Source organism: Papaver somniferum, chromosome 3, assembly GCF_003573695.1.
Source record: "Papaver somniferum cultivar HN1 chromosome 3, ASM357369v1, whole genome shotgun sequence".
NCBI lineage: Eukaryota > Viridiplantae > Streptophyta > Magnoliopsida > Ranunculales > Papaveraceae > Papaver > Papaver somniferum.
Genome location: NC_039360.1, coordinates 159,470,047 through 159,542,135, shown reverse-complemented (window position 1 = coordinate 159,542,135; position 72,089 = coordinate 159,470,047). Strand labels below are relative to the sequence as shown.

Here is a 72,089-nt window from a genome sequence, read left to right as displayed (position 1 = left end):
TTGTGATTGCAGGAGACAATCAACAAGAAATTAGAAATCTTAAAGCAATGCTTCATTCCAGATTTGACATCAAGGATTTAGGAATACTGAAGTATTTCCTGGGATTAGAAGTTGCTTACTCAAAGAAGGGTATTTTTTTGAATCAAAGAAAATATGTATTGGACTTGCTGAAGGCTACAGGAAAAATGGGAGTAAAGCCTTGTGATAGTCTTACAGAAATTGGCAACAAACTTGATAATGATGGTGATGTGTTAAGTGATATTGGGTCATATAAAACGTTAGTAGGCAAGTTAATTTATCTCACTGTTACCAGACCTGACATAGCACATGCAGTAAGCTTAGTCAGTCGTTATATGCATACACCTCGTGTTAAACATCTAAATGCAGTAACTAGGATTCTACAGTATTTAAAAGGATCACCAGGAAGAGGAGTTTTGATGACAAAGAATGAAGCCTATTCAATTTCTAGCTACTGTATAACAGCATATTCAGATGCTGATTATGCTGGATGTCCAGTTGATCGTAAATCAACAACAGGGTACTGCATATTCTTTGGTGGTAATCTGGTTACATGGAGAAGCAAAAAACAAAATGTTGTTTCTCGATCAAGTGCTGAAGCAGAATACAGAGCCATGGCTTCAACAACTTGTGAGATTGTTTGGCTGCGAGCATTACTTAAAGATTTGGGTTTTCTGTCACCTCAGCCAGCTAAGATGTTTTGTGACAATCAAGCAGCGATACAAATCGCATCAAATCCCACCTTTCATGAGCGTACAAAGCACATAGAAGTGGATTGTCATTTTGTTAGAGAGAAGGTATTGGCCAAAGTAATATGCACTCCCTTCGTTCATAGTCATCAACAACTGGCAGATGTTTTTACTAAGGGTTTACCTGTCAAGCAATTCAATGGAATTCTATCCAAGTTGGGCTCCATTGATATCTTCGCACCAACTTGAGGGGGAGTGTTGGAACAAAGGAGAATATTTGGTTTCTCTATTTATGATTGGCTTACACTGCAAGAAAATATTCTCTAGATATGTTGCTATCTATACGAATATGTGGCATGTATAGGATATATATATACACGTCTTGTAAAACCTCCATTGATAATAAGAAACCCTAATCATTCTTCTCCCGTGGACGTAGGCTATAGCCGAACCACGTTAAATTGTGTTTTTCTTTAATCTGTTTTAGTTAACTGCATAACATCTTATGCAGATCCAATATTGACTGCATAACATCTTATGCATACCAACATATAGTTTGTGCACTTTAACTTTACTCCTTATTACATTAGTGATCCACGAATGAACCCGAATTTCGTTCAAGTTGCGAGTCCAGAAGAGAGTGAATTCATCTACATTTGACGAATTACGACGAAGCAATGTTCCATCCACAAAATCCATGAATTTCTCGGTCTCAGAAGGAGAGGGAAACGGTGAACTTTCAGGATCTCGTCTCCGTAGTCCAAATGTAGTTCCATCTTCGAGATAATACGCTAGCACGAGCACAATCGCTTATGTGTAGAAAATCAAAGATACGATGAATCAGTGGGTCTGGTAGATTACTGATCCTATCGTCTGCTGCATTGCGCATATTTGATATGCAATGATGTACCCCTTCAGTTGTATCATTGATAGTTCATACAAGCAATAACAAAACAGAAAAAGAGAATTAAACTAAATCAAAAATTTAGTAATCAATAGTACAAATCTCACATCCTATTATTATGTTTTTGGATTTAAAATTTCTCTAAGTAATCAGACATATGTAGTTTCTGGATTATATTCGTTCCCGTGTAGTTCGCAAAAAATCGCATTGGCGCAGCTAGGATTTCAAAATAGAGGAGGGCCAAATTACATTAAAATTGTTTCTTTAGTGCAGAAGCATGTGAAAAAAAAATTAAAACCATGCGAAAAATTTCATAGCAAAAGCATTTGGGTAACTTTGAAAGAACAGTTTGAAAAATTTTACTAGTGGAAGTTTGAAGTCATAAGATATGTTTTTACACCCATTTAGGGGAACCTACAAATAACAAATTACCGTATGAATCTTTTTTTGAAGATGTGGCTTAACTTAACTTATTGATGCCATGGATCAGTAGAACCAAGTGCTTAGTAAAAAACAAAATCAGATGCAAGTGCTTTCCCTTCCTAAAGAAACGATGGATCTGATGGACAGAATCCAAATAAACTTTTGTGGAATAAAAATAAACCCAAGAGCAGAGGAGGCTATATATCATAAAGGCCCATGTCAACATATGCAAACCTATATCCAAGGAGGTTTAGGTATGACGCAACGGTGACGATAAGAAAGCTTTGAATGCACAAGGTGATGTCTTGAAGTATTATGATAATAACAATATTCAATATCTTCTTAATACATTATAACTGCGATACGGCCACAGACATAAAAGACTGATAGATATGAAAACAATACCAAATGTGTAAAATCTTAGGAAAACAATAGATAGAAAATGCAAATATCATCTTGAGCTACCAGCCTAATAAGTCATTTGAAACAGCTTGTACGTGGCATAAACTGAGCACCAAAACAACGGAAATGCTATTCACCTCCCTATTCTCCACCTCCCTATTCACCTCTCTCTAATCTAAGCCTCATATCTCTATCGAGATCCGCATTCAGGTTCAGGTGGGGTTCACCATTCCCTTAATATGGGGTTTAGATTATATGGAGGTGAATAGGGAGATGGATAATAAGGAGTTGAATAGCATTGCCGCCAAAACAACTCTCTGCGGGCAGCTAATGAAAATTAATAGTCGTCTTTTCAGTAGCAAGATTCAAAAGTCCAATGGCTCAACTCCTTGATATCGAAAGCAACATAAAATTATATACAATTTTTTTTGAAATCCGACTACATACTAGTGGTAGATAATGGAGTATATGAGGTAATGAGTCATGGCATTCGAAAATCCGATGCCAGTTACTGTCACCTTAATGCATCCAACAAGTTGCCAATAAATAATACTTCAGGGGAGATAATCAAGATTAGAATCTGCAACGTTAGTCCTGGTACAACTGGTAAAATCAAATGTGGAAATGATCAATCTACTTAGTATTAGATTTCAGTTTCGACCATAAAATCCTACCTAGTACAAAAAGTCTTTTTATTTTCTCAGCCAAAAAGATTTTTTGTTTTTCTCCCTTCCTCTAAAACCATTCATATTTCAACATTTCTAGAGTATCCAAAAGGAATTATCAAACCCGCAAAATTCTTTCACATGCGTTGTTGTTTCTACAGGTACTCCCTCTCATAAATGTTTACAATCTGATTTTCAGAAGAACTGAGGTTAAATTTTGCATGTCTTGTTTAACAAAACAAATAAGAGGAGGTAATGGTAAGATTTTCAACGACTCATCGGCATCAGCATCTTTTCTAGGTAGTAATGTTGATATCTTAACATTGATTCTAACTCAATTACCACCAAAATCTCTACTTGCATTTAAATCTATATGCAAGCAGTGGTGCTTTTTAATCAGTGATCCTGAATTTGTTAAAAAACAATTTATTTAAAAACCAAGATTTACGATCCCAAGATTATTCTGGGCCGACAATTCGTGTTTCCATCAAATGAGATGTAATCACACGTGGGTTTTTTCAAAAAACACGAATTGTTAACCAGAATAATCCTGGGATTAAAAATCTTGGGTTTTGAACGAAATGTTTTTGAACAAATTAAGGATCACTAATTAGAGAGCCTCACTGCTTGTATACATATTAAAATAAAAGAAGAGATTTTGGTGGTAACCGAATTAGAATTAATGTTAAAATATCAACATTACTACCTAGAAAAGATGCTGATGAGTCGTTGAAAATTTAACCATTACCTCCTCTTATTCGTTTTGTTAAACAAGACATGCGAAATTCAACCTCAATTCTTCAACAACAATATGTGAAAATCAAATTGTAAAACATATGTGAGGGGTACTTATAGAGAAAACAACACAGGTGAAAGAATTTTGAGGGTTTGATAATTCCTTTTGGATACTCTAAAAATGTTGAAATATAAATGATTTTTCAAGACAAGCAAGATGGTATCTGTGTATTTATAAAGAGGAGGAGGGAAAAACAAAAAGTCTTTTTGACTGAGAAAATGAAAAGACGTCTTGTGCTACTATTTTCTCTCGTAGGATTTAATGCTCGAAACTAAAATCTAATACTAATAAATCAATCATTTTCACGTTTGATTTAACCAGTTGTACAATGTACCGGGAGTCCGAGACTGACGTTGAAGATTCCAACCTTTGTGCATGGATGGATTGACCAAGATGTAATTGTTATTCATAATCCATACGAACACATACTAAATGCTTGAATTTTCTTTTGCTAAGTTCAAGATTACACCAAGAAAAATCTTGAATAATTGAAACTGTACTGTGCACATTCTGCAAGAATGATTCCCTCCCGGGTAATCAAAATTCATAAATAAATATCAAAAGAGAATCACCAATGATCTAATTTTATTCAATAAGCTCTGCAAAATTGAAACTTCAGTCGCCACTTGGACAGTAAACATTCTACTCATAAAGAAAATACTAATTCCCTTGTAAAGAAACACTGTAAATTCAGCAGCAGACAAGTTAAAGTGAGCATATTTTGGTATATATCATGAAGAATTTGGGTCACGAGACAAATTTTGAGTGATTAAGATTGTTTACATAGTAAACCAAATCTATAACTGATTAATCACCCAAAACTTGCCTCGTGACTCAAAATCTTCATGATGTACCGAAATATCACTACACTAATGGCACTGCCATAAGTTAACTAAGGATTCATTACACTAACTGCGGCATGAAAAATACGCATGAATATTGTGTGTGATAGTTAAAGGAACATAAGAAACTTGGAGATATCACTCTAGTTATCTTCAAAATGATTGATGCTACCAATATAAACCAATTTGATTTATCAATGACACAAATCCAAAAGGACTTAAAACATACATACGCCAGTAATCATACATGAACATTAACTATACGACTACGAGATTCTCTATAAACACAATAGAGTTCTTTCTTAGACAACAACTAGGAATATTCAATATCAAATGTTCAATGAAGTAATGAATTAGATATGTTTAGCACGAACTAAAGAACCAGAACATAAATACAAGTACACATCGAGCACACCGATATTGATACTGCAAGACAAGTATTAGACAAACTACTATGAAGTTGAACATGCACAACAAACAAACACATTGATCCATGAAGCATGTATACAAGGATACTTGAAACTCCAAATATCAATCAGTTTTCTTTATCATGACAAAGATTCAGATAGAACAAATAACACATCTGTTTCACCATTCTCAAACAATCACCAGGTAGGAATATAAATGTTAAGCCAAAGAATTGAAAAAAAAAGGTTCATCACATACCCTTGCTTGCATCTATTGTAGAAAGAAAATTGTTATTTCAAAGGCCGTCACATCAGCAACATAATTAGTGGTTACCCCCAAAACCACCTGAATTATACCCACTACCTAACAGGATTGGCATCTAGCGGTTATCCGGAACCCTGAATTTCCTGGATTAGTTGCAACTTCACAACCTGAGCTTTTCACTGACACTCAGTAACACTACAGCTCGTCACCTTCCTGACACCCAGTTCCAAGAAATTTAAAACTTGCAGATCATATATCTTATTCCACATGGTACACTTCATTCTAAACCCACCATCAAACACCAATTTCATAATTCAAGCCTTAAATATACACACTAGGTTGAACACCATCTAAACAAATTTTGCTTCTAATAAACCATAATTCCCTCGTACTTGCACAAGCTGCACTCATCCAAGCTTCTATAATTACACTGTCTTGCAAGATTATAAATACCCCTCCAAACCAATTCCAAATTATCTCACTGCAATCACATAACCGTTTAGAATATGGATTACTGTATCCTGAAACCACCAATTGTAGCATCTAGATACCAATGAAAACCCCCTTTTCTTCAAATTATCATCATTAGCATAAAAAACCTGAATCCAATCCTCCAAACCAATTCCAAATAATCTCAATTTCCAGATATTACAAGCGATTCAATCCATTAAATAAACCTAAAAAAGCAAAATCAAATTGAACCTAACCAATAATTATATGACCAGGTTCAGCTGCATCAGTGCCAAGCTTACCAATAGAGTTATCATGAGCTATGATCTTGCTAAAGATAAAACCAGATAGAGAGCGATGAATCTGCTGCTTCCAAAAACAATTCCAGTCAGAAAATCCTGATCCAGTTAAAAGAAGATACTGAATCAGTAGCAGCTGCACTGTTGATCATGGATGCGGATCCAGATCCAGATCCAGTCAAAAAGATGACGGTGATACCCAAGACCGCAACCACCACCGCCATTTGAGTTCAGATGAAAAACCGCGGAGAAAGAGGAAGAAGAAATGAAATGGAGTTAGGGTTTTAAGTTATTATATCGGATGAAGATTAAAATATATCCTGACCGTTGAATTGGAGATTCATCGTTATTGAACGTTTTAAGATGGGCTCAGGCCCAACCGACAGCCCAAGAAGTTGATGGTTGGAGTGAAGATGCAGAATCCGAGGAATCCGATAATGATATTATGAAAACTCCGATCCAAAGAAATGCAGATGCGCTTAAAAAAGATGTAGCACGTATGACCAAGCGGCTATCTAGGACCATGAAGATCCAGCAGCCTTCTTATTACATGGAAGATGTTAACCATATAACCAAGAGGCTATCCATGGCCATGACAATGAAGGTGTATTTGCAATCACTTTTGACGGATATCACAAAAAGAAGAGCAGCAAAGGAAAGAATGGAGGTTATGGGGCAATGTTGTGGTCTGGCAATGGTACTTCTCTTGCTGCGGTAGACGAAGGTTGTAGACGTTCGATTTCAACATTTTATCATAACTTGGAGGGACTCCGAAGTGGTTTATATCTTGCTAACCAGTTCCAAAACATTCAGACATTATACTTGGTGTGCAATTCAGATAGGGTCTGTGATGCACTCCGGGAGTGCTTCGTCAACAGCAATGGGGGTGTTTGTCGTCGTCATCCTGCTGATCGATTTGATGTCCTCTGTGCTCTTTGTCTGCAGGCGAAGCTGACGATGGATGAACCACTTGCTCCTGTCTATGAAATCATGAGGGAAATATTGTGCGAGGTAAGAAGCTATTACCGTGTCGTATCTGCTTATAGAAAAGAATGGAATATGCCAGCCGATTATCTGGCAAAGTTAGTGCGTCACCCAGGGGAGGAAAAGAAGTTCCAAACCAATGAGTTCCCAGATAACTTGAAGACTCTTCTGAATGAGTTCCGAGGTCATAGTCCTTTTGGTGTCAGTTAGATTTATTTTGAACATTATTCTTTTAAAAATTGTGTTTTATACATGTTTGCTTACAATGCCACTAATTTTTCTGGACGGAACTTTTGTTATATTATCTAAGTTCAAAAAGATGTCATCCACAACCCATATTACCATGGTAAAATACTTATAGACATTTCAGTACTTCTATTGGTAAAATTTGGTCATACCATGATCCAGTCGACAAAATTACTCAGCCTCTGAACTACAACTGCAGTTCTTGTACAAAGACTTCCAGCAAGATACCTGCAAGTTTCACCAACTCTTGTTTTTGGACATTCAAATCCAGTTTGTATCTTTGTTACCATAATGTCCACCATCATACCTATCGCCAAAGTATGGCCACTCAAAGCAGTCAGATCCTCCAGCTCCTCCCCCTATCACCACCAAAACTGCCACCTTCTGAGTATTCCCTACCATAACCATAGTGATTCAAGACCACCACCACTCCTAGGCTGGGTTTTGTGACAGATATAACATGTTCACCAAGTACCTGCCATGCATCCCTCTGATGGTATCATCCACTCCACATTGATCAACAAAAGTCATAAATCCAAAACCTCAAGGACGATATGTATCTCTGTCCAGCATGATCTACAAAATAAAAATACTGAGAAAATGTTACAACAATCTGGAAAAGATCTGACAATGTTTCATAGCATTAGTGAGAAACATACATAGACTACGAAATGAAGGAGAGAAATATCATGGTTGACCAAGGAAAACCATCCTTACCCCCTCGATCATTCAATCTCAAACAACATTAGCATAGACAGCATTTAATATCAGTTAGGCTCTATATATTTTGGATGAAATATTGGATTTGCTTATCATCTAAAGCAGGTCTTGTACAATTACCAAGGATTAGTTCCTCATTTCCTGTATTATGGGTATTCGAGGGAAAAACATCAAAATGACAAAAGACAAAGAGAAAACAATTACAGAGCAGAATGACGCCGGTTTCATTTAGGAAACTCTCATGAGATACACATAAACTAAACAACTTTGTACTTTCTATAGACCAAAAGATACATATTAGCCCAAAAGCAGTACGCATGGCTAGAAAAGTGGAAGTTGTTTTGGTATCATCCTAAACAATTGTCTAATGTTTATGGTTTCTGCAGACCTTTTTCTACCCCCAACAACGGCAAATGCTGTTTCTTGCCACTTTTCGTACCTGTATGTCTAACAGATCAGTACCATGACGATTCATCTAGAGAGTGCATGAGAAATAAATGTCCAACATTAATGGGAAATCACAATAACTAGACTAATGTGGAACAACCATAGTATTATACTGGCCTAGGCAAGAAGTTAGCCAGTCAAATGCAAAAATTAGTACATACTAGCGATTGACAGAAAATACTCAAAACCCCAAAGGTCCTGTAGCTTCAATTATTAAGTACACAGCACCAAGATTAAATATAAGCATATATGATGTTTAAGTAGAACAGTTGCATTCAGCAAACTACACAAAAATACAACAATAGTTTACCATACATATACGTTTCAATTCAATAGTTTGATAAACAATACCGATTCCTTTTAGTTTGTCTCTCCGGATTGATTCAAATTCAAAAAACTAAAAGGATTTCACTTTTTTTGAACAACACTGACTAAGAAACTTGAAACAATGAACTAACAATGTAAACCAAAAAAGCCCCAACCATAATCAATGAAAAATCTCACCAAACCATTTCCATAAAAACTCACTGAAATTACAGAAATCAGAGTATATGCCCCATTTTTCAGTCTTGTAATCATACCAAAATTTGAAGCAATTTTAAAACACCTATTCCTATGTTCTCAGAATTTCATAATCCTTGCAGCTAATCAAATAGAAATTGACATGAATAATCATACTTACAATTATTGTTCTCAGAGGAAAAATCATTATGACATTCTATCCAAGAATTTTGTTCACCGCCACGAGCAGAGAGGCAGCTTTAAAGGGGTTTCTCTCGCAAATACATATTCGGAGCATTTTTAGACTCCCATCTAGAAAACTAATCAGAAGAGGATACCGGATCAGCGAATCAGACTCACTACAAAGGAAGCTTTTGACCTGCAAGGCGCTGCAATGTTGATCATGGATGGGAATTCCGAGGAACTAGGTCGATGTTACGAGGGGATAAGTCATTATGACGTTCGAACAAAGAGGAGGTGTAGCTTTCTTCTTCATTTTCTTCCTCTTCCAACACCGCCAAACAAAATCAATACCGATTTTCAATCTATACTCCTCCATTAGGTTGAAGATCGAAGAAAAACAGTGAAACAACCAGAGGAGGGAGAAAGAGGAAAACAGAGACGGAAAAGATCTGAATCTGATGATGGTAGGGAAATGAAAATGGATTAGGGTTTTAAGTTCAATAAAAAACGAGGTTGAAAATGGATTAGGGTTTTGGTCATAATGCCAAACGCGATCATCAAAACGAACCAACCAATCAGTTGGGGATCGCCCCAACCAAGTAATTAACCTGTACAAATACATATTTTTGCCTGATTATCTAATCGAACCAACCACAACCGAATATGACATATAGAATTAGTATTGGTTACGTGGTTAATCGGATCTTCAAGTTGATTCTGGTCCCACCATTTTAAATTTCAGCCAATAAAATTTTAAAAGAATCTTTTGGACCCACGAATTATCATTTGGCCAATCACATTATAGAAAATAATTACTTAAAATTACTAAATCTTATATAATCTTATAAAATTATGAAACAAAAAAATATAACTTTATGTAATTATTTTAATCATAAAATTAATTTTGGAATTAAAAAATATATATATTTGGGAAAGATCACATCAAGATATGCAGTATCCATCATGATTTCATCATAAAATTAAATCGGTCACAAAATTAAAGAAATAAATAATATTGTCCAGTGTCCAATTACACTTCTCATAAAAAAAACTCATCTAATTACTACTCCAAACTATCGATGATTAAAACCCTTAATTTCAAATTACAAATAAACTTCCAAATGAGATTAAATTATCGAATTATTGGTCAAAATTTAAAAGCAAATCTGTGGATGGGCACAAATCAAACTTCTACTAATTAAATTACTTCAGATACATTTTGAATTAATGATAAAAATTGAAAATCAAAATTAAAATTATGGATACTTACCTGTAGATCAAAGTATGCTTCTTCTTCCACAACAATAAATAATTAATCCTGTCAAATAGTCGAAACAAAATTATCGATTAAAATTTTGATGAAAAATACATGATATTAAGCATAATTTTGAGAACGATATTAAGCAAAACAATGTTAATAGAAAAGTGCTCATAACGAATTTCAATATTGTTTTGTTTTTTGTTTTTGTTAATATTACTTACTTATTTCACAAAAGGTAAAAAATCTTAGACATCTTCCAGAAGATTCTACCAAAAATTTTATATACCAAAAGTGAGGCTTTGGAAACTCTAAAATTGGAGAGTTTTTCATATATTTTTAGTAAAAGAAATCTCACTTTTATAATTCTATTCTAAGACATTCCAGAATATGCACAATATTTTATTGGAAAAAAATAATACAACAAATAAATGTTCGACATTCTAAATATAGAATGATTAAGCTAAATGTACAAAAATACTGCAACAAATATTGCAAGAAATAATTTATTTCCATTTTTACGGGAATTTCGGGTTTGGGCGACTCTCTATATAAAGCCTTCGAGCAAGGGATTTTTTCTTTACGTTTTTTTTTTCCTTTTTCTTTTCTTGCGATTTAATGTTTTTTGTCTGATCTATTTGGTGTTTTTTATTATGCAGTACCGTGTAACCAATCGGCTCTAATGCGATCTTGAGCATTAACTTGAGGTGAAACAGGATAATATTAGTCCTTTGAAGCTTGATGGTATCGATTTTGAACACACAAATACACTTCTTCTTTTTTTTGTCTTAACTGTAATATGATATGATGCCATATACAAGATGAGGTGAAAGAAATCATGTCGTTTTATTAGTGCATACCTATCGCTCTCTCGGCACAGGTTTTTCATAACGAGGTAGTATTTTCATTTTCTTTCGTTTTTATATTTTTTTCCTATTAAATTTTTTATAATATGGGATTTGATTTGGTTATAACTTTGTGTAATACGCGGAGATTTGATATGAAAACTTGATACACAATGCAGACCGAGACGGGTTTCGAGGAAAGAGGTAGTATTTTAACTTTCGGTTTTTTTTTTTCAATTCAATCTTTTGATAAAATACAATCTTGAGATTCAAGGGTATTTGATTTATAATGTAGGGTTTTACTTTTTGTTGATTTACGGCAGATTTGTGATTTTGAAAACCAAAAGTTAAGATTGTCGGTATCTATTTTACTCTCTGTGGGTGATGGATTCTTACTTATTTTTTATTTTCAGTAGAACCCTGTGTTTAAATATTGAGGTTTGAGCGGATTTACAACAGCGAAAGAGAAAACTCTAACCAAATTGAGCATATGTGTTAACATTATTTATTTATAGGACTCATAAGTTCGGATGAATTTTTCTTCTTTGTTAGATCTTGATGAATGAATAATTTTCTCAATCAAGACACCCTAAATTGTCCCTCTCTGAAGTCCGGTGTTACAAAAATATTGATCTCGCTGGAAACTTGCTTTTCCAAATGAAATAAATTAATTATACACCAAGTCTGCCATAGTTAAATGTAATTTTTGGTCCCAGCAAGTGAATGCAGAGTTGGCAAATTAAGGATGCAACGAAATAGACTTTAAGATCCAAGCGAAGCCAAATCTCATAAATGTATACAACTACAAGGTTATGGACAAAGTTATGACAGTTAATAATGTAAAGAAGTGAAGTAACCGTCCAACACTGCATTGACAATTCATCAACTCATCCATCTTTAAGCATTCGCCTATGGACTAATAATTTTTATATTTTTCATTTTTTTTAGAGATTAAAATGCAGTTAGATGATGTTTTTGTATTAAAATGCTTTAACACTGACTGGTGTCAGCCCTCTTGAATGAATCTCTTAGGTATTAAAGTTAACAGAAGCAGTATCTGGACAATTACAGGGCTGCATGTAATTCATTGTTAACAAAGTTTACCTAATTTGGTAATAAGTGTTACTTGTCATAATCAATTTTAATCCATTTAGGAATCTTAATTCGAACCGGATTACAACTTTTGCTTATAAATGATGAATTATAATCCATTTTTTTACGTTGCCGATGAATTATAAACCATGATGCAATGTGTGTATCCGGTTCAGAAAAACAAAACTCTTTCTAGAGAGAGACCTCTTTCTGGTAGTGGATAACTTCACTGTTTGTATATACATATATGGCTAGAGAGAAATGCTATGACCAAATTTAAAATATCTCTTACGTGGGTATAAACTTAATTTATATGTTGCCTCTTAAACTCGATTTTAATCAACCCACTCCGAGTATTCGGGTCATACTGTATCACTTCATAGATCTTTTATGGGATCAACATTCTATGTGACAAATGTTTCCAAACGATTCATATAATCCGTTCTCTGGGATTCCTAGGTTGCCAAGCTGGTACCCTTCGAAGAGTTGAGCGGTGATGTTTACAACAAAATCTGCGCTCCAGCGAAATGTTATTAGATGAGATCATAACATAACCTCCATGTGAACACCTGATCCAAGGCCTGTGATGCGAGTATCCATCTAATCTACTGCTACCTGCAAAAGCTACATATATAACGAGAAATTGGTAAACGAGAGATTGAGAATAATTAAAGATTATGAGAAAATTGGTTTTATTGTTCGTTATGATGTTCTACATGAAAATGCAGAAAAGTTCACAATCTCTTATTTTCGCACTGATAGGCGGATTATTTGGAACAAATCAGAAGCTTCTAATGCACAAATACTAAAAGCAACAAATTGATTCAGATAAAAATAAATATTAAAGAACTCTTCACTTATCGAGCCAAGAAAAAAAAAACATTCGGTTCAGACTCACACAAAAGTGAGACTTACCATCTAATCTTGGGGGCTGGAGACGGGGGCCATGTCCCGAAACTATGTCGACTTTTTTCCTTTGCATCTCCAAATAGAACTACTAATACATGCATTTTGGTATGTATGCACTTGGAAACCAGAACTCAAATTCCATATTAATGCATCTTCAAGGATTCTAAAAACTAGAGCATCTCCAATGATAATGTGGTGTAGATCCCTATAACTCTTCTTTTAAAGATGTGAATCATAATTTCCTAAATTTAAGGAGGCGAGAAAAATTCTTCTTCAACCATAGAACTTCTCAGCTTATTTAGTTGTGAAGGTGTATAAAATTTATTGATTGAGAATATTTGGGACCACTAATTATATAACTAAGCATGTGATCCTAACCTTAGATATTGATGACTAGGATGTTTACACGTTCTCTAATATGACCTTTAAAATTAGAAGATCACTTGGAGCATCTCCAATATATAGCTGGTGTTAAAAATCCTACGTAGAGTTTTATTAAGACCCCTACTTAGGAGGATTTACAGATATAGTAAATATAGGATCCCACGACTAATAAATCATCTCCAATGGTATAAAGGTTTGACCCTTAGAAACCCTTATGTGATGAGATCTTAACCGTTCAATTGTATATTATTTAATTAGTAAAACTAAAAAAATATGACATGGAAGTCATTCCGAAGATCAAGATAAGGCTTTCTTCAAAACCTTCAAAATTAGTATTTCATCCCTCCTGTTTTGTAGGACCGACTACTGTTAGAGATGGATTGAGTTAAAATGAAGGTCTAAAATCCTATATGTCACTAAAAAATAAATCTTTTGCCTTCTACTAGAGATGCTCTTAAAGGTGGAGACTTTATCCTCACATTCACTTGATTATTTGTCTGACACATCACAATGCACTCTCTAACACGGCACAACACATCACAATAAGCTTTGATTTCTGACACATCACAACACGACAAACAACATTCTAAACAAATGATTTTGTGGTCCGAGGTGGGCTAGACTGACACGTTTTACACCTTTATATTATGGATTGGTTGGTAAATGGCTCTTACGGATATTTCCATTGGCTTCATTATTTATATGTGTTCAAGGTGGTCTATAATAACAAGTAAAATATGAAAAATGAGGAAATTAACCAGTAAAATATATCTTACTAGATTTCCACTTAACTTAATAAAATACCAACAAAATCATCCTGCATAAACGAAATAGGTGAATTTATAAAAAGGTTAGCGATCGGACTATATTTATTTAACAATATAATCTAACGCTATCTCGATGGCGTTTCTATAGACGGAGTGAACGAGCACGATAATTCGATGGACCCAAAGAGGCAAGAGTGTATAAGAAATAAAAGCATGATGTTAAGAAGATCAGTTTTCGAAAATAATCCGGAGCGATATAACTTTTAATCAATCTTTGAATTTTAAATAGGTATTGTTGGCGCTTGGAAGATGTCGTGTTGGTTTTTTATCAGTTTATTAAAAAAAATTGTCAGTTTCTAAGGCGTTGAACTTCTTGAGTTTTCATTAGTTTAATTTATTTGTAATGAACTTAAATTTAAAACATGATCCAATATTTCTTTTACAAGAAACAGATCCGTGCATCACACGGGTGAAAAACTAGTAATTAGAACAGTACAGTGGAAAAAATCAACCTCGTTTTTTATTGTAAAAATAAATACACTATAACATACAAGAAGAGAGTTGTTTGGTCAACAATTAAACAACAGATACAGTCAAGTCGAATAATGTGCAGAATTGACATGCTACAAATGCATTCAAACGACATCCTTCTACAAATGGAACAACCTCCCATGTATATCCAAGAAAAAGAAATACAAGAGAAAATGTACTATGTCAAGAATAGTTTATTTGTGAGATCGAAGTTTGAACTCTGGTCCTTTGCCAAATTTCCCAAGAAAATGTACGACTACCAGTTCAAGGAACCGTGCCCAGGTTGACAAGAGAACGAGCTTGGTTTTGGAGACCTCCAGGACCAACATTAGCACCATCAGGTACCATTCCTGCTTCGGTTATTACATACTAATGCCAAACAAAGGGAAAAAAAATCAGTTCAACTGATAAATAACAAGGAGATCAAGTGGATAAAGATTGCAATCTCACAATTACAACCGTAGAAGGATTTCTTTGATCAACAAAAAACAGGTGAACTTAACGAAACTATACGAACAAAAATAAATAAATGACAGGGTCCGGAAACATACAAATGCAGAAGCACTAAGCATAGTCATGGAAACTTGGTTAACGCTATATGATCAACATCCATATACATTCTTTGGGAAACATGGAAACTTGGTTAACTTGGTTAACGCTATATGATGAGAGGTTTCTTCTTGATCTTCTTCCTCTTCCATGACCGCCACTGCCACACAAAATCAATACCGGTTGTCAATCTACACTCCTCCATTTGAGATCTGGTTGAAGTAAAACACAAAAAAAAAAAAAAAAAAATCAGCGGAGGAAGAAAGAGAAAAGAAGAGACCAGAGAGGACAAATGAAATCGACGTTAGGGTTTTAAGTTGTTATAAAATTTTGAGATGGGCTCGTGCCAACTGGCCTTTGTTCTAGTCACTGCTGGGTTGACATTCAAAAATGTCCTGGCAGCACGGAAACAAAAATATTTCCAGAGACTATAATATGATGTGTATTTGCAAGGGAACTGTATTGCATTTCTCGTCCGCCGAAAGTCTACCAGAAAAAGAAACTAAAACAACCTAGGCAATTTCTTTTATAAGGCAAATGGAGAAAAGGAGAAGATGAGCTTGAAAAAATATGTTCTTGTAGTCAAATTTCCCGAAATATGTTAAAACACTTGGTAATCCGAACTTGTAACGTCTTTTCAGTTCTCTCTATAATGGGATCCCAATAGACCTTACTTATGTGACTTACTTACATCCCAATAGAACTTGTAACTTGTTTATCATCATACATATACTATTAATTCCGCATTGCCTCATTGCAGGTGGAGAGGAAGTTGAAGTATGTATGAAGCCCTGCAGTTACAAGTATACCAAGAACTATAGTGATAGCTGAGCTGCATAATATGGAGGATTCACTACTTATCATTTGTTATCTTAAGATTCGTTTTATTGAGCTTCAAATTCTGTTTCAGTTTGTCGTTGTTGTTTCTACGATCAGTTTTTAACGTACCTGCAACTATTAATTTTTACAACCAATATTTGTATTATTGTACGTATACTTTTCATTTTCATGGACTTACATTAATCTTGAAACAAATTTACCAGAACTGTGACTCTATCTCTCTCCGAAGAACTACGTATATTCGGTAACAAAATTAGTTTCATGTTGTGGTAATACTCAAAGGCGTACCAGGGAGCTTTGGAAGATGGTAGCATACCTCGTGCAAAAATTAGAAGAGTTTGGTTGTTTGGGCATAACAAAAAGGTACGACAACTATCCATTTTTGATCAACATTTTGTCAGGAGAAAAAAGAATTTAGTCGGAGGGTATAACAAAAACATAGGGCAGCTATCAATTTTTATAATCCCTTCATAACGTGAGAGATTTCATTATCTAGCTAGCGCACTATTAAGGTTTTATCATCTAGCTGATCCTTCAAACTCTGATATACGAAAGAGAACGATAAATGGACACATTGGGCAGAAATGTACTGACAAAAAAATGCTTGAATAACCATCATAAGTGAATAGGGTTTGAGTTTTTTGTTTTCTGTAACATAAATCCACCAGTGCATATGTCCAATACTGATGAAACCATCATAAGTAACATGAAATGTGTGTTATAGAAGACAGATTCACCGGTACATAACTGGAAAACTGATGAATAATGTTTGAATAACCATCTTAAGTGACATGAGGTATCTGTATTTTTGTACAATATCGATGAAATTGCTTGAATAATCATCATAAGTAAGTGACATACAGTTTGTATTTTGTATTCTAGGAGATAAATTCACTAGTACATAACTGAAAAACTAATAAAAGATGCTTGAATAACCATCATAAGTGACATGGAGTTTGTGTTGTTATTTTTGTGTAACATAGATCCACAATACATATGTCTAATATTGATGAATGTGCTTGAAAAACCATCATAAATAATAATATGATGGTTTTTTTTGCTTTTGAACGTAGAAATCAGCAATACGTATATGTTGTACTGAATATTTTAGTTTCTTTAATATAATAGGACCTGCAGGTGCATATATGATAGTTTGTTTTTCTTTTGAAAGTGTACAGTAGTAGCACATATATGTTGTGCTTAAAAATGTCAGTTTATTTTGACTAATATGATCCGCCAGTGAATACACGATGGTTTCTTTTTCTTAATTACTCATTTTGACATGAAACTAACTTTTACAATATGATCCAACAGGTAGTGGTGCTTGGAGACATAGTTTAGTAATTGTGGTGGTGGTGGTGGTCCTATTGTTGGTGGCATTGGAGTGGAAGATCTAGTTTTACGTATAATTTTTTTCTCTTAATTTGTCCGTCTTTTATTTAATTTGTTATAATATTGGACCTTTTATGTATATATTTGATTGCTATTGTACCTGCAATTGTTGGGATAAAAGATGTTTTTGTTATAATCTCAATTCATAAAAATACGAGAAAAGAAAGTTCATAAAATCTTCACACAAATTCTGCACTCAAAATTTTAGAGTACATATAGGCTGCACTGCTTACAAATTACTTGTTGCACTATTACAAATTTGAGTACATATCCACTGTGCCGGTCACGTGTTGTGCTCAGATATTAACGTGCTGTATTGTGTCATAAACGTGCCGGCCCGGTCCGATTTACACCTCTATCCATGGCTTTGCGGAAGGATTTAGCTAGCACAGTTCCCCGAAGCACCCTTTACCAACTAAACCGATAACGTGTTATCGCTAATCCAACCACCATTTGATCCAATGGCGTTGAGGTGGTTGAGAAAATGTGGGTTCTTGTATTGCTAATTCGATAACGTGAAGTACCTCTCTTCCTCATTGGCAATTTTTTAGGGTTAAAAAGAAACTTCTCAAACAACGTTCATCACTGCTATTTTTCTCGTTATTATTATATAAGCAGGGTCGCAAACCGGGACCGAATTTAAAACTAAAATCGTTCTGATTTTTTGTTTCCGACAAGTCTTGTATTTTGGGGAGTGACTGCGTTTGAGATGGAAAATCTGTCTAGAAAAAAACTATGAAACTGGCTATTCACAGTCATACACCCTTAATTTTCTTTTCCATCATTCGACCAATTTCAATAGTGACGTACACCGGACTAGAACCATTTGTAACCTTGATTAACCATTAATACAAAAAGAAATTTATTATAATCCAAAACGGAAATAATAAATATCGAGAAATAGGGCCATATTCCAGTGTTCTTATCCCAATATTCAGATCGAATCTAAAAGCCGTTGGATTGGCACACACTGCGGGATAAAAGCGCCATGAGTCAATCGATAAACAAAATCACTGACCCGAGTCCCGACCACGAGCCCACCGTGGCCATACAGTAGGGTCATTTGTGCCCGGTGGCAAATCTCAATCAAAATCAGAATGGATAAAGCCCCGTGACCGTGGTAGGGCACGTATCTATTTCACTCCCGAACCCTAAATCCATCCCAAAACCCCTTTTACAGCTCAAGAACACAATCCATTAATGGCAGAAACTACTGAAACCCCTTCTCCTTCTTCATCTCCTCCTCCACCGGATTTAGACAACATATACCCTGTCGTCATTCGTGTCAAGCGAAAATCTATCAAGAACAACAACCCCATAGCTGAATTCTGTGATTGTGACTACAAATTTCAACCCAATCCTTACTCGATTCATGCATTTTAATGGATTTCATTCTAACTGATTATGTATTTTTGTTGATTGTTGTTGTCAGGGTTAGAAGATGAGGATGATGATGAAAGACCTCTTAAAAGAACTTCAATTGATTTTGAAAAGCTTTCCATCTCTGATCCAGCTGAGAAAAAGGGTATATTGAAATTCATTCCAACTCCATTGACATTGTTTGCGTTGTCAAATTTTTAGTTCTATTAAGTGATTTTTATTTTCTGGGTTTGTTGATTAGGATTGGAAATTGGGGGAAATGGCTCACCTTTGAAACAATCGTTGGTGGATTTTGAGAAACTATCCATCTCTGGGTCAAATGATAAAGAAGGTAATTGTGGAAATGGGTTGTTTTAAGTGTTCTTGTTTTGTTGATTTTGTAAGCAAAACTTATTTTTTGCTTGTTTAGAATGTGTAGAGAGTGGTAGTTGTAGCTCGAAAGCTAAAGTCGAGGAACGGAGATTGCCTGTCAGACATTGCATCGCAAGTAGAATGTTACAGCCTTCAAGACATGGCAACGTAAGTAAATATCACATTGAACTTGGAAACTGGATAATGTGTTATAGAGTTTGAACTATGACCATGTGGATAGTACAGAAAAAAATGAGGTGTAATTTGAATGGGTTCGATATGTGATAGACTTTGAAATATGACAATGCGAATGGGTTTAAACAAGGTGTTATTTGAATGGTTTGATATTGTTACTATGTTACTTGTTAGGATGCACATGCTGAACAAAAATGGAAGCGGCGAGAACGAAAGAAAATTCCCAAGAAGGATGTCTCGATAAATGACATATGTCGTCGTTGTGATGTTCTGCGTGTGGATGATGAGGAAGAAATGTCAAAGGAGGCAGAGTATGTAGACGCTGCTTGTCTGCGTTGTTGGATTTCTAGTTTTAGTGTTCCATAATATTTCTTGATGGAATCGAGTTGTTTGCATTTCATGTGAATTGCAGTGAGATCTCATCGGCGGATAGTGAATTGCTTTATAAATTTATGCCTTTGTTAAGAGAGTGTCTTCCAGATGTGGCTGATAACGTTCAAATGGAAATTCAACCATACTTATTCTCCAAGGTGCTGTCGCTGTGATTTACTATCCTCAGATTAATTAGTCATCCTGCTTAATCAAATGTGCATATGTCTCGTTCACTTTTTGCTGGGCAAGTTCAGTTGCTATCACACGGTTAAGATCCTTTAAGTGGATTGAAGTCAGGTTTGTCGGCATCGTCTCTTCCTGCTCCTTCATTTCATGTTTTCCTTCTTTAGTGTTGAAGTGGATCAGCTGGAAGTTCGGTAAGAATCTCTTTCTGTGGAATAATTTCTGTTTTCCCTTTCTAGTTTCTACTAATTTCAAGACTTAAGAACCTCTTGTTCATCTCTTAAGTCCAGTTCAGGCTTATTTTCTGGTTTGTTTAGTCTTTTAGGTCTTTTGTAAACGTAATTACTAGTATATGAGTTCGGGCACTAACAGATGCCTACTTTGGAAGGTTTATAATGCTAATTTTGCATAGCAGTTCTCACATATGGAACAGATGCTGCTGAATCTGACTACGAAATGTATGGTTACATTTGTAAATTTTCGTACGTAAATAAATGCATTTTGTGATCAAGGAATCTCCTGTCAACCATTACATTTTATCTTTCTGGTTCCTTTGTCTTTTGCGCTTTTGCAACAATTTTGTACTAGAATGTGAACTCTGGACCATGGATACATTAATGATGGGAGCGAGCGGTGCCATGTGCACTGAGAGAAATTTAAGAAATGAGATACCAAGTTGCCATTTTTTCATACAGTGGTTCGTAGACTAAAGAATTATGGAATTGTTTTGGCAGTATCTTTCAAGTCCATCTTTGGAGATGGACCTGTCACAAAGTGCCTGTAAGTTCACTGGTAGTTCTCAAGTGCAGAGTCTGTTATTTGTTGCTATTAGTAACTGCATAATGGTGATATTGTTTAGCAGTATAAGGCTCATTACAATAACAATACTGACTCTGTTATCAGTCACTATGGTGATATGAACTTATAGTTGAACTTGAATCTGGTAGGGTTACTGTCTTACTGAAGGGCATATCAACTCATGTACGAAAGAGTTATCAGTTCTTTGATTTTCTGATATAGCTGGTAGGGTTCTTGTAGTAGTATGGTTACTAAGTGATGCTGCTGACTCTCGAGTCTCCGTCTGTGAAATGTACAGTGTTTCCTAAGTAGATAGAATGCATTTATGATCAAGAATTTTAGTTGCCAATTATTGGGTTGATTTGCTCCTATTATTCTAGCGGGTTCTTTTCTGATGCCACATTTGCTTCAGGTCTTTACTTGAAGATAAAAAACCTGACATTTACTGGAAATGCGAGAAATGATCTCTGAACTGAGAAATAAAAAGCTGATAGTAGTTGGATGTCTTTTAGGACAAGGATATTTAACAATGAACACGTGGTGTTCATCACTTTTATCGTATACTCGTACATTCAGAAATCTTTTCCAGTGCGCATTTTTATGAGTCAAGACCGTCAGAAGACCGAAATTCATCAGAAAATGCGCAGTTTTGCAATTTTTTCTTTGAAGCTTGTAATACGACGGAATATTTGCCTGTATTGCCTTTAATTGGTTCTAAGAATCTGAATAGTTTGCTGTGGTAGTAGTTAGATGTCTTTTAGGACCAAGATACCCTCAAGCCTCAACTCCAGATTAATCAACAGACACTACTTTCCTTGGCAGGAAAATGTTGATCCTATATTGCAATTATTCTACACTTGCACCAAGGATTATCTGTTCAAGGTTTAGGCCTTACTTGGTATGTGAGCTCTATTTTTGGTACCTCTCTGAGAGATAGCATTGTGCTGTACAATCCAAATTCGGCTAACATTCCCACACAAGCACAACTCTTTACCCATTACTCTAAGGTCATGACCAGAACCTAAATCTGGCCATTTCAAGTGTGTGAGAGAGGACATTGCCCCCTTGAAACATACTGTAAAAATCAAGAGGGCCAGATTTTTGAGTGGGCCAACTTGCCCAAGTCTGGGCCCGTCACTTTGGAAACAAAATGTCTTCAATTTTCAGTGACACCTGCTATTCCCTCCTCCCCTTTTCTTTTTTTCTTGGGGCGAAAATTGAAAAAATAATCAGAGCTTGATTATACATTTGCCTGAATTACTGGATCTGAAACTATATTATTATTATTTTATAATAGATGAAGTAAGAAAATTACAGTGTAAATTCTACTATATTATTATTATTTTAGAATATAGACCAGCAGTTTATGGTTACAGAAATAAAATCCTAGCCAATCTCATTAATCTAGTCAACGTCACTAATTATCCAGTTATACGGTACTGCAACTATATACTCTTCGATTCATATTCTTCTGCAAAATCAATCGTTTCTGTATCTACTCCCAGAGCTTTCAACGAAACAAAACTGTTTACGTGGTGAATTCCAACAAATGGAGTCACACCCACATCCAAAATCTTCCTTAAATTATCAGTTTTCGAGTCATAGCGGCAAAGAATTGAGTCAACATTTCATCCTCCTGGTACCATAAGAAAACTTCATTGTTTTTGGTAATGCCCTAAGGCTGATACCAATCACCATCGACTTCATCGATGTCGTCATGAAACAGGAGTAGGAAAACATGGTATACTGAACTCCAAAATCCAATCCCAAGATGTTTCGCCAGCAAAATCATCTTTCTGCTTATTTTTAAATGTCCATATGTACGTGAACTCTTTAGCTCGATCCATACGAACAATGCTCAAACACCCACCCAATAGCGTAAGTTGGGTACGTCTGAGATATATTGGTGGCGTACTTTGTTGGGAGATACCGGAAGTCTTCATCTGCTAAATCAAAAGCGAGAATCTTGCATTGGTTCCAGTCCAACCAATGAAGGGATCCATTCCAAAGAATACCTTGAGAAACCAATGAATACTTGTTGCTTTCTGCAACATTTCTCCATCCACTGCTATCACCTCCTCCCAGAGTATATACTTGGACTGATGCTTCTTTGAAATTTATGGAGTGGTGCTGAATTCTAACAACCTTGTAATTCCTACCAGAAGAATTATAACCGACATGTAACCTTGTTTGTTGTCTATTGTTGGGAGGTTAACGCATTCTCCGGTGAAAGGATTAAAGACATAAACATTAGATACTGTCTCATCGTTCATAACTAAACAAACCAAACCATTGCAAGAACCAATCAAGCTTGACCCCCTAAACATATCTTTGTTAGCAAGAGGTTGTACGACCTTTGGAAGTCATTTGTGCAAACATTGATCACGACGATCTTTAGCCTGTGGTGTAAGACTAAGAATGTCATCATAGTATCCAAAGTAAAGTGTAACATATGTCCACCGCCCACCGTGTATGGAGAGAAGGAGACCACTTGCAATGTTTCTATGAAAAAGGAGGGTTTTCCAAGTTTTGGATACAAGTTGCCTATAGAACCTATCACTAAATACTTATAGACGGGGATAGGGCTAAGCGGAGAGAAAAGGGTTTTCGGAAATGAAAACTATTAGCCCACACGAGGTTTGTGGATATTGTAGGACAGATTCGCGAGGAACGCATGACAGAATTTTCCATTATATATCCTCTGCAAGATCTTCCATATTAGAGTAATAATAATGAAATAATAATGCATAGAATGTCTTTTTCCATAATACTTGACGTTCTTATATATAGGCTTCAAAACTAGTGACAAAACCCCTAGGTGAACAAACTAGTGATAAGAAAAAACCGGTCATTTTATTTTTAACAAATAAAAACCGTTTCAAACAAAACTGGGACAAAAACCCCAATTCAAATAAAAATTTTAAAATTCAGTTTTTATTTGATTTCTAAATTCCAAAATTAACCTTCCGCATATAAAAACACTTTCAAAGGAAAGTTTGGCGGAAACAAGAAAGAAAAAAATTTCCTCTCTGAACCGAACATATCAGATGAAAGTGTGATTCTTCTTTCCTAGTTTTCTTCGTTTTTTTCGTTTCAATTCAAAGATTCGTCATCATCTTCTCCCAATTTCAATTCAAAAATTGAGAGAGCAATTTTAGGTTTGTTTGATTGAAGAACCGGAGGAGAAGCTACAAGTTTTGAGATCTGTTTATTCGAGATACGTAGAAGAATCCAATTCAGTTGTTCGAAGAAGAGAAGATAAACGTAGTTGTTCGAAGAAGAGAAGAATCCAATTCGTTATTCGAGACCTGGTTGCAATTCAGTTTAGCTGAAATCATATTTCCGCTTTTCAAGTTGAAATTGAATCTCGAATTGAAGAATCCAGCTGAACAATCAATCAACTTCGTGTTGATCATCTTCGTCTTCAAAGAATCAATCAACTTTTCAGGTATTCAATTCTCTTTTTTGTGTTGATTTTTGATTTTGTTTGTGTGAATTTGCTAGTCACTCTTGTCGAATAAACTGAATTGATGTTAGCATATGTTTTTTTATGTTTTTGTTGATGTTCTTATGAAGGATTCCATCTCTTTGGAACTGTTTTTCAAAAAAAAAAAATTGTTGTTGATATTCACATCTGGTGAAACTGTTTTTGGTTTCATCATTTTGTTCTGTAGATTATGGATTCTGTTCTCGCACTTGTATGTCACAAAGAAGATTGTTTAACTCTTCGTATTGGCCTCCAAGAGTCTTTTGCTAATTTGAAGACTAGTATATGCTCAAGTTGGTGTGAATTCTCTCCTCCTTCTATGGAAATTTTTCACATGGTTGATGATCAGCAAAAGGTCATTCATTCTGATTTTGATCTTCAATGTTTGGCTCTATTTAGTATGTATAATAAAGAAGGGATTATGGAGTTACTCGTTAGTCATAAAACTGAGATTTCTGGTTCAATAAGTTCAGGAATTATAGCTTTTGATGACCAGCCACAAAGTTCTGGAATTATACCTTTTGAGAAGCCACGGATTGATTATGATGTTTCAGATAAAATTAAGGAACCGTTGAAGTCTGCTCACTGGTTACATCTCTTTCAAGGAGTTGAACAGTTGTTTCCGGGAGGTGTTGAACAAGTTCGTTGTGATTTACAGAAGTATCACGCAGCAGCTGGTTATGAATACATGGTATATAGGAATGAGAAGTTGAGGATTGGTGCACGTTGTGCTAATAAGAACAAAGAGGAGAAATGTGACTGGCATTTATATGCTGTGTCTGTTGATGGTGTTGTAGGAAGTCCTTTTATTATCAAGGAACTAAATAATCAGCATACTTGTGTTGGTGGATTTGTTAACATGCCACGGATATCGAAGAAACTAGTTAGTAGCTTGATTATTGATGAAATTAAACAGGATCCTAATAAGAAAACTAAGCATATTATGGAATCTTTTACGAGAGACTTCGGCTTTGACATTAGTCGTTATTATGCATACGCAGGTAAGAAGCATGCACTGAATACTTCATGGGGAGAGAACGAGAAATCTTTTATGTTCTTGAACTGGTATAAAAACAAGTTGATTGAAACTAATCCTGGTTCTCACGTGGTTTTGGAAGTTGAAGAAGGGACCCATAAATTTCAGAGGATGTTTATCTGTTTTGAAGCTTGTAGTCGTGGATTCAATTTCTGTCGTCCTGTATTATTCGTTGATGCGGCTCACTTGAAAAGCAAGTACCTTGGTCATATGATGGCAGCAACAGGTCTAACCGGAAATGATGGTAAGGTTTTTATCATTTTTTTATGTTGGTTTCATCATTTTTTTATGTTGGTTTCATCATTTTTTATGTTTGGTTTTCATCCCATCTTATGCTTGTGTTATGCTTTCTGTTCATGTTACAGAAATCTTCCCTCTTGCTTATGGTGTTGTTTCATCGGAGAATGAAGCGAACTGGAAATGGTTTTTGGATAATTTGAAGAAAGTCCTTTCTCCTTTGCGACCAAAGCTTACTTTTGTGAGTGATCGAGGTATTGGATTGGTAACACAAATTCCTATTGTTTTTCCTGAGGCTTTTCATGGTTGGTGCTACTGGCATATGGAATGCAATATCAATACATGCTTACCAAAGAGTTGCAAAGTTTATAACAAATATGTATTGGGACTGTTTAAGAAATGTGCGTATGCTTCTACTCATAAAGAATTTTCAGAGAATTGGGATAAGTTGAGGAAGGTTCAAAATCAGAAGTTACAAGACTATCTAAGTAGAGCTCCTCTTGATAAATGGGCAAGTTTTTTCTTCAAGGGTCGACGATATGGTAGGTTGTGTTCAAATATTGCTGAGAGTTTCAATGGTTCGGTCGTTGAAGAGAGAGAGAAGCCTATAGCCATCATGGTTGATGAGATCAGGGTGAAGCTAATGGACCAAATGTGTAAACGTCGTGAGGACTCTGCTAACTTAATGAAATGGCGTCAAACTCTATGTCCAGAATATGAAGCTCTACTCCACGACAACAAGATGCATGGATGTAACTACCAAGTCACCAAGTCGTCGGAATATGTGTTTGAAGTTCATGCTTCATTAACACAGACTGTCGATTTGAAAAGAAGAACATGTTCTTGCAACCGTTGGCGTATTGACGGTTTCCCGTGTGCCCATGCTGTCCGTTGCATCATGGTGAATGGAGAAGATCCTTACAATTATGTTGAGCACTATTTTACAGTAAAGTTCTACCGAGAATCGTATAAACATGCAATCAATCCTGTTCCCACAGTCGAAAAGCCCGTGACAGTGTCGCCGAAATCGATGGTTTTTGGTCCGAATAATGGACCACAACCAGGACGTCCATCGAAGAAGAAGAGGATTCCTAATACAGGTTCAGTTGCCAATAAGAAGATGAGAACCTGTGGTTCCTGCAAGGTTTTGACCACCCATAATAAACGGACATGCCCTTCTCGTCAGATTTCATGAGAACTTGGTCATTTCGACTAGACTACAATATGTGGTTCCTGCAAGTCATCGAATTTTACTCTTAGTTTCGTTTGCTAGACTACAATATGTGTTTCATTTACTATTTCATATTTTTTGTTTTAGAAGTTAATATGCTGCAGGTGTTTTCATTTTATATTTTGACTAAGAATAATAATTTTGATTAAGTTTAAGTTTTTCAGAATTTTTACAGGCCTTTATAGTTTGGTGTAACCGAATCAGGTTTCATCATTTTTTTGATGAAACCACAAAGGGTTTCATCATTTTTTTGATGAAACCAGAAAGGGTTTTATCTTATTTTTGGTGGAACCATTGTTTTACTGTCACTTTTTCTTCTATATTTTTTGACAACACAGTAGATGATGTTTTGTCTACTGTTTATTGGTGCCGCAAATATATGACACATCATTTATGGATAGTTTTTATAAAAATGAGACATCATATTTTGTAGACATAAGCTTTTAAGGAAATACAACTGAAATAGCACGAAATCGTTTTTTTATAAACTGTAACCATTTCACAAGTACATTAAACTTCAACTAAAACTTGAATCTGCAAGGAGAACTGTATGTCAAGGAGTATCATCATTACAATAACCATTTCAAAAGTAATTTAAAATTCAACTAAAACTGAATGTTCAATAGGACTGGCACGACATGCGAGTATTATTCTATATTGTCAAGGAGTATCTTCAACGCCAACTTTGGTCTCATATTATGCACCTTTTCTCGTATATCATCTGTAGACATGTTTCCTTTCAAGAGGCTCTTCATGTAATAGCAAACATGCAGGCCACAATCGTTCCTGAAAAACCAAAACAATGTCTCAATTGTTACAAAGTGACTAGCTGAGAGTGTTCTGATATTAGTATCTATATGTAAAGCATTCGGTTACAAGTGATGTAATGATTTCAAGCATATGCATATGTGAAATATAAACTTCCAAACATAACTTACCCTATTTGTTCACAACATGTAGGGTTGTGCAAAGAGTATGTTGTTGGCTGACTTGCCTGCTGATCACAGGGGAGCTTTGCGTCGTGCTGTGCAAATGCTGATACTATACGTTGTTTCATGCTTTCAGCACTTTTTTGCATTCCTCTCCCGTGGAAGCCAAGGAGTTGTAGTGATAAAATTCCCCGGTTTCAAAATCAAAAGTAAGCAATGTCCAATGGTTTACATCTCCAAGTGATGTCAGCAACGGAACGAACAAAAACCGCACGCTATAATCCATTTTGTCGATGAAGCCTTCTATTACAGCACCACATTTCTTTCCTAATGAGTGACATGTCTGAAACAAAATACCAGATAAAAGCTCCTTAATTAGTTACAGACATGCAAGTTTGATGAAACCAAACTTTGTTCCATCAAAATTAACCATATAAACAACATCATTTTTTGTTTTCCACAACTATTTTTTATGCCAAAAAATTTACATTAAACAATTTCGGAGTAAACTTACATAGGCAAATGTGCTTATAAACACAGCTCTCTGGTACTTTGGAGAACCATCTTGTTTCAACTTATTTTTTTTGATGTTGTTTTGCAGCTTCAAAATGTAGAACTCTATAATGTCTCCTGCGACGTCACCCTCTCTCATCAAATTATCCATCATCTTCCCCGATATATGTAATTGAAGATTTAAATGCTCCCACGCCGTTGACCTGTTAATTTTATTTTTTAAAAAGCTAGTCAATGATGGATAAAAAAAGGAGAAACAATGCATAACTTGGAACAAAATTTTGATGAAACCAGTCTTGGTTACATCAGTTATTTCCCAATTACCTTTCATTATTCTTTCTGAAAAAAGTGGTCACGAGGGGTTTCTCATTTCTGTTGAGTACTTTCAAGATCTTCAAGTTATCAACTGGTTTCAACTTCACCCCCTGTACTTCCTGCACCTTCTTGTTCTCCTTGCACTTACGAGCTGTAACCTTTCTTCCTTTCTTCTTTTTTCACACTGGTGTTGTAATCCTGCATTCTGATAGGTGGAACCAACCTTCTTCCTCCTTCCTCATTCTTGTAACCATGTTACTCATCCTTTGCGCAGCACTGAGTTCTCCATGTCCTTTCTCTTGACTGTCACACTGCGACAGTCCTAAATCAAATCCAGGTTGTTCATTCTCTAACTCAAGTAAATCATTCGCCATCTTTACAGCTGAGTAGTAGTATACGCTTCCAACATTTGGCTTTGACGACGAACAACCTTTCTTATTGTATTCATATTCCATTTTCCTGATAACATCTTCATCAATTACAAATTGAGTTTCGTTTTCTTCTTGTTCAATAATTTGCTTCATTTCAGATTCTACCCGCTCTGCCACCTTGATATCCTCAACGGTATTTGGAGTCAACTCAGTACCCTCTCCTTCTTGTTCATCATTGGTGACTGGCATCGACGAAGAAGCTTTGCTCATTTCAGATTCCACCCGCTCTGCCACCTTGATATCCTCAATGGTATTTGGAGTCAACTCAGTACCCTCTCCTTCTTGTTCATCATTGGTGACTGGCATCGATGAAGTAGCTTTCTCCATTTCAGATTCAACCCGCTCTGCCACCTTGATATCCTCAACGGTATTTGGAGTCAACTCAGTACCCTCTCCTTCTTGTTCATCATTGGTGACTGGCATCGATGAAGTAGCTTTCTCCATTTCAGATTCAACCCGCTCTGCCACCTTGATATCCTCGATATTATTTGGAGTCAACTCAGTACCATCTCCTTCTTGTTCATCATCGGTGACTGTCTTCGACGAAGAAGATATGACCTGCTCTTGTTCAGATTCTTGTTGATTTATCATGTTAACATCCCTTGTTATCACCTGCAATATTAAGATACCTAAGTTATTTTACTTTTCATCTTCCTGTGTCAAAACCTAATGCTGTAAAAATCAAAAACTTCTGAAAGAATAAAAAGAACTGGCCAATTCATCAAACAAACATTAACTTGAAATGATGAAACCAAATCTGGTTTCATCAAAAAATGATGAAATGTATAAGAAAATTGTAAATATGCGAGTAATTCAATTGTTACTAAGAAAATCAAATCTATCTTTGTACCAGTTGTTGTTCCCTGTCCTCGGCATCATATTTTGCTAGCAGTGATTCTTCTTCTTCAGAAAGAACATATGTAGCATTGGTCCTAAGCTTTTCAATCAATGATCGCGCAAATTGGTATTTGGCTTTGAAGGAGTTAGCTTCACTGCTAGCACCAACATTTTCTTCATCTTGCACTTTGACTGACCGGCACTTCATTTTCTTCATCTGGCACAACAATTTCCACTTCATCTACGGGATCAGCCAAGCGCATTTCTGATTCGTCATACTGAAGCAAGAATGATCCCTTTCGGTGACCAATATTCTCCTGCAGTACACAAGAAAAATTGGTTTCAGCTAAAAAATTTGATGAATCCAAAACTGGTTTCATCAAAAAGTAAATCTGAACAAGAAAATATTTACCAAAATTCGTTTAAAAAAAACAGACGACATACCAAGCATAGCATTTTTAATGGTAACAAGTAATGGTAACAACTCATAGCAATAATCTAATAAAACCCTCGAAGATTTCGAATATTGTCTAACAAAAATATCAAATAAAACCCTCGAAGTTATCTAAGAAACAAAAATTCAGCTAGAATTTTTGATGAAACCAAAATTGGTTCCATCAGAAAAGTAAATCTTCTAAGTAAATATTTACCTTAGACCAAAGTTCTGTTTTTTCTTCAAGATTCTCAAAGTTAGACAATACTTGTTGACAGATGTTGCTAAGGTTCCATCTAGCAAACCTCGGATACTTGTCTAGCCCATGCTTTCTTTGTGCGATCTTTGTCATCTCTGCCAACCAATACTGCAAAAAAAAAAACAACCAATATTCAAATTAATCATCAAAAACAAGTCGCTTAATATTCAACAACCATTATTGAAAAAAAATACTGAACTTATGAAAAAAAAGAACAAATCTTAACTTACCAGAGGGTATATTACACAACCAACAACATTTTCTACGTCTGTTCTGTTTGTCATTATCGAATCAAGTACATAGTCATGGAAGACTTCCGGCCAACACACCTTGTTCATATCAAACACCATATACAAGTACTTTGCTGCGAGAGTCTGCCCACATTTGTTAGGGACAAATACTGAAACCAACAGAAACATTACGAAAAACTTGACAAAGTCATCCGCTCTGGTTTCATCATTTGCGGCTTCCAGCATACGCTTTTCAATATCGGTTTTTTTTGTCTTTTTATTTCCAGCAAAATAATTAGCCACAAAGACGTTAACCTTTTTAACTAGATCTTCATCAATGTCGTCTGCTTCTACATAATTCACCATTTGGAAACCAAAAGTCACAGCAAAATGTTCTGGAATTGTCCGCAAAATCATTTTCCTTGATCTTGCTAATTTGAAACAATACATGAGCTTACCATCAAGTCTGTTTTCAATTGTACTTAAAAACATTATTACTGCTTTTGTCTTTTTGATGAGCTCATCTTTGCTCATTACGCCATCATAGAACGGCTCAAAGAAACGCCAGAAAGGACATGATTTAAGAGCTTTCAAATGCAGTTGCTTATTTTTTATCAACTCCTTAATTTTCACTGCTAGCTCGCACAAATGATGCAACGAGCACCTGTATGGTTCCTTATCTCTTTTTTTACCTATTGTGAAACCAAAATTAAACCATAAGAGAATAATAAATAATAATGATGAAACCATAAGACATAAACTTGTAATGATGAAACCATAAGCACGAACAAAGTGATGAAACCATAAGCATAATTGAAACTTGTATGAAACCATAAGATTACATAACATAGCGCCAATCTCCACAGTTTGAATTCAAATCAACAGCCAATAACAACTCTAGAAGTAAACCAATAACTAAAAATGATGAAACCAATTTTGGGTTTCATTAAGAAACAGAAAATGATATCTGGTTTCATCGCAAATCTGTTACATCATTCTTGCAGACCTAAACCTAACAAATGAAAAGTGATGAAACCCAGAATTGTTTCATAAAAAAAAACAGATTATACTTTGGTTTCATCAAATAAACAACAAATGAATATGGTTTCATCAAATAGAAAAAAAAAATATCTGGTTGCATCAAGTATACAAACAATTGAAATCTGTTTTCATTCGGTTACATCAAACAAACTGAAACCTAAACCTAAACCAAAGAAACGATGTAACCAAATGAAAATAGAACCTAACCTAAGAAATGAAACCTAAAAGCAAACAGAAAACCAACCCATAAATCAAATGAAACCTAATAATCTTTTGAATTCAAACTCGAAATTAAATTGAAAGCAAGTTCGATTTCTTACCTTTAGGAGATGGTTTCGCTATTTTCTTTAGCTTTTCATCTTTCTTTTTCGCCTGTTGATTTTGTTTCTTCACCATTTGTGGTTGAAAAATTAGGTCAGATTTTGTAGCAGTGGTTGAAATACGCAACCTTAGAATAAGAGAAGAAGGTAAAATCGAGAAGATGATGACGAATACAGATTGATTTTGAACGATTTTGGCTTAGGGATGAGCAGATTGATTTTGAATGAATACAGGAGCGGATTGATTTTTGAACGAACAGAATGATTTTGAACGAACAGGAGCGGAGGTTTTAAGAAACTTTTTCCGTTAGTGGGTCGTTTTCTTTCTCAGTTTCTTTTGGGTTGAATTAGGGGAGGGTAGTTTAGACAGTTTATGATATTTGGGGTTTTTTTATCACTTTTGTTTGGATGGGTTTTTTGTAGATGGGTTATAACCCCTTTGGGGTTATAACCCGCGGACCGTATAGGCTTTAGTACTATGTCTAAGAAAAGGAAATCAACTCTCCTCAAAAAAAGAAAGAAAAGGAAACCAATTAGAACCAAAAAAAGGAAATCCTAAATCTAATTGTCTATATCTTCGTGTTATGGTAAGGGACTAAGGGTGTAACATTAGGAAAGTGTGATAGACGTTAAAGTTAGAGGACATCGGACCAATTCGAAAGGACACGGATAGATAGAGAGAGAACTTAGAAGAGAGCTCCTCCTCGACATGAATTTTTGTGCAGTCGATGCATTCATGCAAGTAGGAAAAAACGGAATTGTTTATTTTTTTTTTCAAATCATTAGGTAGTGATATATTTCATTTAATTTCTGATAATAATAAAAATTCATCAGCATCAGCATTTTTTATAGGTAGTAATATTGATATCTTGACGCTGATTCTAATTAGATTACCATCAAAATCTCTACTTGTGTTCAATTTGTGTCGAAACAATGGTGTTCTATAATCACAGATCCCTAATTTATTCACAAGCATTTCCTTCAAAACCCTAAATTTTCAATCCCAGGAGTTTTCTGGGGCAACGATGGGGAAATAACCCCGATGAATCCCGATTATGACTACATCTCTTTTGATGGAAATACAGATAGCATTAGTTATCACCATTTCAAAATCCTAATTAACAAATTTGATAGCTTAAAGATAAACATTCTGCAATCTTGCAATGGCTTACTCTTATCTAGTAGAAGATCTGGTGGTGATTTTACTTAATACATATTCAATCCCTTCACAAACAAGAACAAAGTCTTACCTCCTTTCAATTTAGGTTCGTTCTGTAGCGTTAGTTTAGCATTCGATCCATTCAGATCCCCGTACTACAAAGTTATAGCTGTTGGATTAACTTCAACATAGAAGTCACTAACAAGTTGGTTAGGACAAGATTAGGAAATTGATGTAATCCTAAGGGAATTAGAAGTCATCTAGTTCTAAGAAAAGGAAAGACATGTAATAAGGTAATAGGACTAGGAAAAGGAATTCATAGTTCTATAAATATATAATCACCAAAGTTGTGGTTGATCATATGAGCAAGATTAGAACTTGTGTTTAGTTTTGAGAGATTTTCTAAACATCAATAAAGAGAGTTGTCTTTATATAAGCTAAGTTTCATCTTGCAGTTGCCATTAATTGGTATCAGAGCGATCCAATTGTCCCAAAAATTGGTATCAGAGCTTGTTTTTGAGCCATGGAAAGCGAAACCACCATTGTGGGTGCAAAACAGTTCACGCCACCATCAATACAAGTTCCAATCCTCAACGCCACAAACTACACAGTATGGGCCATGAGAATGAAGGTACTGATGAAAATCTACAAGGTGTGGGATACAATTGAACCAGGAACAGATGATGCAGATAAGAACAACATCGCTATAGGTTTACTCTTTCAAGCAATACCAGAATGTCTTGTTCTACAAGTTGGTGAACAGGAAACTTCAAAGAAAATTTGGGATTCAATAAAGGAACGTAATCTCGGAGATGATCGAGTTAAAGAAGCCCGTCTGCAAACCTTAATGTCTGAATTTGAAAGAGTGAAGATGAAAGACACTGATACTATTGATAGCTTTGCAGGAAAGCTATCAGAGATAGCCTCAAAAGCTGCGTCACTTGGACAATCCATTGATGAAGATAAACTGGTAAAGAAGTTTCTCAATAGTTTACCAAGATCCAAGTATATTCATATCATAGCTTCTCTCGAACAAGTCTTAGATTTAAAGAAGACTAGCTATGAAGATATAATTGGAAGATTGAAAGCATATGAAGAGAGAATCCTTGATGAAGAAAACAATGGAGAAACTCAAGGAAAACTCTTGTACACAAACTCTTACCAACAAAACTCTGCGACAAGAGGAAGAGGTCGTGGGAGAGGTGGTAGAGTAAACAGAGGCCGAGGAAGGGGAGGAAGGATTAACTCACAAGATAGAACAACAAGTCAGAATGATCAAAACCAAGGGAAAGAAAAGAAGGATAGATCAAGCATTATTTGTTACAGATGTGATAAACCAGGACACTTCTCCTCTGTATGCCCTGGAAGAATACAAAATATGGAAGAAGCAAACAAGAATGAAACAAGAGAAGCAGATACAACTCTTTTCATGCACGAAGTTGTATTCTTAAACGAAGGGAAACTAATACCAAAGAACTACGAATCAAAGGATGGTGAAGAAGGAATATGGTATTTAGATAATGGAGCCAGCAATCACATGACTGGTAAGAGACACTACTTTTATGAACTCAATGAGAAAATCAAAGGACAAGTGAAGTTTGGGGATGGATCTTCTGTAGAAATTGAAGGGAAAGGATCAATTCTATTTCAGAGCAAGACCGGAGAACAGAAGCTTGTCACAAACATCTACTTCATCCCAAACTTACAAAGCAACATTCTAAGTTTAGGACAAGTTACAGAAGTTGGATGTGATGTTAGAATGCGACAAGATTATCTAACAGTTCATGACCCAAGTAGAAGACTTTTAGTTAGAGTCTCACGTTCACAGAATAGACTCTACAAGATAAGTCTCATGATTGAAAGGCCATTGTGTCTGAATATGAGACTGGAAGATCAGACATGTAAGTGGCATGCAAGATTAGGACACATAAGCTTTAGAACTTTAAAGGCAATGTCTCATAACAAGATGGTTCGAGGGATACCACAGATAAACGATGAATCAAGGATCTGTGAATCATGTTTAGTTGGGAAACAAACGCGTCAAGGTTTGCCAAAAGCAACAACATTCAGAGACTCAAAGCCATTAGAGCTTCTTCATGCTGATTTATGTGGTCCTATTACACTACAAACCCTTGCAAATAACAAATACATATTTGTTATTATAGATGACTTCTCAAGATATATGTGGTCTATTCTTATGAAAGAAAAGAGTGAAGCATTTGACAGATTTCAAAGCTTACAGATTATACAATCCAACAAAGAAAAGAGTAATAGTGAGTCGAGATGTGGTATTCGATGAAAAAGCGAACTGGAAAGAAACTAATGATGGACCAAGTAGGGATCCAGGAATGTTTCACATGAGATGGGGTCAAGTAACTGATGAAGGCGAAGGACCCATAATCATCAATACCAATGGAAACAATGATGTTAATCAAGAATAAGAAGAGAATAATGAAAACACTGAGAATAACGAAGAAGTAGAAGAAGAAGAAGAAGAATAGGAAGAGGAGATCGAAGAAATAACTCAACCCATTCCACTGCGAAAATCAACAAGACAGATACAAAAGCCACAGTATCCGGAGGATTATGTTCTTCAAGCTGCAGAAGAATGTGAGATTATGTTACTTTCTGTTAATGATGAACCAAGGAATTTTCAGGAAGCAAAGGTCTCGACTAAATGGACACAAACATGTAGAGAAGAAATTATTTCAATCAACAGAAAAAAGACTTGGTTTCTATTTGATAAGCCATAGGCAGCATCAAACTCATGGGAAATTCACCACTTAGACGTTAAGACAGCATTCTTACATGGTGAATTGCGAGAAGATGTGTATGTTGAACAACCAGAAAGTTTTGAAGTAAAAGGACAAGAGCATAAGGTTTATAAGTTATCAAAAGCTCTATATGGTCTAAGACAAGCTCCTCGAGCCTGGAATACAAAGTTAGATCAAATCTTAAGAGAAATCAGATTTGTTAAGTGCTCTAAAGAAACATCAGTATACAGAAGAGAAGAAAAGGGAACACTTCTTCTGATTGCAGTCTATGTAGATGATCTATTTTTGACTGGCAACTCCCTTAAGGTGATCAATGAGTTCAAGAGAGAAATGTCATCAAAGTTTGAGATGTCAGACCTCGGAAAACTCACTTATTACCTTGGCATAGAAGTCCATCAAGGAGTAGATGGGATTCAGATTAAACAAGAAGCTTATGCAAGGAGAATTCTGAAAGAAGCAGGACTTGAAACTTGTAATCCAACTAAGATACCAATGGAGTTTGGACTTAAAGTTTCAAAGGCACAAGAAGAAGCATAGATTGATTCAATGAGTTATAGAAGAAATGTTGGATGCCTAAGATACTTATTACACACAAGACCAGATTTGGCTTTCTCTGTGGGAGTAGCAAGCTGTTATATGCAGAGTCCACGCAAGTCTCATGGTGATGTAATAAAGAAGATATTGAGATATCTAAGAGGAACAATCAGCTGTGGATTGAAGTATGGTCGAGGAGTATCAAAAGGAATTGTTGGGTATAGTGACAGCAGTCATAATATTGACCAAGATGATGGAAAAGGTACAACTGGTTATATATTTTATCTAGGTGAAGCACCTATTACATGGTGTTCACAGAAGCAAGACATTGTAGCCCTCTCATCCTGTGAAGCTGAGTTTATGGATGCAACAGAAGCAGCTAAACAATCAATATGGCTTCAAGAACTGTTGGGTGAAATCAAAGTAAGAGAACCTGAAAAAGTTCTCATCAAGATTGATAATAAGTCTGCAATTGCACTCACTAAAAATCTAGTGTTTCATGGGAAGACGAAACACATTCACAAAAGGTATCATTTCATACGAGAATCCATCGAGAAGGAGGTCATTAACGTAGAACACATACCTGGAACTGAGCAGAAGGCAGATATATTGACAAAGGCATTAGCTCGGATCAAGTTTGAAGAAATGAGGAAATTAATAGGAGTACAAGATTTTTCACAAGCACAGTTGAAGCTTAAGCGGGAGAATGTTGGATTAACTTCAACATAGAAGTCACTAACAAGTTGGTTAGGACAAGATTAGGAAATTGATGTAATCCTAAGGGAATTAGAAGTCATCTAGTTCTAAGAAAAAGAAAGACATGTAATAAGGTAATAGGACTAGGAAAAGGAATTCATAGTTCTATATATATATGATCACCAAAGTTGTGGTTGATCATATGAGCAAGATTAGAGCTTGTGTTTAGTTTTGATAGATTTTCTAAACATCAATAAAGAGAGTTGTCTTTATATAAGCTAAGTTTCATCTTGCAGTTGTCATTAATAGCTACCCGGAGAAACCCTATAAACACTAACGAACATAGAATTGAAATTTATGATTCCGAAATATCTTCTTGGAGGTTGTCTGGATTTTATTCTTCTACTGGCCAAAAAGGTATACATTGGACATCTGGTATCGTCTGGAATGGGTCATTGTACTGGTGCAGCCTACTAGGGATTGTCGTTTACTTTGATGTTTATCGAGAATCAGTATGGGAAGTGCGACCGCCAAGTTCTGCAAAAAAGTTTACTGCTACTACAACATTGCTGAGTATCGGGGCCATTTGTATCTTATTGAGAGCAATCGTACTGTTCGTTGTTATAGCATTTTTGAGATGGATGCTGCCAACTCAAGTTGGAATTTTATAGGACAGGTTGATTTGAGTTTAAATCCATATGACGGGTCTACGTCTGGTTCTACATTACTGCCTCAACGTGATGATATCATATTCATTATTCAGGGAGGAGAAGAAAACGAGTCAACAAAGGTTGTGCTGCTAGTAAAAAATTGTTTGGTTGTCTCCTATTATGATCTAAAAGATGAGACATTCACGAAAATTTGTGACCTATCAGCACGTCAAAAAATTGGCTTTTATGTCCATTCTTATCAAAATGTTGAATCCTTAGCTTGTGTTTAGCTCGGTATCTCTGAATATATCAAGCACCAGGATACTATATAGAGAACTAGATAGATAGTGTGGAGTTCTTTAATTAATGTCCATGATACTGAATAATGAACACTTCGGATACTATATCATATTCTCTGAATATATCAAGCACCTGGATACTATATCATATTCACTTGCTTCTGTGCTCAGAAATGTTTTCCAGTGCTGAGATGAGTCAAGACTGTTACCTCTACGTTGTTTCAGAAAAAGTGGTATATTTATTTTATTTTTGTTTATAGGCCAAATTGGAAACTTTTTTGAGTAGTCTTATTACTTGGTTTTGGAAAATAATTTATCGACGAATTTTAAAGCATGTTTGGAAACTAGAAGCAGAAGTATGGCGTTAAACATTTTCTAGCCCAACCAAGCTTCTAGATCCAAACTGATTTCGACCAGATTAACCAGAGCTTGGTCCAGTACTACCATCTCTTTAAAGGGCATCCACTTCCGTTGTGGAACCTGCTAATCTGGACCGAAGCCTATGAACTAATCTACTAACTGAGATTTGACTTTTCTAACCTGAAGCACTTGATGAAACTCACGTGTCTTTTTACTTTTAGTTGCCAATAAGCACGCTTCAAAACTCGTCGGTATATGGTTTTCCGAAATCAAGTAATAAGAATAAAACTATTTTTTCTTTCCAATTTGGCAAATAAACAAAAATAAAAATATATACTAGTATCACTTTTTCTCAAACAACGTAAAGGCACTTTTTCTTTCCTCAATTTCATGTTTTAGTGATCCTTGGTATCCTCGTGAATTATGTCTACTGGATCAGGTTGATTTTCCATGGGTCCAAGCACGATCTACAAAGAATATCATAAGGTTAAACACTAGAAAGGGAATATAATAACAAGGTTCGGCGCATTCGATAATCACATTATGTGCCGAACTATAAACATTTACAGGTTTCGGCTTATACGATATCCTCAATATGTGCCGAACCACGAACAATATTTTAACCCAAAAATTAACAAATTCATGTTCGGCTCAGACGATAATCATATTATGTGCCGAACCTTGAACATAAGAGGTTTCGGCTGATACGATATTCTCCATATGTGCCGAACCAGTAACAATATTTCAACCCAGAAATTAAAAAATTATGTTCGGCACATACGATTTTGGATATGTAAGCCGAATCAGTAATGATTCTATTCCGGGCTTCAGGATGTTGTTCGGCTTACTATGAAACTTTCATATAAGCCGAACTAGTGTCTAGCAAAAGGGTTGGAATTGGAAATTATAGGTTCGGCGCATGCAGTAAACAGATTCAGTAAGCCGGACCGTTCATCAATTGGTAGATTCGGCTCATAGATGTGAGCCGAACCTCAACCTGTTTCGCCGAACCATGATTCAAAAAACCTAACTTTTGATAATTGAGAGTTATAGAAGTGAGATTAAGTATAGGATATAAGTGTACCTGTGTATTAGAAGCATTGGGTTCCTCATCAATGTCTTCATCATCAGGATTTGGCTCATAAAAATCATCATCTTGAGTTTGTGTTTGAGTTTGAGCTTGAGTTTGAGTGGGTGTAAAATCATTCTCATAATCTAAGAAATCAGCCATTTCTGGATCATTGTTGTAGTTGATATGTATTTTCCTAGTTTTTTTAGATGAATGATGACCCTCCTCATCCTCCATTGAATCAAGAATTAGAATTTTCTCACTTTCTCCTTCTCTTTCTCTCCTTCTTAACCAAACCAAAACTTTGATTTTTTTTTTCCTCAAATTTTTCATCTAAACAACTCTTATAATTCTGAAAATTATTTTAATCACTAAACAAAATATTTAATCACTAATCAAGATTATTAACACTAATACGTAAAGGTCAGATTTGCCATTAAAAAAAAATTGGGTTAAGGGATTATCTGATTTTACTATTTCACAACCTTTTTTGTCTTCATTCAATATGCCTTGGAAGATTTTGGTATGCCCAAAATTATATTTCACAAAATGAGGTAGTCAATTAGTCAAGCAAAATATTTACTGGGCCAACATTCAGAGTGGCTGAACACTATCCTGCCCATCAGTTTGGTACTAGAGTGCCGAGCATGAGACGGGGTTTCACACATTTCAGTGACAGCCTCCTCTCTCCACCCGTCGCTCTTTCTTCCCCTTGGGACGAAAACCCTAAAACCCAAAATCCATGGCGGGCAATGAAGGAGAAAGCTCAAGCTCATCATCAGCAAAACCATTGATCGTCAGAGTCAAGAGAAAGTCTTCACAATCCCCACTCGAAGCTCTCTGTAAGTAAAAACTTGTTCTATTATCAACATTCTGAAATCCCTAATTTCTTTTTTACTGACATTTTTTTTCTTTCTTCGAATTGTAGGGTTAGAAATCAATGAAAGACCACTTAAAAGACCATTGGTTGACTTTGATAAACTGTCTATCACCACCGATTCATCCATTACAGGTCAGAAACCATTCAATCAATCACACAATTTAACCCTTTCCTTATTTTTAAATTTTTTTTTTCTTTCTGATTCTTGTTTTGTGTTTTTTCAGAGATTGTAGAGAGAAAGAAAGTATTGGTACAACATGTAGAGACAGTTGCTAGTTCAAAAGCCTCGATCCAAGTCTTGCAATCAATTGTGGTGGTTAGTGTTGTGTGAATTTCTTTTTTGAGTGAGAAATTGTGATTTGGGGAATTATAATTAAGCTTTTTTGTTGTTATGAGCAGCCTAACTCTGAAGATGCTGTTGATTTCAAAACTAAGGTTGAGGAACGAAGACAGACTTTCAAACAAGAGAATGTAAGTGGGGTTCTTTGCAATTATGTGAAATTCGGTTGTTTGTTAGTGAAATTGTTTGAAATGACATTTGGGATTCTTGTGTTGATGTCTGCAGAAGCAAGATAAGTTGCTGTTGAGAGCTAGAGAAAAGCATGAGGTATGTTTTTCTAAAGAAATGGGGTTCAGATTTTGATTTGTTTGTTAATGTGATACTTGAATGGTGTTTTTCTGATTGGTAATGTTAGGATATGGCAAAAAATGCTCGGTTTGAGCAAATATGGAAGAGGAGAAAGGGAAAGGGCATACATGAAATGTGCAATATTTATGATGTTGTTCGTGTTGATGAAGAGGAAGAAATACCAAAGAAGGTGGAACAAACAGAGTATGTGATTCTAATCTTCCTTGCGTGGTCGTTTTTCATCACTATATGGATCTATCTTTTTGCCTTCGGGGAATTTTACTAATTACATTTGTCGTATTGCAGAGACATGTCTTTGGAGGATAGTCAAATTTTGTGCAACTTTATGCCTCTTCTAAGGGAGTATCTTCCAGAGGTTGCCTCAGAGATCCAATCTGATATGTACTCATACATTAACAACGGTGGAGGTGCTCCCCATATGATTCACTCTTCTTGTCCTGGCCACTCCTCATTTTATGTGCTTGATGTTTGGTTATCTATGTGGTGTATCTAAATAATCCCTTGATTCATTGGACGTAAATATGTTATAACTACATGATCTTCTAGTGTTTTGCGAATTACTCTTCTTGGTCGTCCAACTCATGAATTATTTCTTATGTTTTGCTTGTATGTGCAGCTATGATGGATGATTACGTTTATGACTTGTACGCTGTGAAGGACGAGATGAACACAGCTGAACAAGAAGATGATCTGGATGCATATCCCCTGTAAGAATTGCTGCTTATGATGCTCAACTTTGAAATTTGAATGATAAAGGATTATCTTGTATTCAACCATGTATGTATTATCTGGTTTAGAGTTCAAGTAGGTGAAGATGATGATTACTATGATGGACCACAGGAATCTGAGTGGGATACCAGCGATTCAAACGGTATGTGCTGCTTATTTTGTTACCCTTCTTACTTTGGTTTGGTGATGTGTCCGCCACTGATAATCCACCAAATGAATACCTGGATGAGGTTTCGTCAGAACATAGACGTTAGATAATAGTTGAAAGGATAGATAGTAGGTACTACTTGCGAGGTGTTGGAGAGAGACAATGTATACATAAACACAAACCTTGATTAAAACCGAGGTGTGGTATCGTTGTTGTTTACATTATGTCTCTTCTTTTACCCCGCGAGTAACACCATTTATCTCCCGTATGAATTGCTGATTATTTCATTTAGCAGGACCCTGTCTGTGTTTTGACTTGAGCCTGTCTTTTCGATACTATATGACTACTTTTCAGCCACTATGCAACTATCTAATCTAATGCATGTAGTATTATAAAGATTTGATTGAAGTATCATAATAAAAATTAGTAGTATATTTATAAAAAAAACGAGATCTTTTATACGAAAGGCTACAAAAAGACCTTGTGATAGCATTAACAATGGATGCCAACAAAAAAAACCCTCAAATATTAAATATGGCTTTATTTTCAAGTGCAACGAAAGGAGGTAAATGTGAAAAATGCTAAATCTGCCAAATTCATCTGTCGAACTGGACTAAGCACACTTTTAAAGTATGTCCCACGCCAGACACATTGAAAGTGAACCTGGCAAAGCGAGTACTTTAAAAGTGTGCTTGACAACAAGTAATTTTGCAGAATCGGTTTAAAATTGAGCCTGGTGTGCAGTGAAGTCTGCCAAAAGTGCTTATTTCATAAAAAAATTGAATGGAGTTTATAATGACGCATGACTATATTGTAGTTCCTGTTGTGTCTATCACTCAAAAGCCGTAACTAAAGACAACTACATCTTCTTTTCATTTTTTTTTATCGATACTCTCAAAATTATATCACTAGGATGTTAATGCTATCACTGTGATGGACCAAAGTAATCTTATTGGGATACCAGTGATTAAAATGATATTTTCTTCCTATACTCCATTGTTCGTTAGACTAGTATTCTCTCTTTTCTCAGTAATTTTTGTATTCTCATGAAGTTTTATATCTGTCTCTGTTCAGCTGAAGATAATCCACTGAATGAATACCCAGACGAGGAGTCGTCAGAAGAAGAATCTGAGGAAGAGGAAGAGGAAGATGACGAGGATGAAGATGAGGAAGAGGATGAGGATGAGGATGAGGACAAGGAGGGTGTGACTTGTGTCAGAGGCTTCAGAGAACTTGATGAGTTCGGTAAAACTAAGACTCTACACAGTTCTGAAGACGAGTACTCGTATGAAGACGAAGATGAAGATACATTAGCTGATGATGAAGATGAAGATAGCTGGAAATGGAAACATCGCTGAGGCATATTGCTTCAACAAGAACACCGTATCAACATGTTCAGATGAAATTTTGAGGTTTGGGTCTATGAACTTTTGTGAATACTGTCAGCTGAATAGAATTTCAGTGCTTAGACTCGGGCTTTTATAGTAAGTAGTGTAAGAACCAAAAACATACGACTAAACTCTGCAATTAGCAGACGCATCTTTCCTAAGTTTCCTTTTGCTGCTGCGTTGTCTTGTTTGTGAAGATTGGAAAAGATGCGAGGGATCTTGAATCTTAATGATTTTCTGCGAAAATTGATGTGATGGTATTTTCATTTCTCGTCCTTCTCTTTCTAATTACAAGATAATAATACCCAAACCCACCCATAACAAGAAGAATGATGAATACATCAACCACCCCTCCCATGATCAGAAGCCATCTCTTTAAAACTGAGTTTTTGCCCTCTGTTCCAACAATTCCCTTGGGAGCCTTAACCCAGTAACTCCACATATTTATAGCCACCTCTTCTTCGTCCATTTGTTTTAAACCCCCGACAAGACCATAATGAACACACCGCTGACAAACATCTCCGGCATGAATGCCCACACCCTTATCGGAGTATAACAGAGCAACACAGGTACAATCATCAATGCACATACTCAGGCAAACATCTTTCCTGACATTAAAAACTTGAGGACTTCTCAGGATACTTCCAACACCCTTTATCTCAATCATCTCAACGGGTTCAGTTTTGCCACAGAACTCGCCAGAAAAACCCACGTTGCAATCAGATTGCACTGCCACTGGGTTAGCAGCCTTCTCTGAAAACTGGATGCATTGACAAGTATTGGATAGAGTACATATACTGTAAGGTCCACAAGCTAAAGGGAAATCACACATTTCATTCAGACAATGCTAGAGTACATATACTCTTTTGAATTGAATAATGATACAATCCCAGATTCCCATTTCTTTCAGACAATGCTAGAAATCTCACAAGTTTTTGTTTTCTCGATGATATCTGTGCAAATTTACGATGGTTTTGGTCGAAAAGCTTCAGACCTGTAGAACCCAATTCGGCAGACACGATATTCTGGCCTTCTGTAGGACTGAATTCCCAGTAAGAGTACTTGAATTTACCTGAGTTCAAATACACTCCTGTCAGTCAAAAGAGTAGAACATAGTTGAGTTGCCAGAGATAGAAGAAGTCAGTCGAGTCGAGAAGTTGAGTTCCTGACCCCAGAGAATTACATTCGCCGGGAAATCAAAACTTTGCCATTTTAGACGGTCCATTACATCCAGTAGAACAAGATTGCCTATATGCAGCAACTGTAATCTCTGCAAAAGCTGCAAACATCATGAACATGCAATAACAACGCAAAATAGATGCTCTGAAACACAACCTTCAGAAAATTTACCTCTACACCTTGCCCGGAAGTGCCACTAGTCCATCCAATTTGTCGCTCTGAACCCCTCAACAACAACACACCACCTTCTGTAAACTCCAACATACATTTATTCTTCGGATAAAATTTCGACACATGACCAGAATCCCAAACTTTGAACTCTCCAAGAAAAACTTGAAGTGAACACGAGAAACTACCATTAAAAGAATCTTCAACACCCAATGCAACCTTAAAACTAGGAACTGTTATTTTCTCAGGCTCCATTAGAAAAGCTCTTCCTATAAAACCCGCGTTACAATCTGATGGTATTGGGATTGTGACCTTATACCCAAGCGGAATGTCAGATTTACAGTGAACCTTGTATGCAATTAAATGAAAACATATTGTAAGAAAAATCCAGTAATATTTGCTCATGTATGGAAAGTATGATCTCTGTCAACCTGAAACAAAATTTCTACCGGAAAGAAACTAGTTGTTGTTGTTGTTGTCAGATTTCTTCGGGTTTAACTGTGTTTTATTAAATCGTGTTCTAGTACTGATTTTAAGATCAAGTCATTGAGAAGTGCTAAAATCATGAAATTAGATTGGGATGAAAATGTTTTTTTGTTGGTGTGACAATTTTAATATGATTGTGTTGGTGCAGTCCTACGCAAGCATGCACTGGAGAAATAAAGAAAAGTGTCCATCAAAATAATACTATCAATTTATTTATAGGACCACTCTTTATGATGATGGGATCTTTTAGGGGTAGGCTGGCCTAGAAAGTTTGTTTTAGATGACACATATCTCACGACTGGATGACGTTCATTTTTCTACAGTTCACCTTGATTAATTAGCAAGCACGCTATGGACAGTCAATATCGTTCGCCGGAGTTGTTACTGGCAAACTAAACAAACTTGTTTAATGTGAACAAGAGAGGTAACAAGCTGATATTGTTACTTCAGATATGTAAATAATTGAAATGCAACCGAGAATCGATCTTCTTATAAGAAGAACAAAAATTAAACACCTAAATATCAAACGGATTCGAGAAATAATTCCATGTTGACGCCTGGGGCATCAGGAGATGCACACTGGGTCTTTCTACCTTGAAAAACTGATCAAGTGCAAAATTCATTGGATTGTTGTCTTCATATAAGTAGCAAAGCTTGTTACACCCATCACACAAAGCTTTCAATCCCAGGCGACATAACATCGAGCAATCAACTACGTAAAGGGATTTCAAGTTTCTGCAGTAGACACCAATAGCTTTCCATCCTTCAAGTGTAGTCTCATGACAAGTGTTGTAGCAAAAATGTTCCAACAACACTCCTCGAGATTTGTACAGAAATGATATAATCTTAACCGCTGGATGGCGTAAGATTAAACTAGACTCGATGACTGGAGGGTCATTGCAGTCGAACAACAAATCCAAATCAGGCAACTTCCCTGGGTACCTCCTCATAAGTTGTAATATTCCCCATAGATTCAATGTATCTCTTGATTGATAAGCCTTCCCATAAGTCTCCAGATAAGCTTTACCACCAACAATTACTAATCTGAAGTTTGCTGTTCTCCTTGCACGCATTATCATATCGTTCGAGATTCCAGTCTTTTTCCATGGAGATAGGTCTTCATGTATCCAACGAAAGTATTTCGCAACAGTTTTCGGTTCAGCCAACTGGTTTTTTCTTGACTTTGCAACGGATAAATCCGTTGCAAATAGGTTTAGCGATAGCTTGTTGTTGTTGCTATATTCTAGTCGCAACAACTTCAAGCAGTTGCGAAATGGAAAATTTGGCTTCATGAATCCCCCAAGCGAAGTCTTTTAATCGTAGAACTAAATATATTTCTCATAGAAAACCTAGTTCAATATAGGACGACTCTAACTTTCAAATAAGATACAAAGTGTCAGGGATTGAACTTTTCAGTTGAAAGAGCATCTCTATTTACAATTTTTCAAGATAGAGGTTTGCTTAGAATTCAAACTAAGATAACTTGATATTCAAGCAAACACTTTCTCTGTTTAGATGAAACTCTAATTATGGTTTCAAGTAAGCATGTAAGAATTAGTCTTGCAATCAAATTATAAGAATATACACTGTGGTCCATTACGGAACCATGTATAATGACCGTTCTTTGGAAAATATAACTTTTGAACTATAAGCAATCTGATGTTCATTTAAACACGTAAGAATTGAATCATGATACAGATACACAAACGTTTTAGTGATCAATAATGTCTTACTGGTGTTTAAGAGAATCATAACAATGCTAAACATATTTAAAATAAGTCTTTGAACATCTGCTTAATTCTACTGGGGCCAAAAAACTCAATTTGAGATTTGTATTTAACATATAGATATGGTTTGTTTGGCCTTCATTCGTCTCTTACTGCTATAATTAGGTGCATTGATTTTTTTTGCTTGCTAATTATTTATTAGTTAATCGGGGATCACTATTATGATTTATGCCTGTATTGGCAACTCTGTTAAAATTATGTTACAAAGTGTTAAAGTTTCTCGAACAAATGCGCGGTAAGAAATTATCTCTGAACAATGCCACCAAATCTATGTTAATTAGTTCCTTGTCTGTAGATCAACCCGAAAACTTGGATTTTTCGGAAACTTAGATAGGATTGGTGTAACTTGTAAGGGGAGAGGTACACTACAAAAAGAGGCCTGTAGTGACGGTTTTTAAACCGTCACAAATACCAGAAAACCATCACATTAATGAAAAAGACCGTCACAAAAACACATTTGTTACGGGCGATAATCCGTTGTTACTACTGGGGTCACAAATGTTTTTTGTGACGGTTTGAGATCATTCGTTATGTTCGGTCAACCGTCACAAATAGTTATTGTATTTGTGACGTCTTGTCAATCCCTCATAAATCGTTTTCTTGCCGCCGGCAAACGGTTACTTTCTCCGGTGCCGGATTTTAGATTCTCAGAATTACAGAACTTTCAAAAATCTTAAGCCATTCATACAAAAATTAAAAAGCTTTGCATAACTCGTATCATTGCCACTGAACCAAAAACTTATACCATTCGTAACAAATTTTTACATTGTTACACCCTGCGACTCTGCTTCTCCCTTCCTCATCAGTACCTGGTCCAGATACTTGCTATACCAGGCTGCAATGCAAAAACGTAGCATGTTAGCACTTATTAAATTATCTTCATGTCATCTAAATCTAATGAAAAAGAAGAACAGGCAGAAGTTTATCAATATGAATCCAAGGATGCACGCACACATGTTATCTGCAGGGTTTTATCTTTTATGGAAGGAGAGAAATATAAGTATATTTGGCAGGAGACTTGGAAGTGAAGCAGAGTTCGTGAACAAATCTAACTTCCAACCCCCCAAATATCAATGTTGTTTCTTTTGGGACTTTTTGTCAAACACCTTGGAGACCTGATGCTAATGAAGGATTAATCAGTTTGCTGCTTGTTTGTAATCTTATATAGCTCCTTCCCTGCAATCCTTTAGCCTGCAACTTCGGATCCAAACCTGTGTATCTAGTCTAGTTCACTCACATTACTGTCAGTCTAGTTATCGACCTTGCTATGCCAATTGCTTCTGGCTATTTACACCATTGTGAACTGCAAGTGTAAACGTGGCAACTACCAGAGGATTCATAAGATTGTCCGCTAGTACTTTGTGGAAAAGTAAAATTGCAATCCTATATGAGCAATCATAAATACGGACATTAATAGCCTACCAAATACAAAAATATGTATGTACCAAAACCTTAAAAATATCATGAGAAACTATGATATAAGTACAGAAATTGCAAGCTAAGCGGTCAAATTACTCACCATAAGCTCTGACGGCATGGCCTGTTAGGCGCCAAAAATTAATCCAGCTTAGCAAATAATGACTGCAGATAAAAAATAAATCAAACAGTTATATCAATTATATGCCCAAAGCTTTCATCCGCGCAATATGGGTAACACTTCCTGTCTGGAACAAGTGTCAAACATAACCCTATATACTCTTGAGTTAAGAAATGACCCATGGACCCAGTGTTAAATTAAGGAAGCATCTCCAGGAGCCAAACCTTCCAAAGTAGCCTAACAGAGGCTTTTCTGCATATCCATACGCCAGCGTGTAATTCATTTCCATGAGGTGCCTAGTGTGGCATTGCTAAAGCAAAACTTGAGGATAAGCATGGTAGTAAAGTGTCCTAAAAACTCTGTCAAGTCTCAGTATGGAGCAATACAAGTTTTTCAAAAAAAAAATAATGTTTCCTTCATAAGATGGAGCCCCAAGAGAGCTGCAATTCTGATTGCCTATAGAACGCGAGCTTTGGAAATCAACATACTGTCATTAGGTGATAATCGTTCAGCAGATGTGTAAACATGGTGCAACAGAGACAGGGGTTATAAATACATCAAACCTATTGTTAATGAACAATACAAGAAGGAGAAAATACAATACTTACCACTGAAAAGAAACATATGTACTCTGTAGGTATCACGGTCCAAACCTGCTATAGAGAAAAATAACTAAGATGAGAAAAGCACAAGCAACTACATCCGCACTAGTTCAACGGAGAAGAAACCAAAAGAGAAGCAAGCAAACTTTAGCTTCATTAGAATCTTCCATGCCTCCAACATGGTCATAGAAAACATTTGCATATGGATCAAGCATCAATCTGAACAAAATGGTGGCATTCAGAAACCATATCCAGAATGAACCAATTCAGACGAAAACTACTCAAGACACAAATAACTGTGCTAATCTTCAAATAGGAAAGGTCAAATAGTAACTACGGATTAATCGTGAAATCTCGTTTCATGCAATTCCTCCAAATAATGAAATCTTGATCCTGCAAACACAAGATTTTCTGAGAATATCACTAGACCTGAACCTTTTTCTACTTCATCACACACAACCAACCAGACCTCTTTAACCATAAACTTCTACTCTAAGTCAACCTCAAAACAACCACATCTTTTCCAATTTCCATTAGAACCATCTTCTATGTCACTATCCAACCAAAACCCTGAACTACAGAACTTAGATCTAATAACCCCCTTCCTGATTTTCAAATTCCTTCACCATAGAACCGTTTCCCTTTTCAACCAACCTTAATTTACTGATTTGGGGAAGAACAGGGGAAAACCCTAATTCTCAAAGAAAATAAAATTAAACTCTTCCTAATCAATATAATTTCAATTCACACAATACCCATCTCAGATTTCATCAATTATAATCCAATCTACAAGAAACAAATTCGAATTGAGGAACACTAATTTACCTGATTTTGTGATTCTTCACCAGAACTGCTTCATCTCATCAATTCATCAACAACCCTCTTAATCTTCAGTGGTTACAACTCGATATCATCCTTGTTCTACCCAAACTCAGAGAACAAACCAACTTCAGAAAACCCTAACTCACTGGCTTCTCGATTCTTATTCCTCTTAACTCAAACAGCAACAACACCTCCACCATCTCTTAAACAAAGAAAAATTAAAACTGATACAAAAGAAAAAGAGGGGAAAAAAAACAAATACTGCACAACAAAGAAACAAATAATTAAAAGTAATATTAAGCAACAGAAGAAAAAAACCATTAATAGATGAGAGTAAGCTCAAGAGTAGTGATGGTTACAGAAGAGATGGACGAGATGGAGAGAAGGTAAGAGAAGCAAACCTCTCAGTGAAGAAGAACAGAAGGTAAGAGAAGAGAAAACCAGATCTGTTCTGTAAGTAGATAAGAAGAGAAAAAAAAATATAAAGGCTGAAAATTTTGTTTTGTCGGACCTTGCAACCGACCGAATTGGACTTTGACTTTGACTAACTTAAGTATTTGTGACGGTTGGTCATAAACCCTCACAAATAACCCTTATTTGTGACGCCCCTCTTTAAAAAACCCTCACAAATAAGACCTGTTTTGTAGTGGTAGGGGATGTAGATCCAACTAAGGAACAGTGGTCATGGCTCATTGTAGGATGAGTTTATCCCTCGTAAAGAAAAAATTACGTAGTATTATCATCATGTTCTAATGTGCGCCACTAATCTTATTTTGTGTATATATATATGTAGCATCGATAGAAAGACGCACAAGTGACAGTTCACCTAAAATTTCCAAGATTTCCTGCAAAAACACCGGCAACGCTGTAAAAGAGTTGTAGAACATAAAAGTAAGTCACTATCTTAGAATTGAATCAGATACTTTACACATATCTCTCAAGCTTTGTCGAATATATATTTTCATAATCCATGGATCTTTTTGACAGTGGCATCAACACCTTCTACCACGCACCAAAGAAAAATGGTGAAATGGGATTGAAATCCTTGAACTACTATTGACTACATCTCTGTATGCTACACTGAAGGGAGGTTTTGGCAGAAGATTTTCAGCCCCTCAAAAAGAGTTATTCCATAGGGTGCACGCTGACTTGCATAGTCTAAACCAAACGATTTTCACAATGTAAGTTGGTACTTATACACATACTTATAGGCATTTGTTCAGAATCATTGGTTTGAAGTCTTTGTTCAGTCAGATAATCTTCTTCTGTTGTTCGGGATATAAGCTGCCTTGTTGGTCCAGATGGACCAATTGATGCAGAAGCGAGATTCAAGTGCATTTCAGACGGTTTTATGGAACTAAGAAAGGATGTTCATGTAGGAAGTGGGTGAATATGTGTGCATAGGCCCAATGTGGGCAAAATGTGTATATAGGCCCAGCTTTCTAGGCAAAAAAATTATTTGTTGGAAGGTCCAAACCATGGAATCATGATTGATAAAAGGGATGGGGTGAGCAAAAAGCCCGGAACCGCGGATTTCACTTGTATCTGTCTACAAAATTACGGGTGAAACCCAATCGGCAAGCTTTATGGGCCAAACACAGATGAGATTCTCAAATCCGCACTTTAATCAGGTTGGTTGTTGTTGGACTTTGAAATCCACGAATTCACATACATCGTAGAGCAGTGAGGTTTTATAATAGCATCAGTAATAGTATTTCCTTGTTGGGTTCGAAACCACTACAATCTCCATCAACTACCAATAGTAGTAACCTAATTTTGATATAAACATGTTCAGCAAGATCAAAATGTTGCTGACGAGGGTTACACCAGCCACCAGCATTTCTTAGTGGACAGAAATTTGTTGCTGTGACAGTAATAGATCCTTTTAAATAATTTGGAATATCAACACATTTGATCTCATAACAAGCTCCACGTGTTGATCCTTTGTTGAACAAAGCAGTACTTATTCTGCTGTGTTAGTCCCATAACCTTGAGTATATAAATTTCCATACCCACAACCTCCGCCTGATGGAACCAAGCGTAATAAAGCACGTTGTTACTAATAATTAATATTTGTCACTCTCGAAATACAACAAATGACAAGATTTTGATTATTCAAACTAAGTTCAGTTTTCATTGTTTTTTTTTTTCAATTCACTAAATCCACGGTTCATCCGTATCCGGCCCGTATCACTCGCTGATCCGCGGATATCAAATCCGCGGGTGATTGGACCGGACAAGATTGGATTTGAAAAATCCGCAACTTTGACAGATTGGATACGGGTGGTCCTTAATCTGCATCCGTCTGTCTGTTACCCATCCCTAATAAAGGGATACTAATATTGGCAAGAGTATACCCATTTGGAAATCCAATGGTCAAAATTATTTTATTTTATTTGAATACTATGTCAATCCTGGTATCTCCTTTTATAAACTTAGATTCTTACTCTACTTGAAACTTCCAAAATTTTCCCCCATTAGCAATCAGAATTTATCCAATTACTTAAAAAATTTCTCTATTGTCATTTGCATTTTACCTATAATAACCGTCGTTTAATTGGGGGCCCCAAGAAAAAATTGGAGGCCTCCCACTACAAGACAAAATAGGTCATCAAAACCTAATGTTGGTTACCCCTTATCCCAAAATTTTAATGTCTAACTACCCCTAAAGGATTAGTGCTAATAATTAGTTAAGTTACGCTGATTAGTGCGTTTAAGTTAAAATCATATTTAAGAATTAAAATTGGTGGTGGTGGGGGGGGGAAGTTGTGTTTTTATGTGTGGAGAAGAAGAAGAAGAGTCTTGGGGGAAAACTTGTGGTTTTTAGAAATGAGTGATTCAAATAGAGGAAATGATGTTGGTGAAGGTTGAAATAACAAACATGATTGTGCTTATATATGGTAAAATTGTCTTAAATTCTCTAATGAATTGGATATATGTCACAACACAGACCAAGAGTCGTCAATGTCGAAGGGTGTATACCCTAACGACTCTACAAAGTCGTCAATGTATTGACACCAAAAATGACGACTCAAACCTGCAACTTTTCCAGGTTATGGAAAATCGTCAGGGTAATATGATACACCCTGAAGATTTTTAGTAACTTGGGTCAGGAGTCGTTATTTTGTGTGTTTATACCAAGACGACTCTGAAATTTTTAGGACGGAGAGACTGTTTGTTTTTCACCGAGGATGGTTGATACTTAGAAAAGGGTCATTCATAGAGGATCGTCATAGGTTTCTATATTATGATAACGACTCTAATATAGGGTAAAAAAATATGAAAATCAGAAATAAGATCGTTATCTTCCTCATCGTATACCCTAACGATTTTTTATGTCCCTACATGCATATGAAAAATTGTTAGGGTTTAGGCTTGTCGGGTTGACGACCCTCTTACCGTATCTGAAATTTTTCGGGTGATTTTTTCTTATTTCTTAGAGTCGCTAATGGAGGAGAAAAAAAGAGTGGAGAGAGTGAGAAGGGAAGGAGTCTGATTTCTTTGTTTAGAAACTTAGATGAATCGGGGCTTAGGATTAAGGGTTAATATGATTTTAAGATTTATTCTTAGTGAAGGGTAAAATAGTATTTTCATTTTATTATTTTTACGCCCCTAAAATATTTAGGGTGGGAAAAAAATGGCTGAGGCCTCTAATTGTGTTTCAGGCCTCCAATTAAACGACTATCTACAACTATTAAAGTCTCATATAACATAGTATTTGCAATGTGATCCAAAACCTGCGATCATGAACCCATACTTTTTATTTTATTTTTTGAAAAACCAACTTGCATTCATATTCAGAGAGATTTACAGGGACTATCGAAACAAGAACTTGATAACAGCAGGCGGAGTATACCGTCATTGCATAGAACTAACATAAGATCTAGCAAACTTAGCAAGCGTATCAGCTGCTTTATTTTGCACTCGACCAACATACTGAACAGACACATTACACAAATTATTTAACAGACCACAACAGGCTAACAAGAGAGACTTGTCAATCCACGACACACTATTTATAGAACCATACAAAGCATCAACTAGTTTTTTACAGTCAGACCTGATGAGGACATTAGATAACTGATGAGAGGATAACCATTGCAGAGTTGTGTGTAAAGCGATCATTTCCCCATGTATTATATTCCTTTCCCAGATTGGGGATGCGGAAGCTGTCATAAAGGAGGCAAATGGAGTGGTAAGAACAAACGCAATACCTGCAGTATGAGAGTTAGGTAAAATGGAAGCATCAACATTCATATGGAAGTTGTAATTATGATCATCAGAGGTAGGAAAAATTTGAGCATGGTGGGGTTGTTGTCGAACTGCCATAGTAATATTCGGAACTGCAAGGGTAGTAGTCTGAACATTCGAAGTAAGTTGCCAACTAATGCGATGAAATCTGCAGAACTCCACAATTTTATGAATACTAGATTGGGGGGATTGGGCAGTGTGTTCAAAAGCTAGAGTGCAACGAGCCTTCCAAATATGCCACAGAATAACCACAATAAGATTTAGTTTTTGGCGATCTCTGAAGTTAAAAGTACTGTCTGGATCACTCCATCCTTGCAACCAATCATTCACAGAATACTGAGATGTAATCATAGAAGAGTAATGAGGTAAAAAATGAGACCATATAGCAGCTGCAAAGGGGCATTGCAGAAGAAGATGAGTAGCCGTTTCCACCTGAGAATCACAAAAATAACAAGAAGTATTCTGAAGGTGCAAGTGCTTATCCAGACGATGAAGAATCGGAAGAATTTGATGAGCTAGCTTCCACATAAACAACTGACATTTATAAGGGACTCCTAAATGCGAAATACTGAAGTGACCAAAGTATTTGATGAACCCATACTTGCTCTTTAAAATTACTGAAGTGACCAAAGTCCATTCCGGTGTTAAAAGTTTCATAATCCAAAATTTACATGGTTGCTAATGGATACCATTTTACATGGAAATGCACCAAAATCCGAACAACCCTTACTACGACACATTTTTAGATTAACAGGGTGTATTGGATAAGGATTTAGATAGATATCTAACAATCCTAAAAACTCTTAGGTATTCAATTAGGATATGTCATGATTCATTAAATATCCGAGGTATTCAATTAGGATATGTCAGGAATCTTTAAATATCCGAGGTATTCAATTCATTTAAGATGTCTTAGGATAGTTGAGGAGAAGGATATATCAGGATTGTTATGGATATCTGTAGGAAAATTATGCATATTATTATCTCATTATAATCTCAACCCAAACCACAAGAGTTACACGGATTGTAGTGGACAATTTTTTTTTGTTTTTTTTATCACATCATACTATGTCTTTTTCCCCACCACTACCACACACCACCAACCAACACTAGCACCACCATCGCCATCGACCACCCACCACCACCACTACTAACCACCACCATCGCCACCACACACCACCAACACTAGCTCCACCACCATTGTCGATCATCGTCACCGACCACCACCACCAACAACCACCGCTGCCACCACAAATACCACACACCACTAGCCCCACACACCACAGCCATCTCCTCAATTTTATTGATAGGCTTTTTTTTGAAAGGAAAAAATGATCTTCACTTTTTATAAATCTAAATTAATCTTAACTCAGTCCAATATAATCCAAAATTATATATTTATAAGAATCTATAAGATTCTTTTAAGAAACCTTATAAATCCACTAGATTCGAGTAAATTAACATCTGTTTTTATCCATATAAATCCTGATCCAGTACACCCCTGTAAGTCTCGGCTCGCCTATTAAAGTAGAAGTAAAAAGTTCGATTCAAGTTCATTGGAATCCCATTTTTCACGATTTAGGGCAAAACTGTTAATCAGAGCTGAAAAACAATGATTCTCCTCCTAAGAAAGGTAATCCCCGAACATCCTTCATCATCATCACTTATTATCCCTCTGCATAATCATATCCATTCCTTATTATCATCTCTAAAAACATCCCATTTCGAAAATGTTGTAATTAATCACTGTAAGTCTGGAAAAATTGAGAAAATAGATAATGCTATGGATTACTTTAACAGTATGATTTCGATGATTCCACTTCCATCTAGTATTGCATTCAATCATATACTCAGTTCAGTTTCTAAAATTGGATGTTACTCGGATGTAATCACAATGTATAAGAAGATGAATGATATTGGAATTGAACCTGATAATGTTACATTGAACATTTTGATAAATTGCTGTTGCGAATTGAAGGAAATTGATTATGGGTTTAGTTTGTTTGGTGGGATTATTAAGAGGGGTTATGATCCTGATGTAATTGCATTTAGTAGTTTGATTAAAGGGCTGTGTTTGCAAGAGAAGATTTATGATGCACATAAACTGTTCGATAAAATGGTTGAACTGGGTGTTCAACCTAATGGAGCTGCGTGTGGTGCGTTAATTACCGCGCTTTGTAAATCTGGTGAATTAGATGTTGCAGTTGGGTTGCAGAGGAATATGGGGAAATGGAATTGCGAAGCGAATGTTTATTTGTATGGTGTGGTTATGGATGCTTTATGCAAAAGAGGATCAGTTGATGAGGCTCTGACTCTCTTTTCTGAAATGGTACAAGTTGTTCCGGATAATGTTGTGTTTAATACTCTGATTGACGGGCTATGCAAGTCTGACAGGTTAAGTGAGGCTGCTAGATTATTCGATAGCATGTCTAGTCGAGGAGTTTCTGCAGATGCACATACTTATAATTCTCTAATTCATGGATTATGCAAAAGAGGATTAGTTGATAAGGCTCTGAATCTCTTTTCTGAAATGGTAGATGATTCGAGAATTGTTCCGGATTCTGTTGTGTTTAATACTCTGATTAACGGACTATGCAAGTCTGACAGGTTAAGTGAGGCTGTTAGATTATTCAATAGCATGTCTAGTCGAGGAGTTTCTGCGGATGCACATACTTACAATTCTCTGATACATGGGTTTTGCCGACGTGGGTTGTGGGAGGAAGCAAGCAGATATTTTGGTAAAATGGAGGGGAGTGGGATTGCTTGCACGGTAGTTACTTTTACTATATTAATAGATTCTCTGTGTAAAACTGGTAACGTAGAAGAAGCTTACGAGATATTTAAAGAGATGATTGGGTCAGGAAAAGAACCTAATGTTATGACCTATAATTCTATGATGAATGGTCTGTGTTTAATAGGTAAACTAGAGGAGGCACAGAGATTGTTTGACTCGATGGTGGAAAACGGCCTGGAACAAAACATTTACAGCTTCGGTGTGATGATTCATGGATACTGCAAGAGTTCTAGGTTGGATGAAGCCATTCAACTCTCTAAGGAAATGCAAAAGAGAGGATTGAAACCGAACCAAGTTACTTACACTACACTGATAGATGGATTATGCCAGGCGAGAGAAGTTAGAACTGCAGAGAGAATGTTAACTGTAATGCAGTCTAATGGCTTATCTCCGGATATAGTTACTGCATCACTGGATGGACTTTTTAAGAATCGGCATGTCGATGCGGCAATAGAATTGTTACGCTCCGTGGAAGATAAGGGGATTGAAATTGATGTACCGATGTGCAATATATTAATCAATGGGTTGTGCAAAGCTGGATATTCTGACAAGGTAAGGAAACAATTTTTTGAAATTCCTAACAAAGGATTAGTTGCTGCCTTAACACTATGATCAGCTGCATATGGAAAGAAGCGGATTTTTGTTTCAGGCCGAAAAGTTCATCATCCAAATGGAAATCAAAGGTTGCAGCCTGATACCATTGTCTATAATAGCATTACTAAGGGTTATTGTAAGAAAAATATGTTATAAGAGCAGTAGAGTTTCTCAAAGGAATGCGTTGAAAGAAATTTTCACCAGGCAAAGCCACTATAATTAGTTCCTTCCTTGTGGAATCTAGATTAGATTGATGTAAGGGAATTTCATGAGGTTTCTGTGGAAAAGCTCGCACTACGGGTGGAGGTGATATCTCTGAAATTCAGGATAAATTCTTCTTTTCTCTTTGTGAACTTATTGGGGGTTTGGTTAGCCACAGTTGCTGTGTCCCCATTGCAAGAGTCACTGCAGAGTTCCGTTATGCTTATCAAAAGAATCTCTAATGATAAGTCGGAGGATGTTCCGTTATGCTTATGACACTCTTTTTGTATGACAGAGTCCCTTGCTGTTCCGTTTGTAGTTTGTATCTTTCACCAAGTGTATTTTCATTCATCCTAAAAAGCAAAATGTATATGAGGATATCTGGATACACCTTTCAGAAATAACTTTTTGATTTTTAAAATGTATTTTAAAGGCAAAAAAAGTTGATTTTTATGGAGTAGATTATTTTTAACTTTTCATTTAGACGATTAATTTCTGTTTTTAAAGAAGCAGAAGCACTTCAATATAACTGTCTAGGATGAACAGATGAACTCTAATTTACAAAAACTTATGGCCTAGGCTTCATTAATTTTTTCTTTTTTTTTTTTCGGATAAAATAATCGTAGTTGGGATGAAAAAGAAACATATTTTGAGGCATATTCAAGGTTCGGCCGATAACATATGTTTTTGCCTAGGTTCGGCTGATAATTTTTCTGCCGAATTTAGACAAATGTATGCCTCAAAACAGGTTTCATGAAAAAGATAGAGAAGAATGAATTGACATGATATGGTGCTGGACATTGGGATGATAAGCAGCAGCAAAAACTGAACGTCAGGTTTTTGTTTGTTGCTGGTGTTGCTAGTTGGTGTTGTTGATAAGAAGATTGATGCTGTGGTTTTGATAGGTGTTTTTGGATTCACCCTAAACCGTCAGACAATTAATACATAAACAACAAATCATGCATACAGAATTAAACAGCAACTGCAACAACCAACCAACCAAATCATTCCAAACGCTAATATCAATTTAGGTAATGACTTTCATGCACACAAACTAACAAGAAACACTAAAAAAAAACTTAGGTGTTGAAGTATGAATGTAGCATAGAATTTGGACGTAAAACATAGCTTTCATCTAAATCATCTCCCCCTTGTCATCTATTTGTTAATCTCTATCTGTCTATGATTGAGTATCTATAACTCGTTAATTAATGAGTTGACTATCATGCTTGTTATCATCAACTCCACGTATACTATACCTACTTACTAACCTAATTTAATTGAAATGCCGCACTCCCAATATGAATCATAGTACACTCCATCATTGTCACTGTCTGTCTGCCATGCCCATGGATCAAAAAAAAATTCCAGCAGTTCTGAACGAACCGCTACATGAGAACCCAGACTGTAAAAGAGAAATGATGATCCTTTTTTAAAATAGCGAGTCCCATTTGAAGTGATGGAATTCCACTAAAATACATTTTATATGAGAGACCGGCTGAGGTCAAAGTCATACCATTCCCAATGGGTTCACCATTATTAAGTCTCCGGTGTGATTGTTTACTGGAAAATGGAAATACTACTTAAGTTGAGAAGTGGGGCTGAATTGACGTGATAAGAACATCACTTTTCTGGTGGTGTTGATATGAATATGGTGGAACAGGTAACGGTGTTAAATGGGTTCTTCTTGATACAATTAACGTGGTTAATCGGTAGAAATTTTGGATAGTAGTGATGAATTTGATGCTAGGGTAGAAACTTTTCTAAAATTTTGAATTTTAATTAAGGTGATTGAGGAACTACAGTACTGAAATTTTGCGTTTTCACTTTTGGGTTCAATTGATTGTGTGGTAGGTTTTAACAATTGTTTGTTTGAATCTGTTTTTGAATTAAGAGGAGTTTGATTTTAAATGGTGGTCTAGGCCTACTGTGATAATGAAATAGTGGTATAAGTAATATCAGAGGTTGATGATATCAGAGGAAGTAATAACTAGTGAGGTTGATGATTTAGGCATTGGAAGCAGTTGGATATGGAGCAAGAGATAATCTATGTGTTCAAAAGTTTTACTAGTGATTCCATTTTCTTCACTTTTCTTACTTAATTCTATTTTATTTAATTGAAGAACTGTACTTTCAATCTTTTTTTGTTAATAATTAAAATTGGGTAGTTGTAATTTTGAATGGATTAATAATTTACGATTTTCAATAGATGCAAACCTTAATTGAATTTCCACCGGTTACTTCTAGACCGGAGAAGGTATCGGCGCTGGAGAAGAAATAGAGCATGTCTGCGATCTTGGACACCCACCAAAGTGTGGGCGGCATTAACCATTCATTATGTGAACGAGTTTAGAACCCTATGATTCAACTAGATAGTGTGTTGGTCATTTAACACGGTTTAACCAGGTCCTAGTCACATGGGGGCTTCAATGTCTTTTCCTAATCCTGAATTATTGCCACATACACAGTAACGTCTGTTACCGTTTTCTCAAAAAAAAAACGGGACGGATAAGATCAATCCATGGACATTAAATTAAATATGAAAAAAACGTGTCATTTTCTTAAATACAATTCCCCACATGGACACTTTATTAAAAATCCCATATGAATATAAGATCGAACTTGAACGCAAAATGTAGCTTTCATCTCCCCCTCCTGGCATCTCTAATCTCTCTATAATGCAACATCAGTCGATCAAAACTAAAAGAAAAATGTAGGCATCAATCAATCCCATTCCCTACTTGTTATCATCAACCGCACTCACTAGTCACTACTACCTACTTGAGACAGACTAAGAGTATAACCTAATTATATTGCAATATCGCACTCGGATCCCATGAATTTTTTATTTATAGTATTATTGCCTTGCGTCTCTCAACCGGTATTGAACAGTTACACTCGCTATATTTCCTCGCTGTCTGTCAGCCGTGACCATGACAAATCCCATCAACGAAATACTAATTGGTCCTACAAATAATATACTAAGAAAGTCTAGTCCAGTGAATCTAGTCAATTGTTCGTTTGGTCCTATTTGGTAATATAAATTATAATTTGGTCCTCAAAATTATGGTTTGGTCCTAGAATGATATCATGGATGATGTAAATGTCAACTTGTAGTGGTAGAAATACCCTTTTGGATAAGGACCATATATATAGTTAAAAAGTAAGAGAGATTAAATCATTCTCAGATTTACTTTCTCTCTTATCTTTCCAGATCTAATCTCTCTCTCTTTTTCTTTCTTCTTCTTTTTCCTCCTGTTAATGGCGTCTCCATTTTTTTTCTTCTATTTTTCTTCCTGCTGCTGTAAACGATGGTGATGAAGGTGAAAATCGATTTAGATATTTAGATCGGTAGTTGTAGACGATGGATACGATGATGTTGGTACCGTTAAATACGATATTTTTAGGGTTTTCTTTCTTTTTTTTGCTGTTGTTGAAGATGAAGATGATGAAGAAGATGAAGATATGTTGTTGCTGCTGCTGTTGACGATGAAGATGATGGTGTTAATCTTGATTTTGATGATGATGATGAAGAAGATGAAGACGATGGTGTTAATCTTGATTTCTTTTTTCTGCTGTTATTGACGATGAAGATGATGAAGAAGATGAAGATATGTTGTTGTTGCTGTTATTGACGATGAAGACGGTGGTGTTAATCTTGATTTTGATGATGATGATGAAGAAGATAAAGATCTGCTACTGCTACTGCCGTTAATGATGAAGACGGTGGTGTTTTTGAAGACGAAGATGTTGATGCTGTTGTAGAAGATGACGAAGATGATGATGATGATGCAGTTCATTCCAGAAATGAACTCTGCTTTTATATGGAGTTCATTCCATAAATGAACTCTGTTTTTATATGGACTTCATTTCTCGAATGAACTCTGTTTTTTTAGGTTTTTATATGGAGTTCATTTCCGGAATGAAGTTTGTTTATTTAGGTTGTTATATGGACCTAATTTCTGGAATAAACTCTGTTTTTTTAGGTTTTTGTATGGAGTTCATTTCTGGAATGAAGTCCGTTTTTTTTAGGTTTTTGTATGGAGTTCATTTCTGGAATGAAGTCTATTTATTTAGGTTGTGATATGGACTTCATTTCTGGAATGAAGTCTGTTTTTTTTAGGCTTCTGTATGGACTTCATTTCTGGAATGAACTGCTAAAAGAAAATAAATAAAAATTAACACGGAAGGGTTTTTTGTCAGTTTAATATTTTTAAATAATTATGGACCAAACAATAAAGGCGTTTGACCAAAGGACCAAACAGATATGGGCCCACCTAAAAAAAGACCAAACGATATTTTCCCCATTCTCCATTTAGCTATGGATCCTGTGTGGAAAGAAATTTCGTTTATGATGTATGAGAATGACTTTTGATTATGGAGAAGCCGAATTAAACTAACAATTCCGAGTTGTCAAATAAGCTCCCTGCTCCCGAACTTTAATCAGAGAGTGACGGAGCATGGAGGTATAACTTAAAGTACGTGCCATTAGCGTATAATATCTTGCAGCCATTTTAAAATCGCATTGAAACATGCACTTCTAAACTGTTAGATTTGACGTTTACCTATGGACATCTTTATATATCAAATCCAAAGATCGAAAGATGCATGCTCATGGCTCACTGCGGTTTGTTTGAATAAGACTACCATATATCACCTTGACATGTCAGAACACGCTATGCAAGTTGTGGGATCTAGTTTCACCAGGTAATGGGTAAATGGCTACCAGATTCCGTTTTTTCATTCACAATTTCTCCCTTTTTTTTTTCTCTTTTAGGGACAAATCGGTCGGATATGGGGCTGAATCTAAATGGAGCGTGGCAGCAAGGCCACTCTGCCACTTACAAGTCGTCTTCACAATTTCTCATTCACATCTAAAAGAGTTGATATCTTCCAAGTTCTATGAGGTGGTGTTTCTTGCTAATGAGCGATGACTGGCCCCGTTCTAATCATAACACTCTACACATAGGCGGCCGTGCGGCGGTGGTATTTCACGTGTGGTTTTAGTAAATATGCACAAATTCGACTATTTTTCTTCCTAAACCACGGAGACGTGTTAAAGGGTCACAACTTTGGCCGCACATGATACACGACAGACGATTAATAGCACCCAACCGTGGACAACTTACAATGGTCATACCGAATAAATAACTTATATAATTGTTGGCGTTCACAGAGGATATTCTTATTTATGCTTAATGCTATTCGGTTTTCTGTTCTCCACCTCCCTATTCACCTCCCAATAATCTAAGCCTCACATTTATATCGAGATCCGCATTCAGATTTAGATGGAGTTTACCATTCCTCTAATATGGGATTTAGATTGTAGGAAAAAAATAGGGAGGTGGAAATTAGAAAACCAAATAACACTGCCGCTTCATCATAGATATTCACGTTAAAATGTTATTTAAATAAATTCATGTCATTAATAGACAAAATAGATGTATAATTTAGTCTTCTTCGTCATCACTTTTATTACTTACGGAACCCACCATTACAATTAATTTGCCATATACAACTCCGACACGACATGAACGGTGTTCCAAATTTCCTTCTCAACGTAATTATTTACTAGTATCAAATTTGCCCCCACATGTAAAGATTTTGGCCAAACAAATTTGACATCCAGGTTAGTATTTTATTCTTTGAATGTAAGCCTCCCGACTGAACAACAACCCTTCTTTTCCTTTTTCTTTTTCTGCTTTAAACCATTTTTATTGTTTATAGCAATTAATCAGTAGAAATACATTACTAAATTTATCGAATTTGACTCGGGTGGGCAGTATTTTATATTGGGAAAGACTTATAAATCCGAACCGTCATGCGCAATACGAAAACTACACAAACAATGAAACACAATGCGAAAATAACAAAACTATGTGGATATAAGAAGCAATCACATAACACTGACAATTACGTGGAAAAACTCCTCCAAGATGAAGGGTAAAAAACCACGGACAAATCTTCTACTATAATGAAAAATAGTTTACACACAATTCTTCCAATTTGGGATAACAACAACTTCAAGGTGCATATAGCACTTGGATAACCAATTTGCCTAATTACACTCACCACAAGGGTGGATCAACAATTCTTTCACTGTCAATTTGACAATAGCAAGAGTAAGAGATACATACTACTAGAGTTTGAACAAACCCTAGACTTTTTTTCTTTTTGAAGAGATGTGGAAATTGATTAATCAATCTTCACCACAATAACAAATAGATCCTTAGACAAGAACCCTTCTTCTTCCTTTTCAATATCAACTCAAATCTCACCCAAAAACGGTGACTTATCTTTACTCACTCGCTATCTCTCTCTACTTCCTTCGTTCTTTCTCCTTTCACGAACAAGAGAGATAAACTCGTGAAGAAAAACTTCTCCTGATGCCTTGTTATAACCTAACATGGAATGTGCTACTTAGCTCCCCCCACTAAATAAGGGGACACCTAGACTATTGAGCCATGAGGCAGTGACCAGACCCAACAATTTCCCCCTCACGACTTATGGCAAGGTACACGTCACCACCAACCCAGCCCTGCTGCAGAAATAAACATGCTTGTAATTTGGTAGCGACTTTGTCATATCAGAACCATTTTCAGTCTTGATTTTATACCCCCACTTGTTCTTCAGAATTTTCTGGTTCTTAGGCTTGTCAACCAAATCAAAAGTGTCGTTCTCATTCAAAGAGCTCACCTCTTCTTTCATGGATTTCAACCATTTTTGACTTTAGGAACACTTAGAGATTCTGGTTCACCTGCATCTGTGAGCATCACATACTCATGTGGTGTATACTTTGTTGAAGGTAATCTAGGCCTAATGGATCTTCTCAACTCAGCTTCTGGTTGTTGTTGTTGCATTTCTTGGTTAACATCACCCACTGGAACATCTTCATGATCTTCATCTTTATGATTATGTTCTTGTTCTTCATTACCATTACCATCAACATCATCATCACGTTGTTCAAGAGAAGGAACAAATGGAATTGGATCCAAGAACATGTATTCTTGAAGCTTTGACTTTTCGATGTTCTCAAAATCTTCAATAGTTTGGTCTTCAAGGAATACTGCATCCTTACTTCTGATAACCTTCTTATCAACTGGATCCCAAAATCTATAACCAAACTTTTATTTTTCATAGCCTAGGAACACACACTGCTTCGCATTATCATCAATCTTTGGCCTCTGATCTTTTGGGATATGAACAAATGCCCTACAACCAAACACTCTCAAGTGATCATAAGTAGGCTCTTTGTCTCTCCAAACTTTCTCTGCTACTTCAACATCTAGTGGTCTTGAAGGTGATCGATTGATCAAGTACACAGCAGTACTCATTGCTTCACACCAAAAATGCTTCTGAAACTTGGAATGAGATAACATGCACCTAATTATCTCAAGAATAGTGCGGTTCATCATCTCTGCAACAGCATTATGGTGTGGACTCTTCGGTGCTGATTTTTCATGACATATACCCATGCTTTTGCAATACTCTTCAAGTGGCCCAATGTACTCTCCCCCGTTGCCAGAACGAAGGAACTTCAAGGTTCTACCCGTTTCTCTTTCCACCATGTTGTGAAACATCTTGAACACAAGAAAAACGTCATCTTTGGTATTTAGTGCATATGACCAAACCTTCCTTGAAGCATCATCTATGAAAGTAACAAAATAGAAGTCACCACCAAGTGTTTTGACCCTTAAAGGTCCACATACATCATAATGAACAAGATCAATAATACCAGAATTGCACTTGGGTAAAGATTTATAAAAAGAAACTCTAGTTTGTTTACCAACTAAACAATGAGTGCACTTACTCAATTGCGAACCTTTCGCCTTTGGAAAGACTATCCTTTTGGTGAGGATTTGAATTCCCTTCTCACTAAGATGACCAAGTTTTCTATGCCACAGTTTGGAGGTTGAATCGTTGTAAACAACATTCAACTCACTTTTGAACACCTTCACTTGTGTTTTATACAATGTGCTACATTTCTTGCCTCTTGCAATAACCATGGAGCCCTGGGTTAGCTTCCATTTCCATCATCTAAGTGATTGTTGTACCCTTCATCATCTAACACTCCAGGTAAAATTAGATTCAAACGAAAATCTGGTACATGTCGCACATTTGTGAGAACCAATGTGCAGACAACATTGGTATCGACCTTCACATCACCCATTCCTACAATCTTCGAAACATCACTGTTTCCCATTCGGACTGAACCAAAATCACCAGCCTTGTAAGAGATGAACACATCTTCTCAAGTAGTTGCATGATAGGATGCACATGAATCTACTATCCACTATGAATCGGAAACTGCAGAACTCATACATACATCATTAAAATCAGAGAATGAAGTAACATCACTACTTGTTACCACAATTTTAACATCATTGACTTGTCTGTCACTTACCTTACCTTTCCTTGGTTCTTGCATCGGCTTCCTGCATTCATTTGATAATGATGATTCTTACAAAAATCTACGTCTTATCTAGACTTTGATTTACTTTTTGATTTGTCAGGGTCAAAAGCTTTGCCACAAGCAGATTTCTGATCATATAACTCCTCTAACTTTGTCCATAAATAATATGCTAGCTTCTCACTAGACACATAATGAATAATATAATCTTTTTTTTGCTCGGTAAGAAGGAAATATATTAAGAAAAAGGCTAATTACAAAAGCAGCATCAAAGAAAGCCACCAAATAGAGGGAGAGGAGGAAAAGGAGAAACAAAGGAAACCCAAAAATCCGCTCAATCTAAGGAGGTTCAAATAATAACGTTCTCCAGTTAGCAATAACATCCTGGAGAACATGTTGACAGAAATTGAATTGGCCGAAGCCCAATGATAGGAGCTGACTTTAATTTCAGTAATGATAGCATCTACTACTCTTCTTTTATCACTGAAACAACGAGCATTACATTCTAACCAAACATTCCAACAAATGTTGGAAGGGATACAATTCCAAACAACTTTACCAGTGAAAGAACCATTAAAATAAGGCCAGTCCTTGTGCAAATCTAGAAGGCTGGTGAACGCTCGCAGTTGAATGTTGGCTTGATCACAAAAGTACGTCCAAATTTGCTTGGTGTAGAAAGATATGATTGCCAGTCTCATTCACCATGTAACAAAGAGGACAAAGAGAAGACGGAGGATTACCTGGGAAAGCAGCAAGAACACATTTCCTCTTTTGAAGATTATCGATAGTTGGCAGCTTGTTTTGCACCAATTGCCAAAGAAAAAATCCCACTTTATGAGGCCAATGCTTTGACAAGATTGTCTTGCGAGGAAAAACGATAGCCGAAGGAGCAGGACAGTCATTCAAATAAGCAGATTTGACGGAGAAAATCCCTGTTTTATCTCCAACCCAGACAAGCTCGTCGTCTTCTTCAGGAAAAAAGGCCACAACATTCAGTATTTTCAACAAAGAAGTGAGCTCATTGATCTCAGCATCATATAACCTACTCCTAGAAAAATTTAATTTCCAATGTAAACCAGAATCATCGGGAGCAAACAAAGAAAGCAGGGAACTGTTTTTGCTGTTTGCAATCGCATAAAGTCTTGAAATGTAGAGTTTAAGGGTCCTTGAACACACCATTTATCCTCCCAAAAACTAATTTTGTCACCTTTGCCAATTCTAAATTGAGTTTCTTAAAGAAATCTTCTTCGACTTTAGCTATATTTTTCCAAACGCTAACCCCATGAGAGGAAGTTGGTTTTTTAGTCCTCCACCCAAGATCAATACAACCATGCTTATCGAAAATAATCTTAGCCCACAAAGCGTTTCTTTCCTTCCCTAGCCTCCACCACCATTTCTTCAATAGGGCTTTGTTGATTGACCTGATGTGACGGATACCCAAACCGCCACTACTGATAGGCAATCCTAATTTGGACCATCGAACCTAGTGAACGTTTTTCTTCTCCGCGGAATTGTGCCACAAGAAATCTCTAATTGTTTTTTCGATTTTTTGAATCTCTAATGAATAGTATAATCATCAACCCATTGTAGAATCAAACTAACAACTTTATGATTAGAAACACTCCACACTTCATCTTCTATCTTATTAGGCTTTACTCCCTTGCTCCCTATTGGACAATAGAGATCTTCATAATATAACTAATCTTCCGTCTTCTGCTTCCATATCACATAGTTCTCACCGGTCAAAATAATCATTCTATTACTAGTGCTAGATTCCGTCATTGCAGAGGATTATCTCAACCCAAAATCTCTTATACCACTCAGAACAATATCTCGTTCTTCTGCTGAGGATGAGTACCGTTCCATGGGTCATACTTGTAGTGAGCTCACATGGTTAAAGGCATTATTAAAATCTCTAGGTGTGATTCACTCTCAGCCTATGCACCTTTACTGTGATAGTCTATCCTCTCTTCATATTTCTGCTAATCCTATTTTTCATGAACGCACCAAACATATTGAGATTGATTGTCATTATTGCGCTATCAAATTCAGTTCGGTGCTATTGTTAATCCTCATGTTCGGACAACTGCTCAGCTTTTAGATATTTTAACCAAAGATCTTGGACGTCCTCAATTGTGTATATATGGTTACGTATTTTGTTAGTTAGGAAAGATATTTATTACTTGTAGATTTGTTTTTGGATCTCTACCTGTTTAGTCACAAAGAAAACCTGTTTGTAACTCAAGCTTTTCGATAATAAGAAACGTCAATTTCTCTACCTTGTCGTTTCACAACATATTTTGCATTGTTCTGGCTTTGCAAAAAAAGCGGGTCAATTAGGTCTTGTGGCGTGTCACAGCAACTGAGGTCAGATTGCTTCTCAACTCATTGGATAAGCATACTCCTTAAATCTCTGCTCGCTCTCCTTACGTGAATGGAAATTATCCGTGTGTACACATATATCTCACTATCAGACACGTGTATATAAAGAGGCACGTGGAAAGCATGCAGGCCAAAAACATCGAAACATGATGGGTCACGAAACACCAAATAAACCCCGAGGAGTTACTTTATCTCATCCCCAAAAGAGAAGCCAAGATCAACGGTGGAGAGAAAGTTAGCTGACACGGACTGACAGGGGCAGAAGACACTTGTCTGACACGAGCAGACCCCTCAACTACCCACATTAAACACTCCGAGCAGTGTACGTGTCGACCAACCTGTGGAACGAGCGAGGATGCCTCTGCGGGATTAAGGGGGATCGAAAAACATCAGGAAGGGAAGGAGAGAGAGAGAGAGAAATATCAAAGGTAGGTTAATCCCTGAGAGGAGAGAAACATGTAAACCCCAAAAATCATTCAACTGTTCGTGTAACCGTGAAGAACATAGTAGAACAACAAATCCCGTGGATGTAGGCCTTAGTGCTGAACCACGTAAACCTTGGTCTTATTTACATTTCAGCACTTTACATTCATTTAGCTCCGCACGTGTTTGCTTATGTGTTTTGTTTTCCTTAATACTTATATCCCATGCACAAATGCCACGCCTGGAGTGGTTGGAGGAGGCCATGATAAACCCGAAGGTTTTGAGCCAATGAATCAACACCAGGGTACCATCATCATAATCTCCTTAGATGTTAAAGATTGATTGTGAGCGTTCGGACACGCACGTGGTTCGTGTGCTCACAATTTGGCGCTAGAAACAGGGACTTCATCCCGGTAAAAGATTTATCTTGTCCTGTGATTTCATTTTAATTTGGCATATGATTGCTCTGATTTTATCAGCTCGGACCGTATAGATCATTCGTCAACTGTATTATGTTCAAAAACCCACCTTTGGTCTTCGATAAGAGTTATTGTTCTAAGCGGGTTATTGTTCTAATCCATCGGATTTACAATTTTCGTAGTTTTTATACTAAGGATCGCTTTTAATAAAACTCTAACCCGTAGTTTATAGCCTGCGGGTATTAATTCCCTCTTGAAAAATTGTATTTCGCCAACTAACCCGCTTCACGCGGATATTCCCGTTTCTGTTGTTTGAAATAACTTATGCAGAGAGAACGTGTTGTGAGTAAAGAAGGCAAGTTTACGCGAGATTTCAGTATCAACAAAAGGGCACGTGATGGAAAAGACGCAGGAAGCAGGAAAATCCAAAGCTTTGTCAAAAGAAACGCCCAGGACAACCCCGATCATCACCCGAAGCAAGCAGAAAGGAAATAAAGCTAAAGTGACCAATCAAAGGCAAGATACTGCAGAAATCACTTCACCCATGAACGCTAATTCAGTTGCAGCGGCGGCTCTCAGAGCAGCAACGATAAAATACGGGGAGGCTGCGGTAGTTCCGAAGGCTGCGGAGGCTAGCAATACCTTCGCCATGAGTCAACTTAATCAACCAAGAGAAAGGGTGGATGAATCCCGAACATTCCAAACCACGCACCTGCTAACCTTTGGAATGCCGCTAACAAATAATCAGAATCAAACCATACCGGCTGCTCTGGCACCGCAGAGGGGCGCTCACTCCAATTTGGAAACACCAGCAACCGAAGCTGAACCCCTGCCACCTTTAGTACAGACCATGGAGGAGGGCGGTACCACGGCTGTAGCGGCACGCGCTGGGACTCCCAATCAGGGGTCCAACCAATCACACCGACTAATGGCTGAGCTTGAGGAACTGAGGAAGAACCAGCAGGTTTACGCAGAAGCTGTAGCTCTGTTGGCCAGAGAAAATCAAGATTTAAAGGAGCGGATTGCTCTAAGCATGAAGACCAGCCAACAACTTGATGAAGCAAGCTCCAAAGCACCAGAGCCAAACCAAGACTGTAGAGTCGTCCTAGAGGCTAATGAAGACGTGACAAGGAGACGTAGCGTATCCGACCCGGATTATGACGATGGAGAGTCAGACGGTAATGAGCGAAGAATTTAGAGCACCAACGCGCAATGGAGGAACTACGAGAGATGATGGCAGAGATCAGGCAATTAAAAATAAACAAGGTGGGGGAAGGTTAGAAGAGGTCATGAGAGAAGCTAACTCCACGCCCCTAACGCATCGCTTGGCCAACACCCCTATTCCACTGAAATGCCCTGTCCCGACGTTCGAATGCTATGATGGATCCAGCGACCCTGCTGCACATTCGGTACTACAACCGTGTCTTAGCTAGATGGGGTCAGAACGACGCCGTACTCTGTAGATACTTCCCGTCAAGCTTGAAGGGATCGGCGTTATCATGGTTTGATAATCTGCCACCAAACTCCATCCACTCATACGACCAACTCGCAGAGAAATTCTTAAGAACATACATGTACAACAAGACTGTAAACACCGGGATGGATAAGCTCTTTTCACTAGCAATTGGCTACAAGGAAACCACGAGGGAATACACAAACAGATGGCATAAGATCTGCCAAGCCATAGGAGCGTGGACCCAGTGGTAAGCATCAACTGCTATAAATGGGGCTTAGACCGAATGAGTCCCCTATTTGTTGAAATTCACGGGAGCGTGCCCAAGACAGAAGGAGATCTCCGAATAATTATCGAGAAGCACGCTCGACTTGAAGAAATTCAACGGGAAAACCCGAGGGCATATCCGCAGAGGTCTCACCGCACCAATTCAGCGGAACAAACCAATGGGGCCAAAAGGGGTTGCTCAGATGAGAGACCTCACGAAGATAGGAAGGAACGGAGGGATGAACGAAGACAGGCGACCGAAAATTCGAAGATCAAGTTTACACGAAACTCAACGCTAGCTATGCTCGTATCCTACGAGAATCAAAGGGAGGGAAAACTTAGAGTGGCCATGGTCTAAGGGAAAGCAGCCCCCGAGATCCGAGAAGTCTAAAGATTACTGTGAGTATCACTGTTTCAACGGACACCAGACCGAAAAATGCAAGAACCTTAAAATAATGATCCAAAATTAATTGATGCGGGAGAGCTCAAACATTACATACGAAAGGAGGTTACCGAGGACAGATCCAAACGAACCAAACCAGTCCAACTTCCGGAAGAAAACCGAACAATCAACACCATCTCGTGTTCCGAAG

The 72,089-nt window shown here is 36.5% G+C and overlaps 6 protein-coding genes and 1 long non-coding RNA gene across 14 annotated transcripts; 3 read left to right on the top strand and 4 right to left on the bottom strand.

Annotated features, from left to right (window-relative positions):
• Positions 1-18,933: 18,933 nt before the first annotated feature.
• Positions 18,934-20,788, top strand: LOC113361756 (RNA-directed DNA methylation 4-like). Of its 2 annotated transcripts, none has more exons than XM_026604892.1 (6): positions 18,934-19,144; positions 19,241-19,333; positions 19,430-19,519; positions 19,607-19,707; positions 19,909-20,045; positions 20,147-20,788. In XM_026604892.1, the coding sequence occupies exons 1-6, from the start codon at positions 19,009-19,011 to the stop codon at positions 20,277-20,279; spliced, it is 690 nt and encodes a 229-aa protein (XP_026460677.1). In that variant the 5' UTR covers positions 18,934-19,008; the 3' UTR covers positions 20,280-20,788. The 2 variants fall into 2 exon arrangements, with proteins under 2 accessions (XP_026460677.1, XP_026460676.1); XM_026604891.1 differs by having other exon boundaries at positions 19,598-19,707.
• Positions 20,789-40,586: 19,798 nt separating this feature from the next.
• LOC113357791 (RNA-directed DNA methylation 4-like) lies at positions 40,587-43,981 on the top strand. Its single transcript, XM_026601247.1, has 10 exons — positions 40,587-40,769; positions 40,856-40,939; positions 41,032-41,123; positions 41,207-41,278; positions 41,373-41,414; positions 41,503-41,639; positions 41,742-41,863; positions 42,073-42,163; positions 42,254-42,327; positions 43,408-43,981. The coding sequence occupies exons 1-10, from the start codon at positions 40,670-40,672 to the stop codon at positions 43,689-43,691; spliced, it is 1,098 nt and encodes a 365-aa protein (XP_026457032.1). The 5' UTR covers positions 40,587-40,669; the 3' UTR covers positions 43,692-43,981.
• LOC113360199 lies at positions 43,948-44,553 on the bottom strand. The gene has a single exon (XM_026603735.1). It carries the CDS (start codon positions 44,551-44,553, stop codon positions 43,948-43,950), a length of 606 nt encoding a protein of 201 aa, XP_026459520.1.
• On the bottom strand, positions 44,051-45,626 carry LOC113357793 (G-type lectin S-receptor-like serine/threonine-protein kinase At5g35370). Of its 3 annotated transcripts, none has more exons than XM_026601248.1 (3): positions 45,072-45,626; positions 44,892-45,000; positions 44,051-44,793 (listed from the first exon to the last, which is right to left on the bottom strand). In XM_026601248.1, exons 1-3 carry the CDS (start codon positions 45,471-45,473, stop codon positions 44,555-44,557), a joined length of 750 nt encoding a protein of 249 aa, XP_026457033.1. In that variant the 5' UTR covers positions 45,474-45,626; the 3' UTR covers positions 44,051-44,554. The 3 variants fall into 3 exon arrangements, with proteins under 3 accessions (XP_026457033.1, XP_026457034.1, XP_026457035.1); XM_026601249.1 differs by having other exon boundaries at positions 44,892-44,991; XM_026601250.1 differs by having other exon boundaries at positions 44,892-44,982.
• A 2,163-nt stretch (positions 45,627-47,789) lies between these two features.
• On the bottom strand, positions 47,790-50,748 carry LOC113361755. Of its 5 annotated transcripts, none has more exons than XR_003365309.1 (5): positions 50,704-50,748; positions 50,306-50,563; positions 49,103-49,531; positions 48,861-48,922; positions 47,790-48,176 (listed from the first exon to the last, which is right to left on the bottom strand). It is a non-coding gene; the product is annotated as an uncharacterized LOC113361755 (long non-coding RNA). The 5 variants fall into 5 exon arrangements; XR_003365310.1 differs by adding an exon at positions 48,294-48,724 and having other exon boundaries at positions 50,306-50,740; XR_003365307.1 differs by having other exon boundaries at positions 49,103-49,188; positions 49,487-49,531; positions 50,306-50,740.
• A 3,412-nt stretch (positions 50,749-54,160) lies between these two features.
• On the bottom strand, positions 54,161-55,210 carry LOC113360198. Its single transcript, XM_026603734.1, has one exon. The coding sequence runs from the start codon at positions 55,208-55,210 to the stop codon at positions 54,161-54,163; it is 1,050 nt and encodes a 349-aa protein (XP_026459519.1).
• An 865-nt stretch (positions 55,211-56,075) lies between these two features.
• Positions 56,076-58,597, top strand: LOC113357790 (pentatricopeptide repeat-containing protein At1g62930, chloroplastic-like). The gene has a single exon (XM_026601246.1). The coding sequence runs from the start codon at positions 56,166-56,168 to the stop codon at positions 57,957-57,959; it is 1,794 nt and encodes a 597-aa protein (XP_026457031.1). The 5' UTR covers positions 56,076-56,165; the 3' UTR covers positions 57,960-58,597.
• Positions 58,598-72,089: the final 13,492 nt, after the last annotated feature.

What these genes read in the sequence shown, in the direction of transcription:
- LOC113357791 (XM_026601247.1), top strand. Translation starts at nt 40,670, where the DNA reads ATGGCGGGCAATGAAGGAGAAAGCTCAAGCTCATCATCAGCAAAACCA. An exon ending in ATCCCCACTCGAAGCTCTCT is followed by an intron (nt 40,770 to 40,855) that starts GTAAGTAAAAAC and finishes TTCGAATTGTAG; the next exon opens with GGTTAGAAATCAATGAAAGA. An exon ending in GAGCTAGAGAAAAGCATGAG is followed by an intron (nt 41,415 to 41,502) that starts GTATGTTTTTCT and finishes TGGTAATGTTAG; the next exon opens with GATATGGCAAAAAATGCTCG.
- LOC113357790 (XM_026601246.1), top strand. Translation starts at nt 56,166, where the DNA reads ATGATTCTCCTCCTAAGAAAGGTAATCCCCGAACATCCTTCATCATCA.
- LOC113360198 (XM_026603734.1), bottom strand. Translation starts at nt 55,210, where the DNA reads ATGAAACTTTTAACACCGGAATGGACTTTGGTCACTTCAGTAATTTTA.
- LOC113357793 (XM_026601248.1), bottom strand. Translation starts at nt 45,473, where the DNA reads ATGAGCAAATATTACTGGATTTTTCTTACAATATGTTTTCATTTAATT. An exon ending in CTTCCGGGCAAGGTGTAGAG is followed by an intron (nt 45,001 to 45,071) that starts GTAAATTTTCTG and finishes TGATGTTTGCAG; the next exon opens with CTTTTGCAGAGATTACAGTT. An exon ending in GGCGAATGTAATTCTCTGGG is followed by an intron (nt 44,794 to 44,891) that starts GTCAGGAACTCA and finishes ATTTGAACTCAG; the next exon opens with GTAAATTCAAGTACTCTTAC.
- LOC113361756 (XM_026604891.1), top strand. Translation starts at nt 19,009, where the DNA reads ATGGCAGAAACTACTGAAACCCCTTCTCCTTCTTCATCTCCTCCTCCA. An exon ending in TGATCCAGCTGAGAAAAAGG is followed by an intron (nt 19,334 to 19,429) that starts GTATATTGAAAT and finishes TTTGTTGATTAG; the next exon opens with GATTGGAAATTGGGGGAAAT. An exon ending in AGCCTTCAAGACATGGCAAC is followed by an intron (nt 19,708 to 19,908) that starts GTAAGTAAATAT and finishes GTTACTTGTTAG; the next exon opens with GATGCACATGCTGAACAAAA.
- LOC113360199 (XM_026603735.1), bottom strand. Translation starts at nt 44,553, where the DNA reads ATGTGTGATTTCCCTTTAGCTTGTGGACCTTACAGTATATGTACTCTA.